Here is a 71,590-nt window from a genome sequence, read left to right on the forward strand (position 1 = left end):
TCCACACACGCATGTACATTCTTAGCTCTTGTTTAAATGTTTTCCCCCCTCCAATATTTGAACCCGGGGGCTCGTGCCAAACCGTGCCCGTTGAGTGTGAGTCTGTAAATTTTGTGCTGGTGTCACTGCCAGTGCCACGGGGATGTCTCTACTCGCACCTGCTGCTGCTGCTGCTGCTGCTAACACAGATGTTGTTGGTGGAGCTGATCTGTGCTGACTTGTGCAGCGGTGCTGAGATTTGCTTTGCCTGTGCCATGACAGAAGGGTCCAAAGCCTCGTTCTATACTGCTGTTGAGTGCACACATTTGGCCATGAAAAACCATTTTCGTCGGATTCACCCACAACCCTGAAATGCCTTCTTAACACTTCAAAGTTGACTGGCTAAGGATAAATAGTGGTGCGCAAGGATTTGCTCACAGTGTTGGCAGACAGAGCAAGCAGTGCACATTTCACAATCTGGTCTTGGAACAGCTTTGGAGAGCACTAGACTAATAAAAGTAGAAGTAAGGTGTAGCTTTACTTGACAGTCAAACATATTAATGAGTGTGTATATCATTAAACATACTGATGTTTACTGCGTGGACATCCATAAAAGCTATACTTAAAATAATTCTAATTCAATATATTACAGTGGACACAACACGTAACATTATTCAAAAATGACCTTAACAGATTTATTTTACTGAACACTGATGACATTTAATAAAATGTAAAAAAACATTACACAGTACAGTACAGTACAGTATATGCATTCCAACACCACTTTGATCAGCTGTTCTCAGTAATGCATCTTATTTCTTTTCAGACCCAGGATCTGTTACCTTCCCTGGACAGTCTCTGCTCACTCAGGTAACAGAGTCAGACTTTTGCTACTTAGCTAAGCACCTTCCCAATTTAGTGATGAGCTGTAAGGTGAGCAGTGTGTCCCATGTGCTGGGGGGGAGAGTGTGGGAGCGCTGGCGTTTCCTTCTCGCGTACTCCAGTCTGAGGGGGCACAATGGTGTCTGTCCCCTTCTCCACCTCTCCCGGACCCTGGGAGACCAGAGTTGTCTCAGCCTGGCATTGTGCTCCAACGTGGGTAAGCTGAGAGGCCACCAATAATTCATGAGGGCACTGGGGATGGCACCTGACCAGGCCGGCACTGAAGACAATTTTTCACACCCCCTGCTGAGGGGTCACGATCCCACCAAGTCCATTTGCCATAATTGACTTACCCGGATGCTATCACCCACCTGCAAACCCATCTCATCACTGCATGGTCTGATGGGGTAAAAAAAAAAAAAAGAATTGATTACATTAGGTCAATGCTATATTGTAGGCTACTGCTAAATTACTTTGAGGCACAAAAGGGTTATTTTGAGTTTTAAGTCTTTAAAAGCCCAGATGCCAATGTCAAACCCAAGATGTCTTCATGCCAAATTCCCATGTATTTTAACAAACACCTGTGGAATTGTATGCTTTATTGTTTCATTTTAGGACTACTAGGGAAAGGCACTCAGTAGCCATCACCCAGCTTAATCCAGGGCCCCCAAAGAGGTTTAAAATGCTCTGGTTTCATCTAATCTTTTTGCCTGGGCTCAGCCGAGCCTGAACCTCCCCTTTTCTATGATAGGAATGGACAAATAAAGGTTTCTCCTGCTTTATGAAAGAACACTGTGTACGTTGTGGATTAGGCTAGACCTCCCCCCCCCCCCCCCCTCTCCGTTCTCTATTAGGCTAAGGGGGAAATTAACGCTCCTCTGTTTGCAGTAGGTTTTTTATTAGCCTGTAAGGATGTTTAGAAAGTTAAGTCTATTTTTGAAGCACAAAAGGAAAAATGACACTAGACCCATAGACTAAGGTCCCTTATGAAAATAAAACTGATTTCTAGGCTTGATTCCTATAGCCTTGGCCTTTCTTCTATTATGTTCTAATACCCCTTTAACATCTTTGTCCCCCAGTGTTCCAAGAGTAGTTTTATAATAGCCTAATGTCCAAGAATACTGTAATATTCCTATAATAGCCGACCTATTTATGGTATTCATTTCATAGGTTACATTGCTACAACATTTTGTGACTAGGCTAGATAGCCTAACATTATTAAATTCCTATTATCTTATTCCTATTCCTAAAATCCTATTCTTATTTAAAATGCACAACTCTCTGTCCAATATGCATGATCTACTGTAAGTTTCCAAGAAATCTTGAGCTGATCCGTGTACGTGAGTGAACGATCCGGGAGAGACCGTGAGCGTTCTGTGCAGTGAACAAGAAAAAAATCAGGCACCGCTACGGGCAGCCCTGGCAACACTCGGGTCTTTCAAGTTCAACGGCGCATGTTTTTCTATCCACGCGTCCTCCATTCAGGTAGAGTTTCCACTCCAGCTTATGCTGTGTTATATTAGCAACTGAAAGGTCCATCTGTAGTTTGATTATGTGAAGTGTCGATTGCCCTTAACTATGTGTGCTTATTCGTCTTCCTGTCAAGGCATGTGTTTTCGTCTGACCCTCTGGCAGTAAGCTTTCCCTGTAGTTGGATACACTTAACGTTGCGGAAAGGATGTTATCAAGGAAGAGAATTGGTCATGTTGTGTGGAGTCCAGTTATGTAGTGTTACTTCTGAGCTAGTGCGATAGCGATTAAGTAGTTTCCCAGAAGACCTATTGTTTGCCAAATGTAAACACTAGTAGCATGCTTTGCCCATCTCAGTTAGCATTTGTTTAGATAGAAGATCAACGTTATTAGATGCAGAAACGTGGCATCAGCAGTGGTCTACGTCACATTCAATACAGTTGGAGTTTGGTCCATGTATTGTATTTCATTACTCATAATTTTCGTGGTACCAAGGGTACCTCGGGCTGTCAAATAGACTAGCCTCCTCCGGCTTCAGGTGTTAGGTAAAGCACCAAGGGAAGGAAACTGGCGTAGATGCTAACAGATAAGGGACAGGTAGCTTTTGGTCCTCTTTGTTAGTAATCACCGGTAAGCCCCCGCTAGATCAGGGTGAAGTGACAAAGTGCTCCATCAGTGAACTTCTCTGACAGACGCTCTGCATTCAGCCCTTATCTTTGGCGGCCCAACTCCGCATTCACGCCATTGACAGGAACAATACAGCCTCTTCCCCCCTCTGACAGTGTGAGTGACAGTGGGTGTTGGTGCACTTGGGTCTGACTTCACCCTCTATATCTTCCACAGGAGTGTTTTTCCAGCCTAGATTGCCAGCCACCTCACCCCCACCCGTGTTTGACTGCACAATAAAGGGTGGGAGTTCTGTGCACTTCCTACGTTGTTTATTTAACTGGCTTTTTTTCATAATGGAGCACCTTTTCCATTCAGCACTTCTCTTTCCTCCGTAAGCGAATCTAAAGCTCGCTGGGTGGCTGGGGATTGGGGGTGCCCTGGCTCACCAGAATAGTTTGAGGACGGAAAACAAAAAAGGCTGACTAATGATGTGTACGCCGTGTTGCCCCCAGTGAGGTGGAAAGGCTCCCTTTGAATGGAGAGAAGCAAAGGCCAAAACAAGATAAGAATGTTTCGATAAAGTCAGAAGAATGACTTAATCGCTTAAATATGGTTGCATGGCACAGGGGAGTAACTGAAGGGGCCGGCCCTACAGCAAGCTTGTCCAAAAGAAATGCTGTTGTGAGTCTATTGAGTAGACTATACGCTATTATTATTATTCCGCTATGAACAGATGCATTGTGTCGATTTTCTCTCTTTCCCATGCACAAATCGGGGGAAAGGTATTTCTCTGATGCCGTTGTGCTATATTACGCAGCGGCTCCACAAAGGATGAGGCACACAGTCTGCGGTTCCTATGGCCACCTCCCTGTGATCTCCGTGTCTTTGGCTTATTTATGAATGGCAAAAAATGAGAGAGGGGGGAGGGAGGGAGGGAAGGAGGGGGCCCGGGACGGCGCGGCCTCACGGCTCAGGTGGGTAGCTGCCCTTTACACGATACCAGCTCCGCCAAGCCAGCGAAGGAATGCCGACTGCCTATTCCCAATCTTTGAAGCCCACATTAAAATGACCGGTCTCCCCGATCCCCGTCTCATATAAGCAGCAAACCATGGGGCACAGATAGTGGCTTCGTTTGATCTGAAGGTCGCCAGCCCCTTGCCGCTGTTGAAAGATACCTGGCCAGTGAGGCTGGCCCTTATTTAATAACATGAAGGGGAAGCGAACTCTCCCTCTCATAATTAGGCCTAATTACCAAGGAGGTGTTGACAGACGGGCCGAGACGAGACAAACTGGCTTTATCCAAAGACTTAGAGTCAGATTACCAGAGCTGTCTTATCTGTTACAGAGGGAGTAGAAACCTCAATCTTCTCTCTCTTCTCTCTCTCCCCCCTCTTTCTCTCTCTCTCTCTCTCTGTACCCTTTTCTCTCATTCCCTCTTCTGCCTTGTCTTGCGGCCCATGTGATGGCTTGTCATGCGGTGGCTGAAATGAGGAGAATCACCGAGTCATGCTTAGCCAATCACATACTCACAGATATGAGGGAGCTCTGACATTTAACATTCCCTGAACCAGCATATAACAGTTCTAATTAATTCAGACGTTACTTGTTTTGAACAGATGGTCAATTTCACTGTTCTTGCGTCGGACGTGCGCGCCTTTTTGTCTCGCATTTTAGGAGGGGCTATACATTTTTAGCATTGCTAAGGCATCCCGCCGAATGACAATTGCGGCATACACTCCAGGCTTAAGTGAATCACTTGTGTGTTGTCAAGCAGATGATCACTGTTACTTGACAAGCCTCTAGTATTTACTCAGGCTGTTGGTTTTGCCGCATCTTTGGCACGGCGCAGCACAATGGCAGGGTCTGCTCAGGAGCGTGTGATTGACAGCGTGTCTCCGGCTTGTTTTGTTTATCTCTTCAGGTGCATTGTTTTGGCTCTGTGTTTGTGTTTGTGTGAAGAGGAAGACGCCAGCTAGAGACTTGCGGGATGCTGGTGGAGGTCTGCATGCATCATTACAGTGTTATGTGCAGACGCCTCCACCCTTGTGACTTGTCCCCTGGTGCCCTTGGTGTTCATTATAATCCCCCATTTCTCTTTGTGTCGGACTGACAGGAGGTGAGTGAGGAGTGTTGTGTTGTGATAACGATTTGCCAGTTTAAGGGTGTAACCACATGAGCTACCTGTGTGAAGTTATGACCTACATTGATTAGGGAATTTTCAAAATCCCAAAACTGTCATTAGTGAAGAAAAAAAGCCTCCCGTGATGTCCAAAACTGGAACAATATAGTAATAACAATGGAATCATGAAGCAATGTTTTCACGGCAGCTTGCTTTTTTTTAGCCGTTAGTGATCCAGTTGGGATCATTGCTGCAGAGGGAGAACTTTAATTTTGAAATTTCCCTCAGTAGAACTATTTGTACTGATTTAGTGCCCAATATGGGGTCTGGAAAGTGGTTGTTCATGAACAGTGAGGGATCTTCATCATCAATACCAACCTCTTGTCATTCATTTGAAACCACCTTTAGGAGCCTGACTCTTTATTGATCATTTTGAAGGTGCTTGACAGGTCCACCTGTTTATTGATCATGTAAAGCAGTTGTGATTGCTTTTTAGTCTCTCTTTAAGGCCCTCCATTGATCAGGGACAGTAACTCGAGCCGTTTCTTAACTGCCCGTTTACTCTGGTCGCCTGTCTCTGGGCCGCCTGATTGGGATCTGATGGTCACGGCTGCTGGAGGCTGGACAGCCATTCATTTGGCCCTGGGGGCTTTTGTGACGGCGACTGCCGCTATGATGGGGTGGACGGAGAGCGGGAGAGAGGACACCGCGTGACTGCGCTCTTTGTGAGGGGTCAGACTGAGAGGGCAGCGCGGTTCCAGTCTCTTAATTAGGCAGGTAGGGCAGCGGAGAACCGTCTCCGCTTGACGGATTAACATGGACAATTTAACCACTAACCCTCCAAACTGGGTCCTCTCCAAAATACCACAGGCTTGGGTTTCACCTGAAGGGCCTGGAGTCACCGTCAGGAAGACGGCACGAGGAGATTGATAGTGCTCATTGGTTGTCTCTGTCAGCAGATTTACAGTGCTTGTTAAGTTTGGAAAGACACAGCCATTGACACAAAATATCAGGCACAACATAACCCACTTTCCTTTTTGGTGATTGTTTAGCCTTTATTGTTGTGTGTGTGTGTCTGTCTGTCTGTCTCTGTCTGAGTATGTGTGAGTATATGTGTGTGGGAAGGTGTGTGTGTGTGTGAGGGTGTTCTGTTGTATGCGATATCAGGACTGAAAGTCAACAACTGTGTAATTTGACATTGACACATAATTTCCTCCTGCATATTTGTGGTTGGCTGTATTTCCAGTACAGCCCTGTCTACAGCCAACACATAAAAAAGTTATGCGCTTCTGCCCTTTGAAAAAACCTGCCGTTGATGAAAAGGTTTTTTTATATGTATAAATGGATGAAACCTGTTGTGTTTACTGTAATTAAGCTGTCTGCCATTGTGATTTGTGTCTTATTGAGTAAGAGCTGTTATCGCACAGAGGGAAGAGCGAGAAGGAAAGAAAAAAAAAGTCATTCTCTCCATTGCCCAAAGGCCTTATTTATATTCATGCCGTACAGCGAATCCCCAGATGTTAAAGGTAGTCATGTTTAAATGTGGTGAAATGATTCGTGGGGAGCAAGCGTTTCGAGGATTTCAGAGGGTGGAGAAAAATGACTGTCTGTTCAGGTTGTTTTTATTACGACAGATGAAGACGAATGTGGAAGGCTGGTAACTGCGCTTGATTAGCCAGCTCGTTAGCCTGCCTTCAGTCCTCGCTATGGGCTGAGATGCTAATGAAGGCTATGTGCAGGAATCCACACCGTAAACATAAACGCCATGTCTCAGGTCAAATGCTGAGGGGATTAGTTTTGTTCTTTTTTTATACTTTTTAAAATTGGAAACATTAGGCCAAATTGCTCTTAATGGCCAAAGCCAAAGCAACTCCAAAAAGATTATAATCTATAAGATTGAGACTGATGAAGAAAATGTACCCAGACTCAACTTGACCTCATACTATCATTTTCTGTTCTGTCATTAATCTGCTAATGCATGCTAACAGTTCAGTGCCAGAGGGAGCTCTGTAACCCACCTGTGACAAATTCTTTGTTTTTTTGTTTTGCTCTCAGGCTGAGCAAATGACGTTTGGGTGGGGTCGTCAGTGGGTGCGTTCATGATGGCCAGACCTCCGCCGGACCCCCAGTACATCCTGAGGGGGGTGGGGGCCGCCGTGAACACACTCCACTTCAGCTGCGACAGGCCGGACCCCCCTCTTCTGTTCTCTGGGTGAGTTGTGGGTTGGTTTTGCTTGCTGGCTGGCTGGCTGGTGAGATGCATTTCAAATGAGCAAATGAGCTATTACAGCAATTCACGGAATAGAGGTAGCCTCTGACTTTTTTAGACAAATGATGCAAAGGGATCCAAAGCATATACTTGCACACATGGGTTTTAAACAAAAACACTGCCAAAGGGCTCTGCCGCCTCAATTATCTAAATGTGGCGTCCTTTCTCGCCCTCTCAATGAAAGCCATGATATCATTGTAACATTTCAAATGAATTATCTCTGTCATCACCTCAGTCGTTCCCCATTGTTGGATGATTGGCAGCGAAAAATCAAAACAACAAGTGACGTGCTCTCCTCAAATGCTCATTTCCAGACTCTAACCCTATCACAACCTGTGCTCGTGTAGACATATGCTGAACATAGCAGTCCTAATAACAGTTTACCGCGCTCACTTGTTGTTTACTTTGTCCGCAGCTCAACAAAAGGGGCTGTCCACATATGGAACCTGAACACAAGAAGGCCTGAGAAAGTTCTAGAAGGCCACAGGGGCTCCTCCGTCATCTGGGTGAGCACTCTGAGCAGAGAAACTGTCCTCAGGTAAGGAAAACTCTTCATCAGGGAAACTCAATAAGGCTTCATCAGTCTCGCTCCACTTGCTTGCCTAATGGTAGAGGACGGAGAAAACTATCTGGCGGATGAGGGGGAAAAAAAACAAACAGCAGTCAGTCACAAATCAGAGTGCATGTGTTTTGAAGTCAGGTTTGGAATGTGTACGGTTGCCTGGTTTACAGTCTTTGTAAATGATTTGCACCGCTGTCCAAAAGTTTGAAATCGCCCATAAAATGACATATTTCTTAGGAAAACTCATTATTATCCATCAAATAAGGTACAAAGTTGATCGAAACACACTGTGTTTGATTGTGGTTGTGAAAGTGTATGTGTGTATATATATACATTAAGGGTTGCAATGTATGACTTGGAAATCAGGACAGGATTATACATGTGTGCCTGGTTTACAGTCTTTGTACATTACACATGTATGTCAACGCTCTGTGTCTGTTAAGTTTATGACTGTGTGTGCACATGTACGTTGTCTGTGTGTTTGTGTGTGTCTCTCTGTGTGTGTGTGTGTGTGTGTGTGTGTGTCTCTGTCTCTGTGTGTGTGTGTGTCTCTGTGTGTGTGTGCGCGCGTGTGTGTGTGTGTGCGCGCACGTGTGTGTGCGTGCGTGCGTGTGTGTGTGTTTGTGCATGTGAAGCCAGGGCAGGGACATGCGCGTGTGCCTGTGGCCGCTGTCTGAGGGCCGCGGCGGCGAGGCCGGCGACTCCCTCCACACGGGCAGCGTGGGCTTCTGCCAGTGCTCTCTGCTGATCAGGGGGCCCGACAGCAGCCTGCTGGCATACGCCTCGGAGCAGATGGAGGAGGTAAGCAGGAGGAAACGGACGGCTAATGCCCGTCATGACTGATGGTAGTAATGATGTGGTTTTGTGTCATGGGCGTGTGTGTGTGTGTGTGTGTGTGCGTGCTTTGTGTATTTGTGTGGTGTAGTGTAGCAGTCTGTAGGCCCGTGGCCTCAAAAATACTCTTAAAAGCCATGTGCACCTGTGATTGACTGAAGCTATAATCGCTGTCTGTAAAAAATAGCAACATTCTGGCTTTCTCTGCTGTCGGTACAGGCAGAGATTGAACAGGTCTATTCTGCAGTATTTTATGTTCAAGACCATTATGAATGTTTTAAGACCATTGTGAATGTTTTGTCAAATGCCAACATTCAATACAGAAATTCCAATTCAGTAGCATGTGAACAAAAATATACTTTTACATTTATTTGCAAAATTCAGTGACATTTGTTCATTGAATTCATTCAACGAATTCCTTAAACAATCACACTTATTCAATAGGTGGCAGCTTGCAGGTGTGCAATAGTAGGTATGCACAGAAGTGTGCTGTGTGGTTAGTAGAAGAGAAGGATAATATTCATTGCAGTTAAATAAATAAAAGATTATGTGCGGGAGGGCTTGGCAGTCCCTTTGACCTACGCTTCTGGACATTATTGAGAAGATAAATGTGTGGTGGTGCCTGTCATCTCTCTCATTATGAGAAATTTAATTTAATGCCAGGCAGACATGGAGGAGTCCTCATTACCTTTTGGGATCTGACTGTCTAAGCCAGTGGTGTCAGCCAGTCTGCAGAGAGAGAATGAAGCGCCTCTTCTCAGTCGTGGCCAGGGAGGAGAGGTGAGGCGAGGGGTGGGGGGGGTGGAGGTGAGATTAAGAGGCTCCGCGGCTGATTGGTCATCGCCATCCCATGCCCAGTGAAGCGGAGAAGAGAGCCAAGCGCCAGCGCACACACACACACACACTCACTCACACACACACACACACACACCTCTACCCCGTCCTCTACCCCCCTCGGGTGCCTTCGCTGCCCTCCAGATTTGTGTTACACCGCCTCGATCTGGCTCTGCCCCACATGAAAGCGCCGGGCTGGTCACTCGACCCAGCTCAGGTTGACCCAGCACGGAGAGAGACAGAGACAGAGACACGCAGGGGGCCAGGCAGGCAGGCAGGCAGGCCAGATAGAGTACAGGGTGTCTGGGTGATGTGAGCCCTCAGTCACGCCATGGCGACTCCCTCATCTCCACCCAGCCAATTCAGCTGCCACACACCTGAGGCTATGAACCACAACCACCCTCGCAATAAGGGTGTTGCTTCATACCCTGATTAGCTCGGTGATAAAAAAACCCTTTGGAGGCTACTATTAGAAATCCTCAGATGAAGTGATTGTCACATATTAGATTCACTGAAATCAATGGGCCTTGTTCATGAAACGATAGTTGAACAAAATGCATAGTTTTTTGCAATCAGTGGAATTTTTCCCAAAGATGTTTTACTTTGAAGTGTTTTTAAATATTCTGTGAGGTGTCCGTTGTTAGTGAAATATCAATCAAATATTTATGTGACTGGGACTAAGTGGCGTAACTGGATTTTGATCAATTACCTTAAAGAAAACATTATATCAATACATGTAAAAGTATTTTTACATTGTGCAGACTGCAAAAATGTGTTTTCACTTTTCTCATAATTACCTCAGCCGAGAAGATTATGTTTATTCCCTTGTCCATTTGTCCTGGCCCAATTTTTATGACACTTGATGGAAAGGTATAGCATGGACCAAGGAAGAGTTACGTTTGTGCACACATTTCTGTATGCTTTCACAAACATCGCTGCGTTCACTGGTCACCTGTGCAAATATTGTTTGGCTTTCCTAAATGTATGGGTTCTTCTTGGCCCATGCTACACACTGCGGAAACAAAAAATGGGTCAAAAAAATGGGTCAAAAAATAGTCTTCTGTTGGAGAGATACAAATGCAGTTGCCACCTGTTCCTCAGCCTTCACCACTCTGCTGCCTGTACCTATGCAGTGGCTTACTTACTTAAGCATTATGGCACGAGAGAGAGTGGGGTTGGTAAAGGATTTACCCATTACTGTGGTTCGGGCCCGAGACCGGAGGCTTGAGTGCTGCCCATATCCACAGCTGTGGGTATATCCTTTGGACTGTGCCATTCACTATTCCAGCCATTCAGAAGCAGGAGCACAAAAAGAGGGAAGTCATTTGATTCACTGATGAGCTTAAATAATATTTCACAAGAATTGGGGACTGTACCTTTGACTAATTCCATGAAAAGACATTTAGAAAGACTGAAGCCAATTTTTAATAGCCTTCCGTATTTATCCTGGCTGTAGCCATCACTGAGGAAAAGGCCTGATCTTGTCCTGGGTTTTGAAGACCGATTTGGACGAAGAGCTTGTTCACGGAAGTCAAGTAGTTTAGTTGGCCGAGAAAGGACTTGTTATTCCTATTTCAGCCCCAGTCAATTTTTTTTGGTTATTGCAATATGTCAGGGCCAAGTCTGAGGAGGGCATCCAGCCAAAGCCATGCGCATCCGGTACGACAGGTGCTGTCGTTGTTTCACCTGAAAAATTCCAGCGGAAGATGGCACCAGTGGGCACACTTCAAAGCGCTCCATTCTGAACAACTTTCTTTCATTCGGTAGAATAGATATCCTAGTTCTCTTGCACAGGCTTGTCTAATTCATAGGCGAGGATTATGGTAATACTGTAATAAATGAACAAGGCTTTCACAAAGCCTGATGCTCATGCACATTATTGTTTAACAAACGTATTGTTTGCTAATCTGATTCCAGCAGAGGGTTTTATTCATAATATATATATATAATATATATTTTATTCATTTTACACATAATATACTTTTAATATCACATTATACCTACATGAATAAGGTCTTTTTGGATTTTATATTAAAAGAAAGGCCAACCTTTAAAGAGGAACTATGCAGGATTGGCGATTTCATCTCTGGTTTTGGTCGTTTGGTCGGTCGTTTTCGCTCGTTTTATGCTTGCATATTTCTCTGCAGAGCTTCGCCGACAGCTTTTGCGTGTATATTTATACATATATAGGCTATATATAAATATATAAATTGCAAGCGTGGTTCTTCTTGTTCCTTACGCGTCTCAGACTTCCAGATGTAAACAAGAGCGATTGTCTCCTGCAGAAACTGCAAGGTTGCAATAGCGGATAGGGACACTGGGGGCGGGAGGAAATATTACTGTTTTCGATGAAACTGATCAGTTAAGCAAAACAACGATTTCTGAGCGATTTTATGACTATGACAAAGTTGCATAGGGTCTCTTTAAGTGAACCATATAACAATAGTCCTTTTAGGAACCTCTGATGTTTTTTTTTTTTGTTGTTTGTTTGTTTTAACATTGGGGGCACTGTGGCGTCTGTACCACATGTGGGTCCAAGCGCCCACCGGGACCCGGGTCTGAGTCGGACCTGAGTCGTTTCAAATCCCACCTCATCTCTCCCTCCCACTCACTTCCTGTCACTCTCTCCACTGTCCTGTCAAAAACAGGGGAAAAAGGAGATTCGTTAGTGTATCAACTTAAAATACAGATTTTAGTACATTTTATTCTAAATATACAAAAAAAAATAGGATTTATGATGGCTGTGAATAAGCCTCTCTGACTTTTGGCAGCGAATATGCCTTTTTGAACATATTTAAAATAAAAATCTCTTTCGTCAAGAGCACACTGACAGCTCGAGACCGGCTGTCACTGACTAATATCCATCAAATACTGAACAGGAAACTGAGGATAGGAGAGACCCAGAGGCAGCGACTGTACCGCCTCATCTATTTCCACTTTCCCCAAACACCTTCATCCTCGTCATGGCCTTCCACGTTAATGTTCCCTCCCTCTGTGTTGCCTTTAAAGTGAAGTACCTCTCCGCCATGCAACCTAAAAAAAAGGAATGGCCAATGTTGCATTATTAATGGGCAGCTTATAGTGGTCATGCTTAAGAAAGGCAGACTGTTGGGGCTTCGGGGACTCAATGCCAGCTTTGTTTGCTTCGAACACCACCGATAAACATGCGGTGCAGATGTGGCACCCCGCTAAAATATGAATGGTCTCCTAGACGAGGCCCCGTATATGCACGGCTTAATGAGGATCTGTCTTGATCACCGGCGGGGCTCGCAATCAACCGGTGGGAGGCCTCAGATTGTTTGTCAGCCTCTGTGCCTTGTGGGCTTCATGGTACCTGCGTGTATTTGATTGGAGGCTTTGCCAGCGTCTTCAGGAAGTAGGCTGGTGTGTTTGTGTTACCTGGATTGATTATAGACTTTCGGGTGACGGCCGCGCCTTGTCAATCTGGGCCTCGGGCGTTATTAAGTGCTTGTCACTGGTAAAACATTTATGCTCCCAATTGTGTTTTACGAGCTGGTTGTATTGTGTAAGATCAGACTCGATATCAAATCGGGCAAATCAAGTCACAACTTGAGGAATCAAAATAAAAATGCAACGCAAGAGCTTTTGGAAATGGTGCCCAGAAGATTGGCCGAGTTTCTCTCTTATTCAGACTATCTTGATTTAGAGATAGACATGCCATGCAGATAACTGTCTGCACCTGTGTTTTTGGATTGGCTTTGGTGTTTGTGTTTGAGGGAAGCAGTCTGTGATGGGAGTTTATATTCTGAGGCTCTGTGACGTTGCTTAATTATGGATGCTCGTGAGTTACAGACTGATCTGAAACACCAGGCTGTTTTCTGTTTCTTTTTGTGTGTGTGTGTGTGTGTGTGTGTGTGTGTGTACTTGTCTTGAATCATCATTGCGTATCTTTCTATTTCTTCCTTTTGAAGCGTTATCCATCTCTACAAATGTAAATAGAACTGTGAATGAAGGATGTCATCTTAAAATGCCCATCATAGCGTTTACCATGCAAATATTGATAACCACAAGCCTGTTAAGCGGCCTTTTGCATGAGCTTCCTATAACATATCTTTGACTTCTGCTGCAGGTGAAGGTCATGGAGTTACCAAGCAAGGTGCCAGTTTGCTCCCTGAAACCAGACAAGAAGCTGGGCATGGTTATGTGCCTGAAGATATGGCAGGTAAGGGAACAGCAGCGCTGTCTTATATCATGCCAGCCCACCTCACACAGCACAATTCCGAGGCCTGCAGTGACCTTTCATCGCACTAGCTATCTCTCACCATCAGACAAACCCCAGGTTCCTCCACTGTTTGGCACAAGAAGAAACGACGCTGTGCGACTCGCGTCTTAAACATCGCAGTCGTTATTAGTCCTGTTATGAGTCGCTTGACAGGTTGCTGTACCTGCCTGTGAATCCCAATATACATGTTGGAGCAATCCAGGGTGAGGAGGTGGAGGATTTACGACCTGTCCGGGGGGTTATTAATTTTTTTTTTTCTCCGCTACTAACGCTTTCGTCAATTCGTTGTCGTTGTCGGGTCGAGCTCTGTAATTAGCACACTTGGTAGACCGTTTGTCAGCCCGAAGCCCAGGGATGGCATCCAAGAGCCCACCTCTGTGTTTTGTAAACACTGTCAAAGGCTTGATTTCCTCAGCACCCCCCTCCGAACCTCCCCACGCTGCTAGGTGAACCAGGCCTGTAATTATTTTCACCGTTAATTAATATCTTTTTTAGGTTTTTTCGTGGTTACAATTTTCCCCCTTGTTAAACTGAAATGAATCCTGGTCATTTGACAACAGGCTGGGTTTGTGTAGGAGCTTCGAGGGCAACAAGCATCAAAGGTGGCCGCGTTGGTAAGGGCTGCGGGCGGTTTGGGGTGGCACTGTCAGTAACGCTGACATGGGAAGACTGGTTTTCTTAACACTATTTGTTTGTTCGTAAGATGTGCCCCGCCTCTCTCGTCTTTTCTTCAGGGTGCTTTGTAGAGACATCGGTGTCTTCAATGATGATTGCCAGCAGAGCGATTAATAACGTTGCAATATTAATGACAAGCTCTACAGGCAGCCTCCGACATCAAAGCAGGGGGCCCAGGTGCTAGTAAATCACTTCAAACTGGATCCTTTTATGGCGCGACCAGAGCCATCTGTAACTGTCAAAATGCGGCCCAGCGAGCTGCCACACAGTAAAAATGCAGAAAGCCGCAGAATCTCACCCACCCAGTGTGCTGTGTGTGTGTGTGTGTGTGTATGTGTGTGTGTGTGTGTGTGTGTGTCAAGGTAGCCCGGCATGCCTGCGAAAGCGTTAAATGTGTTAAGCATGCCTCTGTTGGCGTCAAAATCGTCCTCACGCCTGCAGCCCGAGATCCCCCCCCCCCATCCCACTAGCTCGGCTCGCGGTGTCAATCAATCACGAGACAGTTCCCTGGTTATCGACACGATCCCCGCTGGTGAGGCCTGCTGCTTGCCCAGCCTCGCGCTCAGCAGGGGAGAGGAAGTGCAGAAAGAGGAGAAGACACTGAAATATTGGCCCCAGCCCACCCACCAGTGCCTCTCTCTCACTCTCTTATTCTCTCTTGCTCCTTCACTTTCTGTCTCTCTCTCTCTCTCTCTCTCTCTCCCCACCCTCTCCATGCCTCAGTGACTTTGAGCCAGAATCTTTTGTCATGTCGACAGAGATCTGCGAACAGATTTATTGGAAAGCTTCAAGCGTTCGGCCCTCGACTTTTTGGAAAGGATTAAATGCCATATTAAGTAACGCTTTCTTTCACTTTTGTCTCTTCTTAGTTTTTTTTTCACGCGACACTACGTTCCACTCTCTCTCATTCTTTCATTCTATTTCTATCCCTTCATTACTTCAACCCCCCCCCCCCCCTCCACCCCATTCCCCCACCAAACGAAAGTTAAGAATGTGGAGCGCTCTCTGGAAGGCAGGGAAGCTCTGCTGTGCGATTGGCTGACGGGCCAAGCGGCGAGTGGAGGAGCCGTCTCCATGTGTTGCTGGGAGTCGCGGGCTTAGGGCACGGCCGTGATGGACGATGTGCAAGGCTTTTAACATGAACAGAGGCTGGCGGCGAGAAGGAAATGTTCCTATACAGATATCCATCACTCTCAGCTCATCGCCCGCCGGCCATGACATCATCGCAGCCCTGCTCGGGATTGGTTCCTTATGTGTTGCCCAGAACTCTCTCTCTCTCTCTCTCCCTCCTTCTCCCTCTCTCTTTCTCTCTTTCTTTCGCTGCTTACAGCATTTCCCGTCCGACGCGGGTCCCTCGGACAGCGGTCCGAGTTCTGCACAGCTGGGCCATGGTGTGCCCTGAGAGCTGTCACCCGGGGACATGTGTGCGTGTGTGTGTATGTGTGTGTGTGTGTGTGTGTGCATGTGTATGCGTGTATGTGAGGACACAGCGGGAGCGGCATCCTCCTGGCAGTCACGAATCTCAGGCATCGCTCATGGCCCCCCTGGCATGTGGTGAGGCCCTCAGTTCCTGCCCCCTTCCACCCCCCCTCTCCAACCACACTGACATGCCCAGGCAGCCTCCGACCGAGACACCCAGGCCTACGCAGGCCTGAGCTGGGGGTTTGGGGCCTGGGGGATGGGGTGGGAGAACCCCTTCGAAGAGCTCCCAATCCCCCCCCCCCTCTGCTGAACCAGAGCTGTGGCCGAGGCCGAGCTCTGGGTCGGCTGGGTCGGCGGTGCCGTCCGTGATCTCGCGACAGCCGAGCGCTCTGCTCTGTGTGTGGGGCTGACCGGTCTCCGTGTTGCCCCTCGCCTAGCTGTGCGAATGATGAATCTGTTTCTGAACACACACACACACACACACACAGTTCAGCCCCCTTAGTCCAGTGAAGCGCACTCGTACAGAAGAGCTCACGGAGGATATAATGAATAACGTGTCTACCCGGGGTTCCGCGACCTTCGACCCGTGACATCATCAATCAGGGCGCTCCTACACTTAGCTGAAGTGCAGGGGGCTGAGGTCACCAGACGGTAATGCTTAACAACTGTCTACGAGGGCCGCGCGGTTTGATTCGTGCCGTGTTTTTATTTGTTTTTCCTGTACGGTCTGTGTCGCTGGCCTGGTTGTGCCGTGGATGTGTCAGAGTATGATTCTGTGTATAATTTGTTAAAGAAGCGTCACGCTGGGTGTTGGGGGTTGGAGAGGAGGTGGAGAGGGGGGTGGGGGGGGTGGTAGAGTGAGGCCGGGAGAAGCAGGTGGGGGAAAAATGGCGGTGGGAAAAAGGGGGAGGGCCCCTCTCCCTTTCGGTCGCCCCCTTACAAATCAGGAAAGAATTTTTTCCCTCCCTTCCGCTGGGCGTGCTCACTGGCTGCAGGGCAGACAAATTGTAAAGTGCGTTCGCTTGGCTCGCCGCAGTAAAAAAAAAGAAGCAAAAAAAAAGAAGCAGATCGTGCGAGATCACAAGTTCACTCTCCACTCTGCTACACCGAGGCTTGGGTAGGAGCTTCGGTAGTTCTTCTCTTTTTACGACCGTTGGATCAGGGAGCCAAGTCTGTTTCCGCAGCCTGCAAACCACATCACCCCCCCCCCCCACACACACACACACACACACACACACACACACACACACACACACCGCTCCTCCTCAACATGCCATAGTTCCTCCTCCATCTCACTTCTAGAGGTGAGAGTTTATCTAAGGCAGACAAGCTTCTGTCTGAAGCCGTAGCACAGCGCGGTGTCCTGGAGCCCACAGGCAGGCCGTGAGTGAATGTATTGCCTGCAGGACTAGAGAGGGGAGAGAGAGAGAGAGAGAGAGAGGAGGAGGGAAGGAATGGAGAGGGGGATGAGGGGTGTGAGCGGAGAGGAGAAGAGAGGAGAGGGGGTGACTACTACTCCTCCTCTTTCTCCACTGTAAATCTTCTCCCTGCCAGAGCCGAGGGCCCCTGCAGCGCCGGGCTGATATATGGTGCCTCGCGTGCACACGTTTGGGCTTTTTATCAGCTCACCTTCGTGTTGGGGCTTTATCTGCTAATGTGATTTACGAGGCCGCCGCTACCTGGGCTTCCCAGCGCAGGGCTTTCCCCCCCTGCGCTCGCCAGGCGAGTGTCTCGGAGGTAAACACACACTCGCACCATAGCATTAACCAGGGAGCATGTAAGGTCATTGAGTTGGTGTGTGTGTGTGTGCGCGTGTGTGTGTGTGCGTGTGTGTGTGTTGAGGCTACGTGTCGGCTTTATGTATATTTGTTTGTGTATGGCCCTTGGTGCCACCATGAGTGTATGTGTTGGAATGTGGTGAGTGGGTGTAAAAGTCTGGAAAGTGTGCGTTATTGTTTGTGTGTGTTATGAGAGATTGTGCGTGTGTGTGTTTCTGTGTGTGTCTGTGTGTGTGTGTGTGTGTGTGTGTGTGTGTGTGTGTGTGTGTGTGTGTGTATGGTTTGATGTATATTTGTTTGTGTATGGGCCTTCAGTGTCTGGTGACACCATGGTGCCAGCGCTGTTTTTCAGGACCACAGTGACACTGCCGATGTCTGCCATGTTTTGAGATAATATTGAGGCGAACGCTCCAAAACTCTGTTTGCACAATAGAGCTGCTTTGGGTCTGGACGTATGTGTGTGTGTGTGTGTGTGTGTGTGTGTCTGCTCGGGCTTGTGTTTGTACAGAAACAACTGTGTGCACAGTGGCCCCGTTTAATTTGTCTGCGCTGCGCGTGTCTCTTTTCATGTACACACACACACACACAAGGAGGGTGACCCCTTCATGTTTTCATTGTGTGACTAGTTCAGTTGATCTGTTTGCCTATGTGTGTGTGTGTGTGTGTGTGTGTGTGTGTGTGTCTTCCTTTGATACATTTAGGGTTTGAATGAGTGCATGGCTCCATGTGTGCGTTAGGATACAACTCTGTGTTGTGTGCACAGTTGTGTATGTGTATTTCGATAACTGTGTGTGTGTGTGTGTGTGTGTGTGTGTGTGTGTGTGTGTGTGTAAGAGTGCGGCGGGAGTGGAGGCCACGGCCGTGAGCCGTACAGATGAGGAGTAAAGTGACGAGCGCTGTAATAGGCTGCCAGCGGGAGAGGCTGATTAATGGAGCGCAGAGTGTGGCGCTGCGCTCTCTCTCAGATAACCCCTTGCTCTGCCACTTCTCCCTCTCCATCTCCCTCTCCCTCCCTCTCTCTCTCTCCCTCCCTTTCCCTCTCTCTCTCCCTCAATCTCCCTCCCTCTCTCTCTCTCCCTCATGCTCTCTCCCTCCCTTTAGCTCTCTCTCCCTTTCCCTCTCTCTCTCCCTCTCCCCTTCCCTCTCTCTCTCTCTCTCTCCCTCTCTCCTTCCATGCTCCTCTCTCTCTCTCCCTCTCTCCATCTCTCCCCTGCCTCTGTCATCCAGCCTCTCTGTGATAACCTCTGCTCTGTGGCTTCTGTGGTTCTCCTCCATGTCTTTTGTCTCTTCCTTTATCTGTCTCGCTTCCTCATTTTTCTCTCTTTTTCCGTTTTCTTCTTTCCTGCTCTCTGTTCTCACTCACTTGTTTTCTAGTCTGTCTTGTGCTCTGTATCCCCTTCCATATGTTTGTTATTTTCACATCACCCTCTATTCTTTCAGATTCAGATTCAGATTCAAAATGCTTCATTGGCATGACAAGGGGCACTCATATTGCCAAAGCAGGCAGACAGAACAGAAAGTAGTACAATAGCATTGGTACAATTCATAAAATAATTAAAATAAATATGTGTGTGTGTGGTGTGATTTGGGGGGGCGGGGGTGTATATGGGTTTCTGTGTGTGTGTATGTGTGTGTGTGCACGCGTACGCACCTATGTCTGTGTCTGTGTGTGTCTTGATAAGTCACTATTCTTTCGTTTCTCATCCGTTGTTCCTTACCTCCTGTTCCCTCTCTCTCCTGTCCTCTTGTCTCGGTAGCCAGATGCCGGTGAGGGTCCTCGGCTGGTGGCGGGGTATGAGGACGGCTCGGTCTTGCTGTGGGACGTGACCCAGGGGCGTCTCCTCGGCAGCCTGAGTGCCCACCCGGAGCCCGTCATGTGCCTGGACTTTGACCCCGGCCGCCGGCGCGGCGTCTCGGGCTCTGCCGAGAACGCCATCCGCTCCTGGACGCTGGACGGACAACAGAACCTACAGGTAAGCCTCATGCCAACCAACAACAACAACAACAACAACACTTTGCATTTGTATTCTCAAAGCACCCAGAGCACTTTACACTGAAGGGAGAAAGTTCAGTAACCACTACCAGAGAGAGAGAGAGAGAGAGAGAGAAACACCTCTTTTCAGCCATGGGCATGTAGCACATGGACTTATTTGGTGTAGAACAAGCTCTGAAAGATGGGATGATGTCGAGTAGAGCTATTAAATGAGACGTGATGTGAGTTCTCCGAAGTTCAGTGGCTGTGCTCGGTTTGGCATGTTGGACTGGGATTGGGTCATGGGCCTGTGGTGGCAACAGCTGACTGCCTGCTTGCGTCGGCACACACCACACCGCTCCACCACCACCACTGGCGGTTTCTCACTGTGAAGGCAGCACATTGTGAACACTGAGCAGTGTGGAAAAGGTCAATGTGACCATCTCCACCATAGACTGTATACAGTCGATGATCTCGACAGTCTACTGTTGACCTGTCAATCAATAAACTCACTGGCCATTTTGATAGCCCTCTACCCTTCGGGCAGAAACCCACCCTGAAGAAGTCAGCTGTGGTTTATCGACGGCTGGTGACAGTGGACAGGCCTCGCTGCTGGGTGGTCCACTCTCTCATAGGACAGATAAGTCCCAGATAACACGTCTCAAGTACTCTCAAGCTAGCAGGCTGGGAATGAGTAGTGTATATATATCCCCACCATGTACTGGCACTCCAGACCCTTACCTACTACTGTGTCCACTTTGTGGATGTGCACCCTGTGGTGAACACTGTACCCCAGTTTCCTATATATAAGGCACTACTTTACACCCCCCCGTACCCCAGCCTCACCACACGTAGGGGGGAGGGGGAGGCGGGGAGGGGGGCAATGACCCAGCCTGGCTTGGTCGTCACAACGGGCTCCGGTCCCAGGCCGCCCACACACTCCCGTTTTCCAGAACACTGGTACAGCTTCCAGCGTTCCCACCATCCTCTCTCTCTTTCTCTCTCGCTCTTTATCTCTCTATCTCTCTTTCTGTCTGTCTCTCTGTCTCACTGTCTCTCTCGGAACATCACAACACTCAAGAGTTTCGGAATAATAACACTTTGGAAAAAAAAAAGCACCAAGAAGCAAATGTACCCTGCAGTCACAGGCCGTCCGTCATGTTGCGCAAGGGCCGGGCGCATCTGAAGGGTCACGCCTCATTGGGAGCCGTATGTTGTGTCAGTTTCTGTTGTGGCCGCGTCTCACACAGAGACGGGATTCAGGGGGAGCCTGATATACGGCTCCTGCGCTCGGAGCCCCGGGTATTATTCTTTCCAGTGCCTTCTACAAATGAACGGATGAATTAGAAATATTCGCAAACCTCCTCGACCCCCCTCCTCCCCCCCCCCCCCCCCTCAGTCCCTTTTTAGCAAGGAAGTATGTCTGCCATGTTACTGGAAAAAGATTTTTCTTTTTTTTTTCTGTATTCAATATTGTGAAAAAGACGAGGCAACGCGGGTTTGTTTAGTTTATTTTTGCGCATGCAGAATTGATTTAATGTGTGTGTCGGACGAAGATGGAGGTGGGAAAGCAGCCGGAGAAGGAGCCAGCAGGGGGTTTTAAATTATCCCAGCGTGCAGCGCAGTGTGACGCCCAGACAGCCACCCCCTGCTCTTCCCACAGCCGTGTGTGTGTGTGAGAGAGAGAGAGAGAGTGTGTGAGAGTGTGTGTGTGTGTGTGTGTGTGTGTGTGAGTACAAGTACAAGTAAAAGTGTGTGTGAGGAAGCGTGTGTGTGAAAGTAAGTAAGTGTGTGTGCATGTGTGTGTGTTTGTGTGTGTGTGTGTGTGTGTGTGTGTGTGTGTGTGGTCTTGGTAGAAGCAGGGGCATCCAGTGACTCTGAGGGTGGCGGCGGCTGCTGCTGCTGCTGCTGCTGGCTGAGCGCTGCTGTTGCCGTGGCCACGCTGCCCATGAGAGCTCATAAAAGCAGCCCATCTCCGTGGCTGCTAAGCAAACAGCAGGCACATCTGCAGCCAGAGGAACAGCGCTCTCGCAGCAGGGGCCGACAATAAAGGCTGAGGAGCTGGAAGTGGCAGAGGCCCCAGTGCTCACATCAACCCCCCCCCCCTCCTCCTCGTTCCTTCCCCACTCCTCGTTCCTTCCCCACTCATTCACACACACACACACACACACACACTTGCATACACATTTATCGCTTTGTCATTGCTTGTCTCTTTCTCTGTAGATTTTTTCTTTCCTTCTATTTCTTTCTTTTTTTCATCTAGTTTTCTTACTCCAAATGTCTCTCTCAAAATCTTTCTGTTTGTATTTAGTTAACTGTAGTAAACTGCCAAACAAGTGTACCAGAGCGAGAATGATCATACGTGCAGCAAGAATGATCATACATGCTGTATTAGTGTGCTTGTGTTTGTGAACATTTTTAATTTGCGCAGGTCCTGGTAAAATGCTAATTGTGCTAATTGTCGTGTCATTTTTTGATTGACACAAAGAAGAGTTCACAGCACAGAGAGAATGAGTGTATGAGAGCAGAAAGGAAATGAGAGAGGGGTGGGGCAGAGAGAGAGAGAGGAGAGAGAGAGAGAGAGGGCCCTGGTAAAATGTTGTGCTAATTAGGGTTTACTGGGTGTAATTTTTTGACTAGCACAGAGAAGAGTTCACAGCACAGAGAGAATGAGCATATGAGAGAGAGAGAGAGAGGGGTGGAGGAGAGAGAAAGAGAGAGAGAGAGAGGTGGAGGAGAGTGAAAGAGAGAGAGGGGGGCGCAGGTCCTGGTAAACTGTTGTACTAATTAGGGTTTACTGGGTGTAATTTTTGACTAACACAGAGAAGAGTTCACAGCACAGAGAGAATGAGCATATGAGAGAGAGAGAGAGAGAGAGAGAGAGGTGGAGGAGAGGGAAAGAGAGAGAGAGGGGGGGACCTGACTGAGAGTCAGCTAGAGGAACTGCGAGGCTGGCGAGGAGAGAGGAGATCGGGAGGAGGAGTGGAGTGGGAGAGCAGGCTGGGGGGAGATTAGAGGGCTAAATCAAGCATGGCTGCTAGCGAGCGCCGTCTGAAGCTACGCTGACAGCTCCCCGCAGGTGGATCTCCCCCTCGCCCGCCCGCCCGCGGTCCCTCGGGCATTCCAGCTCGCGCTGCGAAACGTCCCCGCGTCCGTCCATCTGTCCGTCCGTCCGCCCCAGGCCCGGTCGGGGGCCGCATGTACCTGCTCCGTGTCGGCGGAGCGGCAGGAATGCTCGCTCAGTCAGCAAGGCCGAGCAGAGGTCAGCACGCCCCGATGGACGGATAATGTGGAATGAGAATGGAGTGGAGTGGAAGACGATTAGCAAAAAAAAAAATAAGTGAAATAGAAAGAATAAATGAATGAATGTTGAAAAATCACTCCCACCTTCACTCGCTCCACCACCACAACCACCACCGCACCTCATTCCGATTGTCCCGCAGAAATGTCTCAGGATGTTGGGATTTGAACGTTTTCACTGTTTCCTTATTGGCTGTTTGGAAGTTGTTTCTATTCTCTCTTGACATGTGCAGTGCACCTTCTCTTTCTCACTCACACATACATACAGACACACACACACACACACACACACACACACACACACACACACACACACGTCTGCATTTTGACAGCCCAGGTGACAAAAGCCTGTAATCTCGGTGCTGGGGTGCAAGTCAGGAGGGTGGGGTGCAGAGCAGGGTGGGGTAGAGAAGGGTGGGGTGCAGGAGGAGGGGTGTCAGAAATCCCAACAGGAGAGGAGGAGGCAGGGAGACGGGGGAGACACCTCTTGCTCCTTTCTCGCCGGCCGTACAAGCTGGAGCGGACAAGTGATGATTGGTCTTTTCAGTGGAGCGGTGTGAAGTCAGCCCTCCGTGCCAGGTCCCGGCCGGAGCGCGCCGCGTTACGCTGACGCGAGACCCTGCCAGTCGATCGCTCTCTCCCTCCCTCCCTCCCTCGCTCCCTCGCTCCCTCACTCCCTCACTCCCTCCCTCCTTCCCTTCTTCCCTCCTTCCCTGCCTTTGAACGCACCGCCACTCGGGCCGGCCTCGTCTTGCCTGCCAGGAAAAGAAAGTTTCTCTCTCTCTCGCTCTCTCTCCCTCTCCGTTTTTATTGGCTCCAGTGAGAGGCCTGAGGCCTAACCCAGGGAACTGCGTAGGCTCTGAGCTGCTAGAAGCTCCAGCAAGACGGCGAGAGAGAGAGCGAGTCGGGACCGCCGAGAGGCCGCGTTGGCCGGGGGACAGCGCGCGCGCGAGAGAGACTGGGGCCCTCGGCAGCAGCGGCGGCGGTGCATTCTTCCTGGGGCGGCGTCAGAGTACTAAAACAGAGGGCGAATGAAAGATGGAGCCGGTGAAGAGTGATCGGCACGATGACTGGAGCTTAATTGTCGACGAGGCGAGCGATCGGAGCGTGGAGTTTCCCACGAGGGAGCCCCCGCGCGCTTTTTTATTAATGACGGAGCGCCGGCTAATGATGCCGACGGGCCCGAGGAAGTGTCTCCCTGAGAATGTTCTAGAAAGCAGCCGGCCAGGTCGTCCTCCTTGAGTCTCCTGACCCTCCTTCACCCCCACCCCACCTCCCCGCCTCCACCGTCCACATCCTCCTCCAGAAGCGACAGGGAGAAAGTTTTGGCCCAGCGCTCCCAACTTGAGGAACAACATCGCAAAGTAAACAACGGCGGGCCGGTTTTTTATCGCTTAAAGAGCAGAACCCCTTAATGAAATTAATGCATTTCCCTGACACAAAACTCAGGGAAGCAAAACAAACAAAAATAGACACATTAACCTATCATTATCAGCTGGGTAATGCAAAGCAGATGGCGTTCGCTTCCAGCATACCAGCTCCTTCGCTGAGTGATTCATCTTTCTCTCCCCATCCCAGTTCTGCAACAACGCTGCTCTCTCTCAAAGAGAAGTCACACACACTCCCATCCACACACTCACACACACTTGCACTCGCACTCACACTCACACACACTCACGCACGCACTGCCACTCAAGTCGTGCTCGAGGAAAACATTAGGCTGTTTTCTGTACTCCCCCCCCCGTTTCGCTCGAAAACCTCAGCATCATGGCGCAGGAATCATTCGGGCCCTTCTCTGGCATCAGGTCCTTTCTCTTAATTAAACTTGCATTTGTGCCGGGCCTTTTCGACTGACACATTCTTCTATCCGCCTGGGCTCGGGAATACCTGGCTTATATCTTCCACATGCAGCGGCGAATGTCTCTGATTTTCCAGTCCGGAACAGGAGCACGCGGACAAATTCTTCAATGTCTTCCCCTGTGAACGGCCATTAGTCTCGCAGGACACAGCCTATGAAGTCGATTTTACGCTGTCCAGTTTGATTTCTGCATCATACCAGATGCTTCCAGTGCATACACACACAGACACAGACACAGACACACTAGCACACTTTGTGCACACACATACAGTACACACTCGTTCAAGGACTCCACTCAGACTTACATACACACACTCACGTAAGGGCACTTGTAATTCTTGAGGACCCATCTGTGGAATGTCCACAGGAGTATGGCCATAGATAATGATCTCTCAGTAATACTTTATAATATGTCACAATGTTGTCCATTAGGGAGATGGATGTGCTCTCCAGGACTCTGTAGATCACTGCAAAAGGCCAGAGAGCAGTAATCTTTAGCAGGCAAGCGTTACAACCGTGTATTTATTGGGTCCCCTATTCTGTTGACCGGACCTTTCAATGCAAATGTAATTCATCAGACGCGCTTAGAGCAACACGGGCTCTGCAAACAAAGATTTTCAGCAGAACGGTCTCTCTCACACACACATAGACACACACACACACACACACACACACATGCTTTCTCTCACGCGCACACGCAAAGTGACAAAGGTAACTCAGCCAGCCCATTACCGCGCTTTAACTCCAAACCAAATAGTCGCCCGAGAAACGTTAGCTCGTCCCACTCGTGCCTAAATGTTTTAGGCCTGATGATTGAGTCTCTGGAGCCGAGCGCGAGTTTCCTCTGCCAGGTTCAACAGCTATTTAGTCCTTCATTTGGGCCTCAATCAACAGCCTCACTCATGTGTAGGTGACGGCTAAGAAGCTTTTTTTCTCCCCAGAGAAACATTGTTTTCAAACTTCTATATCAGTAGTGTTACTTCTGATCATAATTCAGTGCTGATAATCAGGGTGTACTCTTGGATTAGTGCGTTGTGGGTTGTCAGGAATCTTGTCCTTGATTGGCTAATTGAGTCGGTTCTGTACTGTTGAAAATGATAAAGTGATTTTCCTATCCTGCACTGCGACGTTTTCTGCCTTGACAACTTATTAAAAGATATATTCACGTATTTGTGAAATGTTATCATTTGCTTCCTCTTTGGCGGATGTTGATGCTGGAGAGGATTTGCATGTCTAACCGCCATGAACACGCATGTGTGTGTTGATCTAAATCCCTCGTTGTGTCTGACTCTGACATTCCCATCTCTCTACAGCAGCAGGAGTCTGTGGAACTGCTCAACCCCGGGATCTCTCAGCTGCGGATCCGCGGGGACGGCAAGATCCTGGCCGTGGCCGGCTGGGACCACCGGATCCGCGTGTTTGGCTGGAAGAGGCTGAAACCGCTCGCTGTGCTCAAGTGCCACACGGACATGATGCTGAGCGTGGCCTTCTCTGACCATGCTGACCCTACCAAGAGACTGATGGCAGCGGGCTCCAAAGACCAGCGCATCAGCGTCTGGTCCATATACAACCAGAACTAAGCCAAGTACATCACAAGCAAAGTGCATCCGTTTGCGTCAGTGAGACTAGCAGAGAGACAAGCACAGACAAATCTCATCAGCTTGCATCAATGAGTCTACTTTTTTTTGTTGACCAGCTTTACTACTTTTCGAAGCATCGTTGTAATTTTCCTTTTTTATCAATGACGGCTCTCTTTTTTTTTTTAGCAGCTCATACTGAATAATCTCTTGTTTTTGGACGCCAGATGTAACACTCCCATTCGCTGATTATCACAGACCTCTCGGGGAACACGCTCCAGGGTGATGTCAGCCATCCAAGAACAAGCACTAAATACGTAAAAATTATACCCCTGCACTCTCCTGCAATCTACCATGTTAAAAACAGATGCTGCGCTAGTGGAAATGTTACATATTTTAATCTGTCTGCTGCAAAGCATTTCTCTTTCTTTTTTCCTCCTCCCGTGCTCAACGCTGTTTGCTTTTTCTGCTCCAAGATTTGCTTTAGCAGGCTTGAAGTTGCACCTGAGTTCCAAGGGTATTGCAGCGTTTCCCAACCCCCCACTCCAGCCCAGATCCAGCCCCTCAGTTTACCATTGCCCTCGAGTCTGACCCAGCCTGCATTCATCACACAAGGTTAATCACTGGTCTACGGACAGCAGAGACAAGGCTGTTTGTTAGCAAGATTCATTGGAGGAGTTTACCTTTAGTTTCCCCTCCTGTTAGGAAGACAGTCTTTTCTCTGTGTTGTAGTAGAAACCACGCCTGGGTTTCTAACTTGTGGTTCCTGCGGCAAAAATGGTCCAAACAAACAGCGTAGAGTTGTTTGACTTCATCTGTTGTCTTCAGTGATTATTAAAACATCATAGCTGCTCTTGTTTTCTTAACTTTTTGGACATGTAAATGTATTTACTTCCACTGTCCAAAACAGTTATGCAAGGTGTAAATTAAAACTTGACAACAAATAATTTTGTAGAATTTTTGTTGTTAAATGTACTTTTTGGAGTATTATTATTCAAGCTTCCTCTGAGCTATTTTAAAGACAACCCTTTTGCCTAACATTTAAGATGACATGGTGAATTGCAGCCAACTAATAGAATATGTAGGCCAATGTTTTTGTAACTACACTTCCATGAAGTATATGCATGTTTTACAAGGCCTAGGCTACAACTAATAATAATGGTAATTGTAATAATAGTATTGATAATAATCATAATCATAATAATTATGATAATAATAATCATTTCCATCCATGTCAAGAATCAATATTGGCTGTCATGCGTGTCAGAAGGATGGCTGGACTTCAAAAGCCTAACAGCCGTTCTGCTTCATAAAGACCCATGTCTCCCGGGTCCCTCCCGACTAGAGTATCCCGTCAGACTGTACAAGAAGTCCAGACTAAAATCAAAGGCTCCCCTCTCCCCCAGAACAAATGGGAGAGCGAGGGAGGAAAGACAAAACAGTTCATTAGCGTATCTTCCACCGCCGACTCCGTCCTTGTCAACCCGGAACCCCTCAGCACCTCAGTTTATGACCTCTGTGGCATATTTGTTTTCCTCTCTCTCTCTTTGCCCTATCTGTAATGGTTTCCGAACTCCCGGTCTTACTTTGAACGGGTAACAAAAGCGACACAGGGCAACTTCCGTTCATTTTGTGATAAATCGAGTGCGCATCTCTGTGCGCATCGTGTAAATCACGGTGAAACATCATTTAGGAAGTCCATGGAAATCTGCTCTGGCTTCCAATGACCTAATGCATGTTTACCTAGCTCTTGCGGTCAGAGGTTAACCTGGCATTTCTGTGCACGTGATCTCTTATGAACCGCCATGCCACATCCTTACAAATATATCACCCCTTGCGATGTATGAAAGTGAGTGTAGGCTAATTCCCTGTCTTTTGGGGGTTAATGGTTACCAACGCGATTGACAATTGTACTAAACATCATCACTTGAAATGAGTTAGAATTCACGTTCAGTGTCATTTTCAGCCTATGAATAATTAGAATAAATACGAATTTTCGTTAGGCTAAATATATTTTACCACTGCCATTTTAAAGAAATTCCTTAATGTTTTAGGGCTTGCCTTGGTGGTGATGTGTTTTTATATTCGGCATAAAATGTCCATCAGCAGAAGCAAACGGAACATAAACTGTGTGTACCTAGGCGCGCTGAAAAGGCTAAAGAAAATATGAAACACGTGCGTAAGACTCAGGTGAACGCCTCCAGTAAGTCCATCTCTGTTGTTTTTAATGTCTGTCCCTAGATATGGCAAGCTGACGGGCCGCGCCTGAAGAAATGTACACAAAAGGTAAAACAAACTCTGATAGACCTGTCACAACAGATGTTCCAGATGCGGCACCGCGTTAAATGATCCACACGGTGTTATCATTCATTTCTCTCTCCTTGCTAACTTAAGGAGATAGTTTTGTGAGCTGTCATTTTGGGATGTGCACAAAGAATATTTACTAGTTAAAAATGTAACTTTTGAACCAAGTTCGGTCGATTATTTGTCGTTAGGAAATTGGGTTAGTTTTTCGGGATTATGAATTAGGCCATTAAAACAGAAAAGATAATGTTCTCTGCAAAATACCAGCAACATGTCAGAGTAGAATTGAAATAATCGAAAATAATGAGTTCATATTAGATATGGCTAATTAAATTATCGCAATGGCACATCTTTAAAATAACAAAAAAATGCAAAATAATACTATTTTCATTTCCGTAATTGCGTAATGATGTTTTTCTTTATTGCCGTAGGAGAACTATCACCAGACTATTACACTCTTCATTCGAACAGAATTGGCCTACCTTTTAGGTTCCTCCAGCTGGCGTCGTTTTCAAATAGCCATCTAAGATGAACCGGTGTTTATTATTGTATGCTGATAATGTGGGCCTAGTTCAAGAGGTGTTTCTCTTACTACAGTGTAAAGTGCGTTAAAGTGTTATTGCCTGGTCAGCAGCTGGTAAACTACTGGAATGTGTGCTTTAACAGGGCCGAATCTGCGCCAGGGTGTGGAATTGGTGACTTAGATGGATTGTGGTTTGGAGAAAACAAGAGCGCATATCCTTAGCAGGCTTATTTGGGATATAGGGCTATGGAAATATGTCAAATAAGTTGAGAGTTTATTAGGTATGTTGAACCAGTAGATATATAGGCCTGTTTCGACTTTCAAGGGAGACGAGTCAGGCCTACACATTTCGTCGTAGCGCGCGCTTTCAAACGAGACTTGTGACTTTTCATCAAACTCAGAATCCATTTCTCACGCAGATTTATTTTTGAACTTTTGAAATTGCATGACTGGCTTGAACCACACAAATAACTCATTTCAGGCGCTCCTTTGTTGTGAGAAACTAGCGGTGGGTCGGCACATTGATGGCCAAGGACCTGTCTTCACCTGTTGGTCTTTCCGCTTGCCATCCTTGTCAGAGGGCGACACAGGTTGGGCGACCGCTGGCCCTACATCAATGAGAAACGCGGCGAGGATAAACACAGCTGGCTCAACCGAACGGAAGAGTCGTGGGTCTCGGTGTCCTCGCCTTCCTGAGCGGCCAGTTCTCATTAGGAACAGCCGGCGTTTCTGCTCACGCGAAGGGAGCCCCAACCCTCTCAACTGGCTCTTCCTGCTGGGATCGCACAGGAACTATATGAATATCAGAATATCAGTGAATATACTGGGATGTAGCCACATATTTGGTTAGAGCTTGCACCCATCTCATACTAGAGATATTAAGATAATAATAATAATAATAGGCTAATAATAATAATAATAATAATAATATGTTATTAACATAAACATATAAATGTTATAATCAAAAGATAAGACACAATCCGTGAATGATCCGAAAGGGAAAAAATCCTAAGTTTAGCAATGGTCATGTGGGGCACATGAATGCCACACGTGTTCCGCTGTCGGGGGGGTCAGTCGTACCAAAACAAAAATTATATGATCAATTAGTTGTCACTTAAATTGCTGGAAACATTGTTTAACCTCTGATACCTTAACCGCTAGGGGTCAACTGGGACGCAGCGTCCTGTTTCGCCACCTTGGGACTACCTTCAACATATTAGAGAGGAAAGGCCATTCAAATGGCTCCTCTATGAATTATGTATGGCATTTCCGCTTTTTTATCGACAAAGACAGATCATGTATTATTTCAAGATGAGGATAGCCTTGAAACCTCGTTTTCGAAAAAAAGAGAGAAAAACTTCAAATAGCGACATGATGTAGGCAAGGTGTTCTAACTGTGACCTTTAGGTGTCAATGGAAGATTTATCTATACACTGTCCTGTTTCCGTCTTTCTGAGGAAAGAGGAGTTCATGGGCAAACAATGTATGCCTGTCTATAAGCAATGCTATGACAAAATTACGTTTTTCTTTAGAAAAAAGTCAAGCTGTTGGTCGTAAGTTAAATTGTGTCTATCTGAGATCCTAAACGCAGCACAATCTCCCGATAGTATACAGAAAAGCGTCGGGCATTTATTGTACACAAAATATGTTCTTAACAGAAACAAAAGGTTGGCCTTAATTGAAGGGTGGCATTTATGCTACTAGATACGTCTTTCTGCTTTTGAATCTGTAGTAGAGCATTTTAAAAGTAATCACACTTTTTAAAGCAACATTTTAGTTATTTGTTATTGAGCTGAGGTAGGTTACACCATGCAAACGCGCGCGCACACACACACAAACGCACCCACGCACATACCGTACGCATTTGCATTCGGACACAGACACACACACACACACACACACACACACACACGTGTGTGGTTAGGTAGCAAACACACACGACTTTACGTTTTTCACTGCAAGACAGCTTAGTGTATGACAAAAATGTCATGAATATTTAATTATACTGGTGAAAATGGTTATCATATATAACACCTTGTTCTCTAATTAGTGCAAGCGTTCATAATTACACTCAGTTATTTGTATTGGAAAGCTGCCTTCTCAGGTTGAAACTGGCTTATACCTTGGCTGAAGGCAGGCCAGGTGACGCCATTTCTTCCCTTTTTAAAGAAGAAAATGGCTGCTGACAGAAAAGAGCTGATGGAAAATGGTGTTTACTGTAAAGAATTTAATGTTTATTTTACAGGTACAGCAAGGTCACTTTGTCTTTTCATTTAGAACTGCTGTAAGTCAGTGCCATGGTAGCCAAGCTTCTCGGGACTGCTGATGGTGTTCTAGCATTTCACAAAAATATTCCTTTTCAAACAAAAAACATTTTAGGGTATTTCAACACCTTCAGATGAGCGCAACATGCAAATATGTCCTTTATCTAGAAGCTTGATGGACTCGAGAGTATATAATTTATGGCTTTTTGAAAGCAAAAAATTAAAACACCCAACAAAAAAAACAAAAAACAACAAAAAAAAAACATCAACAAAATACAAAAGTGCATTCAACACAAAATTCAATTCCAGTCTGTGATAATGCACCCTGCTAGTGTAGCGGGGCTTATCCTTTGCCGTCACCGACAGCAGAGTCTGTCCGCCCCGGCTTGGAGCTGTCGCGGTTCAAACCTCACAGGACCGTGCACAGCCCTCACGTGTGTCCGGGGAACCGGTTCTCATCGCCTACAAAGAGAGCGGTTCCCCTTTTCAATAAATACGGCAGCGTCGGTTCCATCTGAAGTATCCTGCGCAGGAGGAGAGTTTGGGGGTGGGGGTGGGTAGGGGTGGTGGTTGGGGTGCGACATGCCACCACAGTCTCACAGCAACGTGTGCCATAGGGCTCTTTATAATTGTACTTCTTTTCCTGCGAGCATGCTAGATTGCCACTGCTCAAGTTTCCATAGCTCCTTGTGTGTGTGTGTGTGTGTGTGTGTGTGTGTGTGTGTGTGTGTGTGTGTGTGTGTGTGTGTGTGTGTGTGTGTGTATATATATGTGTGTGTGGGTGCCGCACAGCCAAAGGGCAGGGGTGAGCCATTATCGGGGCCCGTAATCGTAGTTGGCCGGGGCGTTGGTGGCTGAGTACATGTTGGCCGCCGAGGGGTTCATGTGGTGGTGGTAGCCGTGGCCGCGAATGCTGGGGATGGGGTAGGGCGACGGCCTGGCCTTGGCCCCCAGGTAGTGTTCGTAGGTGGTGGGGTACTTGTAGGGGTGGTGGTGCAGCGTGTCGGGAGGCTGGGGGTGGCCCTCGAGGCGCAGTTCGTGGGGCGGGCTGCGGGGGCCGGCGGTCAGCGGCACGGCGTGGAGCCCGCCGGGCACGGGCAAGGCTGGACTCAGGACGCGCGACATCAGCTGGTGCGCCGGGTCGCCGTGGATCGGTGTGCCCGTGGGATCGCGGTCATATTCTCGCCTGTCTTCTGGTCGAGAAGGGAGGACACATGGCATTTAGACAGAGCATTTTACGTAATCTTTTTGAATCTACTCCCAGCTAACTGGTAGATCATGTTAGTTGCATTACATTTACATGTATTCCTATGGCAGACCCTTATATCCAAGGCAACTTACAGCAATAGAATAACATTTCAGCTACAGAGCCACAGCGACAGCAAGAGAATAGCATTTAAGCTACAGTGTTTTTCTAAGGTCTACTCATGGAGCTAACAGAGAGAACCTGTTAAGTACAGTCTCATTAATGGTACCCTGATTATGACTTATTAGTTATACATTTCAGTGCCTCCATTCAGCTGAAGTATAGCTATGTCTTCACTGTTGTAAGAAGACTCCGCTAATATGTGTTAATGGTGGAGAAATGGTTCTGGATAAATTGGTTTTCTGATATCCAAATTACTAAAAATTACATTTCAATTACTAAAGTTACTTAATGACACATGCAGTGTGTTTATCAGGATACATCACCTTTTATATACAGACCTTTTTCTGTGCCATTTTGCTGGGGAGGAGATGACATTGGATTTCTTGTCCTGGCAAAGGCACTCATAATTGGCAGAGAACCAGGCCTGTGGTTTCTGGGCCTAAACCAATCAGAATACATTGGGATGCATTTTTATCCAGTCATCAGTGAGATCAAACCAATCAGAGCACATTGTGGTGCACTCTTATCCAGTCATCGGTTAGATTGATAGTCTGTACATTCCTTTTGCAACAATAACAATACATACCAGTTCTTAACAGAATTAGTCAATTATTTGTAATTATTTGTATATAAATGTCAATGTAAATATATTTCAAAATTGTAACAAACTAACATAGTAACAATAATATAATCATTTATAAGTATGCACTCACCAGTCCTCTGGATCACAGTCCCTGAAACCCTTTGCAAAAGGATTGCTGGCTATTTTTAGCTGAGTAATCTGTAACAATACAAAATAATGTTCTTTATAATTATGTTCCCAAGCCTTATCTTATGCAAACATCAAGCAATTTCAACTAAATGAAATGCCAATCATTCCTACAAACATGAAACCATGACCAACTCGACATATGCACTCCGTTACCCCGAATAAAGTCACGTGACAATGGTCCTCTACAATGAATCTACAAATAATTTTAAAAAGTGTGCCTTCCTTTTGGAAAAAGAACAGCAATTTGGACAACTTTCCAAAATGAAAGCCATCCGAAGCATTCTCAAGTAGTCTATTTCCCGGAATGTTTCTGCTTGGCCCAAGGCTTACAAACTGACATTTTACACTCGATCCTAAAAGCCATGATCATATGAATTAGGTATAAAAGACTTAAATTCAACAAACTTCGACTAGTCTTGACAGTGATCTAAAAAAACAGCTGTCTATTTCAATTTAATGTGCGGAGCATCCCCGAATTAAATTGTAGGCTACTTTATGGTGGTTATTCACAGGAGTGATTGGAAAAACAAATGCTGAACCCCTCGACGAGGAATTGAGACCGTGAGGTCAAACTGATAGAAGACAGAGCAGGAACAGACCGGGAAAGAAAAAAAGTGAAGAAGACAGCTGTGCGGAGGCATCACTGACATGACACATATTTAAATGAAAACCCAATCTCGTCAATATCACGCACACAAATCCAAAAGTCTTTGCGTGGATTTTTCTTCTTTTAAGCGAATTTTCTATGATTTTGGCTTATGTAATTAGTTGTAACATTTGTATTAACAATTGACAAAGCACTACAAATTTGCCCGAAAGCAGCCTGTATCTGGCAGGGAGCGTTCATCTCTTTTACACGGAAATTTGTTCCGGAGCAAATACTAACCAAAGCCCTCGCCAACTATTAGCATTTTTTTCTGTTTCATTCCTCTTACATTCCAGCGACTGTTATTACAGTACCGAGTCCCATGCCAATAGGCAACAACTAAACTAGACAACAAAATAAACACTTCCCCCACCAGTAGGGAGGGGTTCATTAAACGCAGATGAATTCACCACAATTCTTTTTTATATGTAAGCAAAAGTTGCCCAGACATACAATGAAAGATGTAATCGTGATTTACCCTGTGGTTTTGGTATGCTGTAACGGCGGTGAATCGTGTCTCCTCAAAAACAAAAGTCTTGTAATTCTCCTCAGCATACTTCTCACTGTCTTTTCGAGGATCGACATAAACAACGTGGAATCGAGGCTGATATCTGTGCATGGAGTTTAGAATTATCTGCAAAAATAAAAAATAAACAGACCATTTTAAAGTTAGGCTATATACTGAAAAGCAATATTGTATGCCAGAATTGCAGAAGGCTATTGACATTAACTTCAATTACACATTAATACCAATGCTTTACACCAGCTAGATCATAGCGACTAGCAAAATCTTAGATTCCTTGCTTCTCATGCTAAACTAAAAATTATACATTCATGGCAGTTTTTCAGGCTGCGGCAAATTATTTCAAACGTATACATTTCCATTTTATTTGAAATCACAAATAGGGATTTTGTGTAGACAATTAATGTTTTTTTTTTGTTTACACATATTCCACGAAAATAAGATACAAAGAAACAAATTATTATTATTATTATTATTATGATCATTATCATTATTATTAGTATTATTATTTATTCATATGCGCCTTTATAAGTAAGCAGAGTGGACACCATTTTAATTATGCGTCCGTGCAAAGCTCCCCAAACGAATTGAGACCAGTAGTGGATCAAGCCCAAATGAGTATTTGTACTTACATGTCCATTGTCATCCAGTAAATTATTGGTAAGCTTTAATTTATCAAATGAGACTATTTGTTTCATCCATTGTGCGCCTTTGGCAGGGGAATCGGGATGATAATGGACTCTGCCGGGAGTTGCGGGGTCCGCTTTGCCAGCAACCAGCCACGACGAGCTGTGGAAAGCATACCTTTGGAAGAAAAAACGACGAAACAGTAACGTGTTAACAGACGTCACCGCTTAAAATATTGCTTTCATTGCTGCCTGGGAAGGATGTAAGCATTTATAGTCAGGTTCAATTTAAGAGTCAATAAACTCTATGGATGACCTATTCACCAACAATTGTTTAGTGTTATAGGCCTGACCATTGAAGTACATTATTTAGGCCTACCTGTATCTTTTATCGTCGACCGGAAGGAAATCCATTAGAAGCATGTAGTCTGCCATGGGGTCCATTCCGAATATTTTTACTTGAAACGTTGGAAACATTCGCCTGTGGAAAAAAAAAGCATTTGTTTGAGGTGGTTCGGCAGCATGTCCATAACTACAAAAAAAAAAACTTCATACGGCTGCTGTCCCTACATTAGAACTACATATTAAGTCAGAGATTCCTTACCTTACTAAGTGATTCCTGAAAATGCTGTCTGTGCGTCTTATCTTAAATAATCAGGCCACCGTGACCAAAAACATGATACGCTATAGTTAAAAGTAGGCCTGAGTTTAAGCCTAGTCTCAGCGGCTGTAGAACCACAGATTTAGTCCAGTACACCAGGTGCTAAAATATGCATAATGGTGGTTGATTATTTAGAAATTTGCATTTTGACTGAGTCTTATTGTCACATATTTACGCACGCATTACGCACATACACACACACACACACACACACACACACACACACACACACACACACACACACACACACACACACACACACACACACACACACACAAACACACGCATACACAACCACAAACACACACGTATATGGAGCCTGTGAAGCACCTCAATAATAAGGTGTGTCTTAGCCTTTAACTTAAGCCGCTTCAGCGGTCTGACCAATTAATTACTTATAGCAGAGAAACTGTTCCACGAGTTCGACAAGTGAAAGTGATCCCAAGACTGTCGCTCAATTAATGTCAGTGTCTCTTCAGGAGCCGTGGCTAGGTGAGGCTGAAGTAGCGTCTAAAGTGTTTTCCCTATACCATGTATGGTGAGCCTCTTCCACGTGTCAAATTATCTCCCCGGCCTCTCCATGGAAAAGACCACGCAAAAGAAATGGTCTGAATGCCTCAGTGCATCTTTTATTTGGCGGTTTGGACCATTCAGGACATTTGGTCAAAAGTGTAACTGGGGATATCTTTAAATCAATGACGATAAATGTTGGATGTTTTACAATCCGTTTCCCGAAAAAATGCATTCAAAAATGCATTCAAGTATGCCTCGTCCTTGTAAGATGATCTGAGCAAAACAACTTTTTATTCATGTTTATAGCTTGGGGATTATAAAGACGAGCATGGACAGGCGTGTGTAGTGCAGCAAGACACAAAGCCAACGACAAAATCACGGTATGCTGAACAAAATTAGACCTATGCGACCACGTAAACATCACTTTTATAAGGCTTTAAAGGACCGTTTTGCTACCATAATAAGCGATTTATGTCATCACAATTTCAAAGGGCTTACAGGCCTCCCAGTAGCCTGCACCCAAAGCTTCAGTGTACAGGGTGTTCACAACTTCTCAGAGCGCAGCATAACATGACCACTGATACATAAAGGACGAAAGCCTGGAGTACGAGAGCATTAACTTCTGTGAACATCAGACAATTAAATTAAATAATGATTACTAATGTAGCCTATAGTTACCTGATGAAAATACTGTTTGCTTATCAGGTTCAAATCTGCAGGACCATTGGCGACTGCACGAATGGACACAACAACTGAGACAGACAATTTGGAAAATACCGTCGTCCTACTCCAAATGAAGTCAGTTATTATGTTTTCAAATTATGCACTTTTATGTGACTGTATTCTTTATTTTGGAGGGTCCATTGAGAATAAGAAAGTACGCACACTGTTGTTTTCCTACGGCGGGAACCAAGGCCGCATTTTGAGAAAATAGGAAAACCTGTAATTAAATGTAAAGCAAAATAGCTTCTAGAAAAACATAAAGTTCAAAAGCGGACCGTAAGAAAGACAATAAAAACGTTAGATTGGAAACTCTGACGCATAATGACGGATAGCCTACAGTGAGCAACCCACAGACATGGATCAAACATAGAACTACAGGTTATGGCGTGCAAAACAAAGCGCTGCTATTGAAAAAAAATCTAGCAATTTTGAAAACGTTGAGCAAAGCACAATCTGGGAAAATCTTCACTCACTGAATGATTTGGTCTTGCGCACACAGTCAAGATTATTATTGCATTATTGAGATCAAGAAAAAGATGCAGACTTATGTTTACTGTATGCATGAGATCAAATAGGCTTCTCGTTAAATCCAGAAAGAATAAATCGTTCTTAAAAACAAACACTATATTGGAACAATGCCATGTCCTTGATCAAAACACTGGGACGCTGAATGGAAAAATAACTATGCTGAAGAGATTATACTACACGTATAGTCTAGAGGTCAATAAATATGACAATTACCATAGGCTTCTACAGTTACCATGGCTAGACTTCAGAATGGAGTTCAAATAGGTTTTGAAGCATAGTGTGTTGTTCAAATAGGTATTGAGACGAACACATATGTACGCTTGTCGAATTCATATTTAACAATCCTATCCTCTCACCCTCAGAGGCTACTGCTGCTAAATAAATAGTGTTTTGCTTTTGGTTATTTGGGTTATTATTAGGTTAATTTACTGCTCATTGTCCCATTATAAAGACTTGACCTTATGGAGGCCAATGTTTTAGATCAAATTTCTAAATTCCACAAGTGTGGCCTTGCACACATCTTTGAGGACAGGCTATGTAATGGCCAACGATAACTTTCAATGTGAACTTGTTGCAGGCTACTTGTGTTTAAAATCGACAGAAAGTAGAGGAATACAATAGACTACGATAAGCATATGAATTATTACATAACTATATTGACTGTTTAATATTACGCAGTGTATTTGGGTGCAGAAATACAGGCTATGGGCTACTCTGAGCTTCATACTCGCATTAACACTTGTTTTCAGCGTGGCTCATTTCCATTAAACATCCATCACATAAAATAAATGCTATAAAAATGAGTTACCTGCCAGCTTTGGTTACAATCATCTCAGTCCCAAGCTGATTGAATTCATCCCAAAGAGCTTTCATCTCCAGCTGAACGTTAATGTTGGCCACTTTAGGATTCTTTTTCACCAGCGACTTGTTCGGCGTTGAGTTCGAGGACGACGAAGAACAGTTCGAAGTCCCAGTATCGCCCTGTTGGGCCTGGGCTGGGTTCGACCCCGTGTAGTTGTAGCTGTGTTGGGCCGCCGGGCAAGGCTCAAAGTGGGTGTCATGCTGGCTGTACGGGTCCCCGGGGGAAGGCGAGAGATGATAGCTCCCTGGCGTATTGAGACTGCTCAGGCTGCTGGTCGTGAAGGCTGCAACATCGCAAAAATGGGACAGCTGCGTCAGCCACGGACTGGATATTGCTGAAATCATTCCAAAAACTGGATTTACAATGTGCGCTGCAGCCTTGAATGCAAAACAACACTATACAGTTGACACGTTATCAAGATAAAAATGAAGTTTCACAGAGTCCTCTCAAAGTGAAAGGGTTCTTTGAAACGCGTTCCGTATGAGGCATCAAAAGTGTTTTTCTTTAGTCCATTCAGTTCATCCAGTGTGATAGCGCTAATATAAAATCTTCCCTCTGTGCATATGTTAACGCAGTCCCTGCGCACGAATACGCGACCAAACTGCCCCAAAATAAAAAAAAAAATCTTCAAAGTTAATCGCTCGAAGGTATCCTCCTTTCGGCGTTTAAATGGCGTATCCTATGCGCATTCGAATTTACACCACAGAATGAAGACTCGATTTTAAGGGTATGGAGTCGGTTGTTGTCGTGTGATTGCGTTCAGATGTATTCCAAGCGGCCTCCTCTCAGTACTACTACTGCTCTGTGCTAAGCTGCAATCCAGACGTTCTTCTTATCTCTGTCATAGGGCCTCCCCTTCACGATAAAACCGGTTCTTATTTCTATTTAGATAAGGAACTGCAGGTAATGTGCCTTTCCTCGCCTTAGGACGAGACTGATTGACAGAGAAGTGCGCCCCTTTTAATGGGCTTTCCGGCACCCATTTACTTTTGGATAAGGGTATCGCCCACATCGCCCTCCTCTAACAATAGAATGGGTAGCTGGCACAACGGAGTGTAAACTTTTAGCACGGTAAACAAACACCTACTCTGCATGAACTAACAAACGTTTTTGCGCTCTCAACTGTTGTTATCCAAGAATACGTTTGCGTTTCTGGTGTTGTTGCAGGGAGAAGCTACACTTAGGCTAGACAATGTTTAGTAGCGTACTTCCATGTTATAGACATTTTTGCCATTTGTCTAATACAGGCTGGTATCCCACATGTCCTCGTCCGTACAACTCATACGTGGATCGGCGCCGTCAGAGTTCGCCTATAAGGATGTGTTGTTATGGATTTTGAAGATAGATTTACGCTGAACCTCTCTGTCCTAATTCTTTCTGATGTGCAACATTCCAACTTTGTGGTTTGCGCGAGTTTAAGGACTTATTCCCTGAAATGCTAAGACTGAACCGTTTTAACCAACAAAAACACATCGAAAATTACTTTACAGTCAATACGAAGACTATATATCACGCTATTACGCAGCAATGGATTAGAATACGCAGACTAGGCAACTCCTTAACTGTTCCTCGTGTAAATGGTACCACGTCTTTAATGTACATTTTTGAGGTTTTCATACGTGACGTTTGAAATGCTCCCTACCATTGCCTGCACTATGATGCGAACGCATGGCTATCATGATATGAGTTCTGCTAGATCATTGACAAGAGTGAGTCCATACCTTCCATCTCCCTTGTGACAGTACTGTAATGCATTTTAAAGGATCTGTGGCAGGTTTCTTGGTCGTGATTGTCCAGGCCAGTGCTAGGTTTGTCAGAAGTGGCGTTTCCTGCTTGCTCTGTAGCTGAAATCAGAGAGGCAATACTGAAAGCATTTGCCTTTGGAGAAAGGGGACTGCTGTCGTCCATAGGCGAGAAATCAAGTCCAGAGAATGCCGTCTCCCCTCTCTCCCTTCCCGCTCTGTCCCAGAAAGCAAGCGTTCAAACAGCCATCAGGAATACGGTTCCCGGGAGTTGTGCACTTCAACCTAAACTGACGTTGCTGAGGGGGGCCTTTGGCGATGTGGTGAACTCAGATGTTTTGAAAACAACCTATTCCCACGGAATTTAGCAAGACATTGTCTGGTTTAGGGCTGCTTTTATGCTCCAATTAAATCGATGCGTCCGAACACGTCTTCGTGTATTAAAACATAGCTCACTCACAGAAAGCGTTTTCTTCTGTCTTTAAACGCGAACTTCCCCCATTCAGTGGCTGGGTGATGTCATTAGAGTTCGCTAGTCTGCCTTGAGGAACAGCTACTGCAGGGAGAACGTCAAAAGTGAGAGCTCCACGCCTCCCATGCAGGGCTCGAAAAAAAGTGTTCAGGCTTTCCAAGGGATGTTTTATTTGAATAGGACCATGTCAATCACTGTACCAAATTTAAATTCAAGGAGGAAAAACCATGAACGTCACTGCGGATGTCCGGCTTTAAAGCCCCGTGTTTTAAAGTAAATAATGTGTAGCTTACTGTTTGGATGTGTAAGGATTATTGTCGAGCATAGGATAAGCTACTGCTACTCGCCTATTGACATCTTCTAAAATCACTGCATGTTCTACTTGGTCACGTACAGCATTTTCTATCAACTCGGCATTGGCCTTTTTCAATTTAATTTATTTGTTTATGTGGCATATAGATATTTCCATATCATGCATCTGAGGTGGATAAGGGTGAATGTATCTTTCCAAATTCATATAGTTTTAATATGAGCCAAAGCTAAATTGGGACGAAATTATGCCGTCTTCCCTGGCTAATTTTGAAGAACCAAACATGGAACTATGTAAGTGGTTGCAACTTACCACTAAACCATGTGGTGCCAGCAAAAATGCGCGCGTCTTTTATGTCTCGGAAAATAGCCTGCTCTGCTCTTGTAATACATGGTAATAAGATGTGGTGTTTGGGACCATTGTTTTTCATTTGTAAACAAACAACATCAATTTGATCTTGTAATTCATCACAGAATTATCAACCATCAACCATCTCAATCAAAGTGATCATTCAAGGAATGCTGATATGTAATCTGGCGTTCTATCATGTCTATAGGTTAGCATGATGAATAGAAAACTGTGTGTGTGTGTGTGTGTGTGTGTGTGTGTGTGTGTGTGTGTGTGTGTGTGTGTGTGTGTGTGTGTGTGTGTGTGTGTGTGTGTGTGTGTGTGTGTGTGTGTGTGTGTGTTACCATGGGTAGATCTCACCCTACACTGGCCACAATTCTTATCTTCTCATCAAGGGTCGTTATTGATGAATTACAATACCAGATATGTTTGTGGAGCTGCTGCTAAAGCAACCGGATTTAATCGAATTTACACTTAGGCTGTTCAGTAACCCGCGCAAGCAGTGGGGTTCTAAGGAGATAACCTAGTTAGCGGCAGCTCTATTTTCTTTTCAGCTTAACCCTGTTTGTTTTGGATGTTTGTTTTGGTGCTATCAGGCGTAAATAAACTACCTACTGTATGAACGCACCGCATGCTCAAGTGAAGAATTAAGTCTACTCTAAATGTATAAGTTATATATGGCAAAAGTGACGTCATAGGCTATTTGAAATTATTCAAAATAATAATGATAATAAAAGACATGCAGTAGCCTAAGGGTTGAGTAGAATTTATAGCTAAGTGGCCCGCCAATAATCAGTTGTGGGTGAAGGATAAAGAATGCAGAACATGTTTGAGCACAATGCAAGAGATATCGCAAAAGATCAAGTATTCTAAATCAAGACCTGCCCATGTATTTCCTACTTTAATCAGATGTCGCTGTAGATACCAACCCACTTCATCACTGCCAAGTCGGAAGCGTCCTTTGTAAATACTTTGGTGATAACAGACAGAATTCAGAGGGCCTGATAGAGAAGCAATGGAATGGATTGTTAAAGAATGCGCTCTGAAACTTCTGCTGCGCAACATAGAGGTATTTGTATAGTAGCCTAGCCTATACGCAGGGTTTTTTTTTAAGCGGTCGGTGATGTCCGTATTTTACAGCAGTAGTTTCATCATGTAGCCCAATGAATAATCTGTAATATTTATAAACATGCTGTGATTGTATTGTAGTCTTATCCAGAATAAGAATGACAAAACACAGACTTACCGGTAGACACAAAGGATGACACTGTCTTGGTTATTTTTTAGAGTTTCTTATAGGCTAGGCTGCTATAAATAAATACAATATAGGGAATACATTTTTTTTACAAATAATGAGCTTTGGGATATGACCTTGGCATGTCATTGTATTATTATCTTTTTTTTAAATAGCCTATATATATATATATATATATATATATATATATATATATTGTATTATTATTATTAACTATCTTGGTCGTGCCACTCTGCTGGCTGTTTTTTTCCTCTCTGGAATTTGAAATAGACTGGCAATAGCCTCCACTATGAAATAGCCTATACTTGGCAACATTAAACAAAATGGAGTCAAACAGTTGGCTAACTTAAATGTAACGGTGGTGTATTTCATGGGCTTCATTTCAATTATTTGACTTTCTCAAGACGCAGTTTCGGCAGCACCCGCGCAACACCAGTCACGTTTCCTGTTTTGACTCCTGCTGGCGCCTGGTTCCATGCGCCAGGTGTGCTGCCTTCCAGCATACCGTATTACATCTAAAAGGGGGACCACTCACGGATTCAGCAGGGTTAGGAAATATTTCCGTTACCATCATGTGAAGGAATGTGCAATCATTTTGCTTACTTTCTAGCCGGCTGTTTGCAGTCATTAATAAAAGCAGACATAGACTGGTGTCTGTCTATTAAACGTGGTCTTGAAAGTGGGGCCGTTTAAATTAGCCTACTATACAAATACAATGAACAATTTTTTATAATTGGCCATTTAGCTACTATTATTGATGCGTGTAGCAATCCAGACATTGACGGGTTTGTGTTCCATTAAAGATCAGCCTAAACGCTATTCCATCCCGTAACTGAGTACTATTTTGCCGTTATGCAATTATAATCGTATAGCCTACTTCTGTGCATTTACACGTGGTTATCATAGGCCTACATTATAAATCAAAAACAAGTTACGTTAATGATCAAGTATGCCAAACGATGAAAGACAATGTTCTCCGTATGACGTTACTGCAGTTCTTTTCCCTTTGGATTTTCCTTAGATGGATTAGGCTACAATGCTATGCTGGCATCTGAATCAGAAATATTGATTTGCTGTAGCCTTTTCTTTATTACAGTTTTTTTTGTTTGCATTTTGCCAGTTGGCTTGCTTTATTCTTAAGAGCCCAGCCGATTTCGCAGGCATGGCTTACATATATTGCAGCCTCATTGATCTCTCAGCCTGCCTTCCCAACGCCTACGCCTACACCTGCTGTTTTGCTAACTTTTTCTGCAACCTCTTTGTGTACATTTAACAGTAATCAGACAGAGCAGGGGGCTGGCATTGTGTGTTTGCATAGAATATGTCAGGCAGCCTCTCTGGGATACTCGGAATCACTGATGACACTGTGAGAAAAACTGCTTTTGAGCGGTGGAACATAAAGACTTAAAGAGAAAAGTCTACTGCACTCGGTAACTTGGCGGTGTCCTTCTTGAAGATTTTCTGCTGGGCAAGGAATTCATTTTCTGCTGCCTACTCTGTTCCTGCCTCTATGTTGCATCGTAGCCTAATAGCCCGTATCCAGATAAGGCGAGCTGAGTACCTTTATATGGCTTTATCATTTACAAATAGGTGTGAGGACTAATGACACGTCAACAAATGTGGGACCCTTTATTCAGGACATGATACTATCGTTTCTTGCATAGGCTGACAGAAGCACTGGTTATAGCCTAGTGATGTAAGGTCTCAAACGTTTTTCTTGAGGTCTAATGCTCTTTGTGCAATAATTATGTCCATATTTGTTTATACCTAGTCTCCCATTAAGGTTTGTCTCGTCTAAATTATATCTCATACGAAACATTATCAATAGCCTAGCAAAATGTCTCAATCGTTTCCAGCACCCGCCGTTCCCTCATCATCAAATCATCTATAGCCCCTAGGCCCATTCGCACTTTCCCGTCAGCCTTTCGTGATTACATAAATGTAAGAAATCTTATTCAGGTTGACTTACTTGAATGAATAGTTTATTCTGGATGAAATGGTATTTTGATTCCCTGTCCCGTCAGTATGCGTTTCACATGGCTGCCTACACAAAAAATCATATCACCACACCAGCATTTTTCTTTTGCTCTGTTCCCAGTTGGCATCCTTCCGCACCAGCAGAAAAAAAACACATGCTGTTCACAGGCACATTGAAAATAGGCCTATACAAATACGAATAAATATAAAAGCCATTTAAACTACAGATAACTACTGTATTTACAGTATGTACACAATATAGGCTATGGCTGATCAAAAACTAGTTTATAAACTGAAATAAACTACTAACCTAGGCTGCTATGTAGCCTGAACATGAACCGTTTAATTAGTGCTGCCACTAATTGTGATCATGGTTTTCATGATGACAGTGATTGCGCGTAGGAGGAGACATTGGGCGTCGATTAAAATGAGACCTGTCTCTTCGAATAATATTTTTTCAATATGGTACATAGAAAAAGATGATGTTGTCTTTTGTTGTCTTTTGGGCTATGGTCCTGTAGCAAGTCTGTTCTAAGCAGGAGAGCTTGCACACATCGTGTATTAGACCTGTAAGCAAAGCTTATTTTCCACCCAATGAAAATCTTTATGAAGCACCAAGGTAACACATCACCAAACAGAAATCAGTCATTTCCATTGCCCTTTATTTCTTCATCCTTAACATGGCCATAACGACGCAGCAACACATGTGAGAATGCAGGACTTACAGAGAGAATAGAGAAAAAACGTGCTTTTCAATAGATGCAGTAAACCTTAAGCATTTTCCAGGTGCCTCTCCATTTTTTCTCAACTAAACTCAAGGGAAAATAAATGGTTAGATGTTAATTAGAACCCGCGATCAATTAACAGATAATAAATCAAACTGTGTCAAAGGAGCATACAACAATAATTTGAACATTCATATGGCGTGACTGAAACTGTTGGGACCCGAATGGCACGCTGCACGTATAAAACTCTATCCTATCTAAATATTTGTTCAAATCCCCGAATAAGACGGAGAGGAAGTTAGCAGTTGACCGCTGACAGTTGGGTTGCCACATAGCAGCTTGAAGTGTCCCTCTACACCGGAGAGAGTCGAACCAATAGACCTTTAGTGGATTACAGAAAATAAAATGAAATGTCTCGGCTATGCCTGGTCGAACGCAAAATACTTGGAAATCGCCAAATTAATCCTTCAAATATTTTGAAGACATACAACGTAGCCTATTCAGATCTTATTTGAATAATGCTTTTGGTGTCGCAAGTGCTGCTGATGCACAATAGCCCATGACTGTTACAGATATAGTTTTGAACGATTTAATTTAATCTTCTAAACCCTTTCTATTCACGTTTTGTTTTTAGTTCCTTTAGATCATTTAAAACGTTCTTATTTGTCAATCGAATGTAGGCCACCGGCGTAGGCTAAATAGTTTTTTCCCCCCTGCATGGCATGTTTGTTATTGCATATTTCATATAAAACAATCAGATATTATGGTAAAACACAATGAGATCTCATTGACGTGTAGGCAAAGTCTAAGATGACAGCTTCATGACAGCCTTAATGTGCCATGGAAAAGTTTAATATTTGCCTACCGCAGAAAGTAGCCTAAAGCAGTCCTTCAATCGACTGTGTAATTGTTAAAACACAAAAGACATAGTCTGTGTAGTCAGACTATTGACCAGTTGGCATGGGAATTAACATTTGGAAGATAAGTATTGTTACATTATTGTATTCCACTCACATGAAACAAAATTAGCTACTATTTATAAATGTAATTGTTGCCATTTAATTTCGTCATACAGCCTCATTGTTTAATAGCCTAACGACGTGTAATTTATCAAATCGACTAGTTTTAGTTTAATGTTAGTTTTCCGACATTAAGGCTTGTTTTTGTGGTAAATTGTTGCACAGATTGCATGTTCTGAGACTCTATTTGATTTAATAGAAACCATGGGTCCGGTCTGACCCTCTTTTCCCATCTTTGGAGGCTTATTCTGAACTCCCTGGCATTTCCTAGGTTTGGGAAAAATAAATCTGTTTGTAAATGTCACAATAAGTGAAGACATAAGAGGAACACAGTGCGAGACCTTTACAGTATCCACACTTCCTTTTTGGCCTGAAAACGCACCTTTCCTGTTTAACCGCACAATTTTTATTTTTGGTCATCTTTTGACTGGGGACATGGACATAAAAACACAATGACCAAGCGCACAATGGGTCTCTTGATGTGAGAAACTCTTATCCAGGGTTAGGTCTTTCCTATAAGGCTTGTCACGCCATGTTGCTCAAAAGTTTGAAACCCAATGTGTTGAATTATTGATGACCGTTGCGTAAATGGACATTTTGGTATGCATTATTACAACGGATCAATGATTCCTTAAATATGCAGTTGTTGTCTTCTTTCATGAGAGTCAGACGAAGTATTGAACCCATTTTCGACTGCACACAAATAAAATACTACGAGTAAAATAGAACAGCCTTGAATAAAATCTAACGAAATGGGAAAATAAATCAATAAATAAATAACAATAAAAAAAACCCGTCGACGTCAAAATATGATTTCATGCTGTGTCACCAACATAACCTTGTCTAGGACGTTTTACTGACGTTAGACTTAAGGAAGCGACTATGTAGCCTATCATTAACAAATCACGTGGTTTTCTTTAGTTTAACAAATTAACTCTTGTTTAAAATCTAATGTAACAGTTGGGATAGATGTAATTACATCAAGAGAAAAGTTGTGAAAAACAATAATAGAAAGTATTTGTCCTAAAATGAATGATACAGACAGGTTTTCCACCGAGGACAGTGACACACTCAAAATGAGTCCATGAGACCGTCAAGCTGCATCAATTAAAAACATATTAACCTACATTAAGCGCCATGTTTACATGCACCCTTCTGATTTTTTTTTTTTTTTTTTTAAGTTTTTCTTCTTCAAAAAAGATAAATATCTATTTGGTTTATAATATGCTGTTATAGTTTAGAGTAGACTACTAGACATAAAACTGCTGCACATAGGGCTGTTTGTGGTTGGATGGTAAAATATAAATTAAAATATCTCTATCTATTTGAAGTTTTTGCTTAGGCTCTGTCTGGACATTTAGACATTGACTCCAAAGTTGTGGAGTGTTCACTGCAGCAAACAGTGCTGTTTCTCTTTATATCTCTGATTTCCTGTAATAAGCTGTTTTAGTTTCAAATTCCTGCTTCAGTTTTACACCTGTGTGTGGAAAGGTCACAAAAATCAGACTTTCACGTTTCCCTGAAACAGGCTTCATCGCCTAGTTGAACGGCAGTGAAAACAGGCCCCCCAAAGAATGAAGCATTCACCCTGCATGGCCCGCACAGATGCCTGCCCCTGTTTGTTTATTTGGGAAAGGAAGGTCTTCTCTCGGCATGTCTTTGCAGAGTTAACAAATATAGGCATGACAGCTGCCATCCGTGCCCTTCAGCGGGTCTCTATGCCGCCCTGACCCTCTCTCAATCTCGAGGGCAGGCGCGGGCACGGTGTTTGCCCTGGAACAGCCAGCTTTGCCAGCCTGGTGCAGAGAGACGGCCATTAGTGTGCATTAAACATTCAGCCCTGATCGCACGGCCACTGTGACCACCACACCTCTTTCTCGCACCCACAAGGGGCCCGTGCTGGTCTCTCCGTCTCTCTCTCTCTCTCTCTCTGGCTGTGAGAGCCCAGTCGGGGGTCTGAGAGGCTTTTTGTATTCTTGGCACGGCTCTTCAATAATAAATTGCGGGACTGCACACTGACTGATTTGAGCTTGAATTTGTGTGTTTTAGAATCCGTTATGAGTTATTGATTTATTTTAATTTATGGCTTTATTTCGGTGAGTGACAGAGCGAAGGTGTTCGTTACACCTCTCTTTTTTGAAGAACCAAGTCCTGACTGTGTAAAAAAAAAAAAAAAAAAAAACGCCTGGAATGTCTCAAGCAAAGAGCATGGATTTCTTTTCATGAAATCACCCTCTCTCTTCCCCCTCCTTTCCTCGACTCCCACCTTTGTTTTAAAACTGGGAGGCTTTTAGCTTTTGAAAAGTATCCCTTTCCTATCTGTGCAGAAGCACCCAGGATATCATCACCTCCACGCTTCTCGCCCTCCCATTGGTCGGTGTATAAATAGCTGGCATTCCTGCCACAAAAGGCCTGATGATATGGAATTGGGGCCTCTGTGATCTCCCAAATTAATTAAGGCCTTTCTTCCGAACTCTGGCGGGGGAATCCGAAGTCTTTGTGCGCCTGATATGTCCTGAGCCCCGGCAGTAAACGCAGAGGGGCGACTTCGCCGCTCGCCATAAATCTGTCACTGGCTGCTTTCTTCCCCTCGACCGGGTTCATAGACCCTAAATAGGCTGTAATGCAGTGAGACCATTCCACCCTTACCCCCGCAAACCACTATAACCCCCCCTCTCTCCTCAGGTCTCTTCCCAACTTTCTCATCCAACTAAAGAAAAAAAACCTCCAACGTCTCCTTCGTGAATGCGTGCAGTATTTATTTGAATGTGAGAAGGTTCCTCTTGTTGTTTCTGGCAGAGGGGCTCGGAGACACCAGGAGCTCATCTCTCCCCACCCGTCTTTCTCTCTCTCTCTCCGCCCCACCACTGCTGCTACCGCTGACCGGAGCCCTCGGTGAGCGGAGCGCCCTGGCCTAGCCTTCCACGGACTTGAACCGGAGCCTACAAGCTGTCCCCACAAGCTCCTGATAAGGGCTGAAGGGATACAGTGCTTGTGTGTGTGTGTGTGTGTGTGTGTGTGTGTGTGTGTTTGTGTGTAAGAGTATGTGTGAGTGCGTGCCCATGTGTGTGTTCTTGATGTCCTTGTATGCACTTTGTGTATGCATAAATATCCACAAATGTGTGTGTGTGTGTGAGTGTGTGTGTGTGTGTGTTTAGAATCCAATCCTTTCCCGGCTGCGGTGTACTATGGCATTCATGATGTCACGTCAGTCGTCAGAGCGAGCAAATCATTTCACACTCGGCCGTCTCCCCAAAGCCGTTCTGTGTGACCCCTTGTGCTTCATGTTTATCTGCAGTCCCTTAACAAGCCTCTCCGTGCTCTCCTCGTGCCTTCTTCCCCTGCTCTCTCCGCTTCGCTTCCAGAACGTTCCATCAGGTATCTCTGGGAAGCCGGCGTGTGCTCATTTCAGGAGCGGTAACTTGACAACGCTCTCCCCTTTTCGAATTACGGGCCGTCAGAGTTTTCACCACGTTTTGTTAAACGTAGCAGTTCTGAGAAGGATAGCCGGGGGGGGGGGGGGGGTCAGAGCTGAGGGGGAATCCCTACACGACCAAACCCAAGCGCAGGAAGAGGATAACTTGTCCATTTGGAGAGCCCCCATGCGGAGCCCAGACAGTGAAATCGGGGATCAGAGGAGCAGATATCCAAACCTCAAGAATGCTAATGCTCATCCACACACACACACACACACACACACACACACACACACACACACACACACACACACACACACACACACACACACACACAGACACACAGACACACACACACACACACACACACACACACCAAACCCCATCCCCAACCCCACACGCTTCAATCCACACCACTGGCCAATGCGGCGTGAGGGAGACAGGATAGTGTTTGCTACAATATGGCTCAGTGTGTCTGGAGCCATGGGGCAGGCTGGGAAGAAGAAGGGGGGGGGGGGTAAATGTGACATTTTCCGGTGCTCTTCTTCGCTGACGCCCAGATGAAGATCAGGAAGTCACATGGGTGTCGAACAATGTAGAGAATGGGCCCCGTACGAAGCCCTGTGGAATTCCCTTCCCCACGTCAGGGGCAGTGCAGCGCTGGGCCAAGCGATAATGGACATGGCTCACACCAAAAACACCCCCGTGTGTGTGTGTGTGTGTGTCTGTGAGAGATAGAGTGAGTGTGTGTGCATGTGTATGTTTTTGTTCGTATGTATATGTATGCGTGGGTGTGTTTTGGTACATATGTGAGTGTGTGTGTGTGTGTTTTGGTACATGTGTGTACATGGGTGAGTGTGTGTGTGTGTGTGTTTTGGTACACTTTTCTTTTGAAAAGATCTGCTCATCGCGCCACGCGGCGTGTCAAAACCCCACCTGTAGTCCCGTCTCAGTGCCGGGGGACAGATGTGTTATCACCGCACGGCCGCCACGTCCTGTGGTGCCTGACCGCGCTTTCGGGGGTCGCATCATCAGTGACCCGAAGATCAGCGTCCGTCTCTCGGGCCGCCAGCCGGCCGGCCTGGCCGTGCTTTGGCCGTGCTTTGGCCGCGGACATCTCCGCGGTGCGGACCCTGGCCAGTCGGGGGGGAGCGGGCCAGCCAGGTCGACTGATACTGATTACACCAATTCATCATCTTTCGCCGACCCTGCCTCCGCGTGTTTGTTTTGATCTCTCCCCCCGTCGGCCGCGGTGACAGTGAAGGATGGGGAAACCGCAAACGCGGACTGAGACCGAGGCAGGTCCGGCACTGAGCCATGGAAACACGCCGCCGTCACCGACTGGCCGGCCAGCCCAGCACTTGGACAGCTCGGCAGAGTGTGTGTGTGTGTGTGTGTGTGTGTGTGTGTGTGTGTGTGTGTGTGTGTGTGTGTGTGTGTGTGTGTGTGTGTGTGTGTGTGTGTGTGTGTGTGTGTGTGGTGCCCAGGCGGGCGGCTAATTGCGGGCCCTTAAGTGTAACATAAGGTGATGGGAGGATTATGGCATGTTGACTCTTTCACCCCTGACCAGACAGTTCTAGAAGCCCCTCTCACTGGGAGAGAGGCTTTTGTGGCAGATTAAGGCAACAGTGAGCAGACCTTTCTATCTCTTTGTTTCTCTCTCTCTCTCTGCCTCTTTCTCTGTTCACAAACATATGTAGCATTGTGTCCATAATGGTCAGCACTTCCTTTTTGTGTCCATTAGCTGACATTTTTGGACAGAAAAGGAAAGAAAAATAACTATCAGGGAGGGTAGCGTGTGTCCTGTTTGTAATGAAAAAGTTCCCTTTGCTGTAATCCATAGACAATGTAAAAAAAAAAAAAAAAAACAAGAACGGTAACATGGAATTTTCATTTTCTCAACATTTCCCAAGTGTAATGTAACCCGCTTTTAACATATAATTTTCAAAAATTCAAAACTATGCTATTTAGCGGTTGAATGGTTATTTTAATGATATATATTTATTGTGGCGATATCTTGGGGCAGCATATCTCTTCCTGGATCAGACGGTGTGCTAGCACGTTCTCTCAACGCTCTTCGGCTCAGTCACACATGCAACCCTTAAATCTCACACAGCTGGCTCAAGCTCGGAAAATAAAAATGAAACATGTATTTTGTTTTCCCTTATTTCATTGTATTAACTAAACTTGTATAACACTGCATGTGTCTCAAATGTGAGGCTTTTTCCCACACTGTTTTAATCACAAATCATAGACTTCTATATTAAACAACTTTGTATGCCCTGTTGTTAAAAAAACATTAAAAGCTTTAATTTATTAATGTGACAGTGTGAAAGACATTACTTCTCACAAAGATATATTTCCCCCTAATTCAATATATTCCAAATGTATATGTATACAGTAGTTATAGTAAAGTATTGAATCACTGCATAAACATGCAATTTACAGTTATGAGCCTAGAATATGTACAGTTATTGTTGCAATAGTACAGAAGTGAGAAAAATAGTTGGTAACTTAAATGGTTAGCACTTTATAATAATCATCGCTTATCTGATAAATTATTGTATATGTTTTGGAATGTTTTGTTAGGGCTCTGTTTAATCTATATTGAACCCTAATGAGAATTAAAATGAGCATTCAAAGAGATTTGAATTAATTGCACATAATGCATATGGGATTTTGCCACTTACCCATAAACTTACAAACAGAAATGTTAAAGTATTAACAAAAAAGCAGTCTTACAATTAAAACCTACTTTTATATGTTAAATGCTTTTAAATAACAAACAGTATAGCACTATTTCATAAAGATGAGTGAGTTTTACACAGTTGTTTCCTGAGTGTGTTTGTATTTGAATATCTCTGTTGGTCCTCATGGGTGTGTATGTTTTCACATTTTAACTGCAGACACTGACATTTGTGCAGTTGCCTCTTCAGCAACAGCTCATTCTAAAGTTTCATAAAATGAAGATAATTTCGAACATTTCACGCTAACTTTCAACCAGTTTTAACTCTCGGCAGAGCTCTGAGAGAGGTGTGTAGGGACGACTCATGGCCACTAACATCCTGTGAGAGGTATCCTACACGTTTTCACTGTTTAATTTCAACGGCCATTCTCTCACATCCAGTGCGATCCACTAAATACGACTTGTTTTGACGTAAACAATGGACAAAATTCTTGAGAATCTATGAGACTAGTAGAGGAACAGACAACAGAGAAATCCGTCCGAAAGGAGAGTGTTGCAGTAACCTCCCATGTGGCTAAAACAGGGTAAGGAAAACATTGTAATGTGTGTGCGTGTGTGCGACTGTGTGTGTGTTTGTGTGTGTGTGTGTGTGTGTGTGGTTGAAGGATGAATTCTCTGGGTCAAATTTCTTTGCTCGTTCATCTTCACAGGGTTCATATTGTGTCTTCAAAGATGGCAGATTTGGCAGAGATTGAATGTAATGATATTTTATTGGGACATGCCGATTCCTGCAGTCAGCCTCCCTCTCACATCACTCCTGCGACTATGCAGCTTTATTTACATACGCCACACTGAGTTTCCAACACAAAAATTGTTTGCGCCTCTCTACTCCATATTTTTTTTTTCATTGTAAATGTCATTACACACTACGAACTGGAAAGAAACACAAAACTGAGTTCACTTGTTTTTAATGGTAGTTATTTTAATAAATAATGTTGCTATTAAAAGCTGCACGCATAGGACCTAAATAATGTATTTATGTATTTATAGAATTTAGGTGGGTGTCCACAAGCTGGGAGAACGAATGGTTTATGCTGGAAATGTTCGGCGTGTAGTGCAACATTAAAAATGTGAAATGAAAACCTGTCCCTGTCCACAAACTGTAACTACGGCCCATTAACAGTGTGTCAGTATCCTTCTCCCCTCTGTCCACAATGAGGATTTCAGGTGGTTGGATTTGCATGGACGATTGCTTACCATAGGTGTGTGTGCATGCATGTGTACGTGTGTGTGTGTACGAGCGAGAAAGAGAGCGCTTGTGCAGGTGTGTGTGAGCACACGATTTCATGTGTGTATCTTTTTGAGTTTGTGTGTGTGTGTATGTATGAATGTTAGCGCGTACCTAATGTGCTCTCCCGGTTTTTTAGATCACAGGGAAACGGCTGGACAGACAGTGTCTGTGTGTCTGCAGTTGCTTTTGTAAAAAGCTGCAGCTCCCCTATGTGGCTTGGTAGGGTAACGCCAGCGGACCTCAACACAGAGACCGAAGGGAGAGGGGATCTGAGATTAGGATAAAATAAACAGATTTCCAGTATTGCAAAGGACATCACAAATGAGTATGGCTTAGATCTCTTAGCAACAAGTTACTCCTGATTATGTCTAACAACTGCTGTCTATGCGTACACGCAGAAAAGCAAATAGGTCTGTACGTGTCCCAAGAGTAGTTTACCTGGATGGTGTATAGCTACATCTTAACACAATTTGTCCCAGCCACTGAAAGCTGGAGTTTCTTATCGTGCTGAAAATCTGTGGGTGAAACACAAGTAAATATCGGGATGCTTTCTTCTTTCTGCACCAAAGAGAAAAGACAACCAGAGATAAAATATTACGTGTCAGTCTCCTTCAACACACACACACACACACACACACACACACAGAGAAAGAGAGAACCATACACAGACAAACACTTTCAGTTGTTTACTTGGGGCACCTTGGTTCAAGTTTGTATTCATGGTCCGGTGCAGTGACTGAAGCATCAGAGAGGAGCCGTGTGTCTAAAGCTGGATCAGGTGTCCCAGTGGCTATCGGATCCCAGCGGGCGGCCAGCGGCCTGAGTGCTGCAGTGCTGGGAGATGAGAGCTTTCTCTCTCTCTCTCTTCACCCCGGCCACTTCACCTGGACTCTCAGGGCCGCACCTGACACCGACCGACCGACCGGCCGGCCTGGCTGAGCGCTCCCTGGGTGGCGGGCTGTCAATAGGGGAGTCACGTGCAGACGCAAACACTCTTTCACACGTATGTGCACGTAAACACACACACACACACACACACAGACACACACATTCACAGCGGCGCGTCACACGCATTCATAGGTACTGACACGCTCTCGCGCTCACACTAACACACACACAAACACACACACACTCTCTCTCTCTCTCTCTCTCTCTCTCACACACACACACACACACACACATATTTATAAACACAGACAGATGCATTCATATATGTACATGTAGACTTGTGTATATGTACATACACATGCACAGGCATACAGGTAAATACACACACTTAACTGATGCTCTCTCACTTATACAAATGACAAATACGCAATCATGATCATATACACACACGCATGCACACACATACACACACACACTCACTCACCTTCACAGGAACATACAAGCATGGACAAATGCACACACAGAGAGACTCCTGAAAAGAAGCATTCCTGGGTCATGCCTCATTGGTGGAGGGTCTTTGAGGCTGCCATGTGCTTGTTTACTGATGCAAATTAGCCACTGGCTAGCCTGCAGAGGATCAGCGAGCGTGGAATGCAAGGTGGGTGGTGCCCTCTGCTCCACTGCTCTCCACCCCACCCCACCCCATCCCATCCCACTCCACCCATCCCACTCCACCCCATCCCACCCCCACCGCTCTCCACCACCCCCAGCAGAGGAATGCTCTCAGAGAGTGTCCATCCCTGAGAGGATCTCTGGCCGCTCTGATGGGGCTCTGACACGCTCCCGCTAGCAAGGAGTGGGCACCCGGGAGTGAGGTGCGCTCCTGCTGCTCCTGCTGCTATAGTTAGTGACCCCCCCCCCCCCCACACACACACACACTCAAAGTTAGTGACCCCCCCCCCCCCCCCCCAATCTCACGTGACCAAATCTCACCAAATTTCACCTCACACAAATTTGATTACACCAAATCCCATCAAATCCCACCTCACACAAATCTCACCTCACCAAATCCCATCAAATCTCACCTCACACAAATCTCATGTCACCAAATCTCACCTCAACCCAGAGCTGTGCACGCAGAAAAGGAAGCGCAAAGCCACTTGGGTCTTTATATCACAGTAAGATCCACCCATGCAAATATAGCCATTCATACAAATATGTACTGAATGTGAGGACACACACAAACATATCCATATAAATGCCTACACCTTTGCATACACTGAATTACACATACTGTCACATATCTTTCTTTTGGATGAACGCCATACCTCTGCTTCCATATCTACTCTTCATTAACCAGTGCTAATGGACCAGACCTGTTTACGAGAAGATGTGGGGAGATGGGAGAGAGCTAGGCAGACATGCGGTGCCAGTGTGTGGGATCTTGTGTGTGTTACGTGTTCAGGAACACAAAGCCAGCTGTGCTGTGGAAACCAGCCTTCTAATCATTCACCAACCAGCGTTGCATGGGCAAACGATAATGACCTCTACGATTCCGCCCGCCGCGCCACGCCACGCCGCCACGGCCAGATCCTGATTTAGAAAGGAATCATCAGGAATCAAGGCCCAGACCTCAGAGGACCTCACGAGCCTAATGAGACAGTCTTGTGGGCAATGGTCCTGAGGCCGGCTGGCGTCTGTGCCAGCTGTTAGCGTTAAACAGATGCAGCAGCAGGGGTATCGGGCATGGGAGGGGAGGGGGGGGGGGGTGGAGATGTGGGTGGGGGGGGGGCCACAGGCAGCCGTAGTGCTGTGTTGGTGTGCTAACTGTCCCTGGAGAGTCGGCTGTATGGGGGGGAGGGGGGGGGGGGGGTTAGTTGGGTTTTAGGGGGTCTTTGAAGGCAGGGTCATTATTGTCGATAGGGATTAGGCCGCCCGGGCCGAAGTGACAGGAGTCAGTGTCAGTCACTCGGCGGAGGAAGAGGAAGCACATCTGCTGGAGCCACTAGCCCGCTGGGGTCAACCTGCTCGCAGCTCCGGGGAGCCTCCCCCTGGGGACGCAGCGGAGAGAGAGAGTCCTGGGGTGTTTGTCTTAGGTCATATGACTTGTGACCTCATCCAGATCTAGCTTGTTGGGGTTGACTGGGGATGTTGCCAACGATCGGAGACGGACATTCCTGGTTCCAGAGAGTAAAAGTCCTGCCGTATTTTCTTTCTACCTGTGCACTTAACACAGGTGATATCACTAATTATCTGATCTACCTGGCTGCTAAGGATGAGCTGGTTTACTAAATGGTTGGATCAAACACTTGGCAGGACTTTCACTTTCTGAACCTGGGATGTCCGCCTTTGCCAACGATCAAACGGAAACGTATGACATTTATGATCTTATGATACTTGACAAAACTGGAACACCCCATAGCCCTGAACCCTAAAAACCTAACATCCACTAATAACAATAATATGGCTGACATGTATGCCAACAATCCCATTCCACAGAAGTAGTAAAGTATCCTCTTCATTTTCCTTTACTCTCAACAGCAACCTCTGCAAGTCAGTCATGGAGCTTTGAACTCCACCGTGTGCCTCTGAGTTGTTGGAGCTGGAGTGTTTAGGAACCCCTAATTGGTTTCCCACTTCCTCTTAGGTGCCCTGCTGTTCCCCTGCCTTCCCTCAGGGCTTCAGAGCCCAGGTGGGAGAGGTAAACATGGTGGGAGAGGTGGAGGAACATTCCTGCAGCCTGAGCTCCATCTTCCAGCCCCTCGGACCCAGCCCCAGAGCCCCTCCCTGCCTGCCTGCCTGCCTGCCTGCCTGCCTCCCTGGCTGGCTGGCCCCCATGCCTGGCCCTTGGCCTCTGAGTTCTCTGGAAGTCTAGTCCGTAGCACCTGTGCTAGGTGCGCTAATTATAGCCTGTGGTTCCAGGCTGGAGTGCCAGTGCCAGAGTGCCTGTGGGCATGGTGCCAGCCTTGCGGAGGGTGCATCTGCATCTGCATCTGCATCTGCCCTGCCCTTGTTTTGGTTGTAGTGGTGCTGAAATGCTCTGTCTGCGGGCCCGGGACCAAACGGAATAAAGCTGTCAGCTGGGTCACGCTTGTTGTTGTTGCCGGCAGGTTTTGTGCTTAAAGTGGGAGCTTCCTACAGACCCCCCCCCCTCTCTCTCTCTATCTCTCTCTGTCTCTTTCTCTCTCTCTCCTCCCCTCTCTGTTGCTCTCTTCCTCTCTCTGTCTCTATGTATCATATCCCCATAGTGGCATGTTGTTTGGCAAAGCGCACTGCAAATGAACAAATCCGCCCCTGTGCTTGTGCGCGGCCAGACAGCTGTTTGGCACGGAGCGCTCCATAGCTCCCCCTGCTGCTGGCTGCCTCCTCTGCAGCCCTGCTGGGATCCCCTCCATGGGGGAGCTCAGACCATGGAGGGCTGGAGGGAGCTGCTGCTCCTCTCCTCTCTCCCCCCCCCCCCCCCCCTCGAGAGTGACTGGGTGGTCCTGCCCGGACTATCATCTCTGCCTCCCTCCCTTTCTCTCTCTCTCTCTCTCTCTCTCTCTTGCTCTCTCTCTCCCTCCCTGAGACATGTAGCCCTCTGGCCCCGGCTGCCAGGGATAGATCTCTGCACTGTAGAAGACAACACACACACACACACACACACACATGCATACTCTCACTCACACAGTCAGTTATTCAGTCTTGCATACACACACACACACACACACACACACACACACACACACACACACACACACACACACACACACACACACACACACCTTGGAGTTCTGCCGATCTCTTCTACTCTATGATTAGTCCCCCCTGACACCTGCAGGAGTGTGTGTGTGTGTGTGTGTGTAGGGGAGCAAGGCCTGGAGGGTGGATTCCACAGATTTGTACGGTGAGCACTGCTCAGCCCTGCAGCTGTGCTGGGCCTGCCTCGTACACACAGAGGTGTAATTCCTGCAAATTGGCTTCCGACTTGCAACTAGTCTCTCACTCTCAGTCGCTCTCTCTCTCTCTCTCTCTCTCTCTCTGTCTTTCACTCACTCACTCCCTATGTGTGTGTGTGTGTGTGTGAGAGTGTGTGTAGGTGTGTATGAAAGAGAGAGCCTACAGCGATTGGCCAAGGTGCTGCTGTGTAATGTGCTTCCTTCCTCTAACATCACACAACATCACATTCCACCATGGTGTGTGCGTGCGTGTGTGCGCCTATGTGTGTGGGTGTGTGTGTGTGTGTGTGTGTGCGTGCGTGTGTGTATGTGTGTGTATGTGCATACGTGTGTGCGCGTACATGTGTGAGTGTGTGTGTGTGTGTGTGTGTGTGTGTGGTTGTGTGTGTGTGTGTGTGTGTGCATGCATGTGCCTCAGAACACTACAGCACAGAAAGAGAGAGAGAGCTGTGGCCCCACCCCCCTATTATCCCCAACACACGCCGTCATATTTTCAACTCTAAAGAAAACCCAGCGAGCGCCCATTCACCATCTGTGCACCCCACAACACTTTATTTTCTCATTTATTTGACTCTGATCTCCTTTCTACTCTCCCTCCATCCCTCCCTCCATCCATCCATATTCTCCTTTTTCTCCACTCTACTTGTCCTTCCTCCTCCTCCTCCTCCTCCTCCTCCACCTCCTCCTCTTCCTCCTCCTCCTCCTCTCCATGTCTTTGTCCCTGTCCGTCTGCCCCGTCCTCGGCCGATGTGGCCCTGCGCTGGCCGTCTGATTTATGTACTGGCCTGTTTTCTCTGGCCCACATGGCGCTGGCGTTTGCACTAGGGCCACTCAACCAGAACCCATGTCATTCAGATCCAGTGAAAGAAATGGCCCTATAAATTCCCTCCAATAATAAGCGGGAGGAATGTGTGTGTGAGAGTGTGTGTGTGTGTGTGTGAGAGTGTGTGAGTGTGAGCGTGTGCGTGTGTGTGTGTGTGTGTGCGTGTGTGTGTGCGTGTGTGTGTGCGTGTGTGTGTGCGTGTGTGTGTGTGTGTGTGTGTGTGTGTGTGTGTGTGTGTGTGTGTGTGTGTGTGTGTATGCACTGGGGAGCTCAGAGACAGAGGTAGCCTTGCTGGGAGAATAGTGGGCTGCTGTGTGCTTGTTAAAAAGAAGGGGTGCCCGCTTCTCCATCTCTCTCTTTCTCTCTCTCTCTCTCTCCCTCTCTCTCTCTCTCTCTCCCTCTCTCTCTCTGCAGGCCTGTCTGCTTCCCTGTCGGGAACGAGGCCTCAGGGAGACCTTAACTCAGCCCACCCAGAGGCAGCGCCTGCCACCAGCGCTCCCAGCCACTAATCTCTTTCTGTGGACCTCTCTCTCTCCCTCTCTCTATGTCTCTCTCTCTCCCTCTCTCTCTCTCTCTCTCTCTCTCACACACACACACACACAACACTATTTCTGACACATGTACATACTCACTCTTCCCATTTCCCATGTCTTTCTTTTAGTTTCTTTTTCTCTTTATCTTTCTCTTTCTCTTTCTTTCTCTCTCTCTCTCTCTCTCTCTCTCTCTCTCTCTCTCTCTCTCTCACACACACACACACACACACACACACACACACACACACACAGAGAGACACACATCATTGCCTCCATTGGAGCAGCTGTATTTTAAAAACTGTCAATATTTACAATATGGCAATCACACATATATAATATGCAGCGCTTTCTCTCTTTTTCCCCCCTCTGCCTGCCAAATTGCATTTACATGAGATATTTCCCCGTGGGCTCGCCCCTTCCTCTGAAGTGGAGGGTTGAGTGTAACTCAGTCTCTCCATCCTTCCCCTGTCCATGCCCCAACCCACCGGGCGGAATCGTTTCTCCTGCCCGGCTGGCTCTGGGACTGAGAGTAACCTCTCATATCCTTGAATAAGCATCGGATGACTGATAATGTTCACAGACAACATTGAAAACATGCCTCTACATTAAAACACACACAGACAGACTCGAGTACACACACACGCAGTCGCAGATACTCACTTGCGCACACTCACTCACACATATTTTTACACACATACTGTATATATATACACACACACACACACACACACACATACACAGACAAAAACACAAACTTGTATATATACAAGAATGTATATAAATAAACATGCTTATTAGATGCTCATTTTCTGTCACACACATATACACACACAGCCACCACATCTCTCTCACTCACACACAAACACAGACACACACTCGTGAAAAGAGATCTGATGCGTGTTTAGACATGGTCATGGACAAGGGGGGGAGCGCTAATAAAAAAAAAATGGACCTCTTCTGCCACATTCTGCTGCGGCGTATTGCCGCCGCTGTTTACCCTATGGCTAATTTATTGGCGCTTCCATAGTGCCCGGCTGGCAGCGCCTGAGAGAAAGCCCTGGGGCCCCCGCGGCGTCGGAGGCATTCTTGCACTGTGGGAAACAGGAAATCTCAATATTATTCCTGTTGCTGCTCAGGGATGCGCCAACGCCGAACGCCAACCGGCAGCTAACCGAGCGAGGCGGCGCGGCGTTTGATCCCTGTGATGTCTGATTCGGTGTGTGATTTTATTTTACAGAAGATGGAGTGATGGTGTGTGTGTGTGTGTGTGTGTGTGTAACGAGGTTGGCGTGGAACAGCAGGGGTAACGCATCGTAGATGTCATGGGAGAACGTCCACCGTAAAATCCCACACAAGCCGAAGGACTCGGAGGAGTCCGGGGAGGCACGTTACCTGCGTAAACAAAACAAACACACGCTTGCCACTGAACGCTTTTGTCGTTGTCGTGGGGGTTCTGTTGAAGAGCCACTGCCCCCCCTGTCCCAAACGCCACCCCCCTTGCTCCCCCCCCCCTCACACACACACACACACACACACACAGAGTCCCTGAAGGGCCGAGAGCGGCGGCGTGTGTTTGAAAGGGGCCGCCACGGTGGCGTTCCCCGAGAGCTGGCTCACTGAGCAGCCACTGTGCGATGCCAGTGACCCGCAGCCCGTTTACTCGTTTACGCGCTCCCACCTCTCCTCCTCAGCAGGAAAAAAAGCCCCAACAGAAAAAAAATGAGAAAGAAAAATGGCCACCCCTTAAAGACTCTGGGACCTGGCGTGTGTGTGTGTGTGTGTGTGTCCCTGCTGCCTGTCCAAGTTAGTTAGCAAATGAGTTTCTCACACCGTAATGAGAGAGCACCAGCATTCTGCAGCCAGACACACCCCTGGCCCGGAGTCCTTATGTAAGCTGAACCGGAGCGTTAATGTTTTGGGGTGACACTGCACAGAGAGGCTGGACCTATTAGATGGAGATGAATATCGGCTACCTCAACTGATCAGGCAGGGATAGACAGAACACATAACGGCTGGCTGCCTCTGATGTATTGGTACAGTGTGTGTGTGTGTGTGTGTGTGTGTGTGTGTGTGTGTGTGTGTGTGTGTGTGTGTGTGTGTGTGTGTGTGTCTCTCTCTGTCTGTCTGTCTGTATCTGTGTGTGTGTGTGTGTGTGTATGTATGTTGTATAGTACATATACTGTATGTATGTGTGTGTTTTGTGTATGTGTATGTATTTTTTATGTGTGAGAGAGAGGTTGAGAAAGAGAGAGTGAGAGTGTGTGAGAGAGAGAGAGAGAGAGAGAGAGAGAGAGAGAGTATTTGCTTGGCTTGTTGATGTAGTCTGCACTGTGCATATATCATTTCTCCAAGCCAACCTGTCGCTTGAGTTGCTTTATGTCCAGTGTAAACAACGTTTATCATTACATACAAATTACAGCCTTTTCTGGTAGCCCCTGAACAAAGCTGCCCTTTGAGGGGAACGCAGGCATTTACGGCCACACTGAAACCGATACCTGAGATTATAAGATTTTCTTCAGACATTGTTTTGTGCTGTTTTCATGTCAGGTGCACTCAGGTTACTTACGAGACAGCAGTCAATAACCACCCTCGACACCGGCACTAACGTGATGACCAATATCCAGTCATATAAATGTCAGAGTTTGAATTTACACCCGTACTTTTATGCTGAGGAAGCTCAAATGTATCTCTGTCCCTTACTCTCTCTGGGAGGTGATGTCTGCTGCGATAGTGGTAATTTTGTGGTAAAACACCTCTGGGTACATCCGCTTAACACGTGCGGTTGTGGTTGTGAAATATGACACAGACAGACTGTTAAAAGCATGGAGATTTATAGGCGTCTAATAAGCATGTTTATTTATATAGATTCACATAAGTCTGCGTTTTTGTCTGTGTGTGCGTGCGTGTGTGCGTGTGTGTGTGTGTGTGTGTGTGTTATTGTTGTTTTCACCAAAACATTAAAGCTATCTGTCAGGACGCTATAGTGCTGCTGCTATCCTGTCTAACATCTATGCAAACCAGCTAATGAAAGTGAAGGGAAATGCTCAGAGGCCCAGTAGAGCCAGCTACCCTGAGCGGGTGCTGGGTTAAGACATGCTCCGCACACTCCCGTCTCTTGTGCGCCGACTGAGGCGATGACTCCATACCTGGCCTCTCCTAAAAAGACGCGTCCGTGACAACTCCACAATGCTAATAAAGGGCCGGGGCTCGGCACAAAAGGAGCCGAGAGCCTGGCTGAGAGGCTGACCTTTTGAGCCCCGGGTGCCGGCGCGGTTTCACGCCATTGTGACGGCTCACCTGCGACCTGACAGCTAATTAAAGAAGGACTGGCTTCGTACACACACACACACACACACACACACACACACACACACACACACACACACACACAGGCACTCATCAGGTGTGGGGGCTGATGGATGGGTGTATTTAATAAAGTACCTACTGTGGCATATTGCAGAGCCTGAGATAATCCGGGCCCTTCTGCTGTGAATAGGTGGTGCACCAAGAGCCGTATAATATGTTTTTGATAGTAGAGAATAATCCGGAAGGTGAATGACTAGGCTTGGGCTTGGCAGGACACGTGGGGAACACCATGTATGAGAGATTCAACTTCAAGAGTGACTGAAAAAGAGGTACAGCAGGGGTGCTATCCAAAGAGCAGGTGTACATCTGGAGACAGTAAACACACACACACAAACACACACACACACACACTCACACACACACACACACACACACACACACACACACACACACACACACACACTCGTAAACTCACATGGATGGACATGGATGTTCTAGACGTGTGCTGCTTGACAGACAGCAGCTGCAGCCGGCTCTAGGAGCCCATTCCAGAAGGCTTTGGACTCCTTTATGAGAGAAGCTAATCAGGGAAAGTCCCTCTATCTGCAGAAAGAGACAGAGACAAGAAGGGAGAGACAGGAGATGAGGGAAAGAGAGAGAGAGAGAGAGAGAGAGAGAGAGAGAGAGAGAGACACACCCCATCAATAAACTCAAGTTACTCTCACCATGTAGATGGAGCTTAAGGACAGTGGGCCAGACCAGATGTCTGATCTCAGACACAATTGATCAGCGGTGTGTTTCACACGCTCAGCAACTGCAGCACGCTCCAAACCTCTCTCTCCGAGACATGTGTATACTCTCACAGACAGCGCGACAGATGAAAGTGCTTGTTTTTTTTTGTCATGCTTTGTCATATTAATGAAATCTACAAATCCAACTTGAGTCCTGAAAACCTACATGAAAGAACAAAATGAGAGGTGTTATTTCAGCACAAGCAATTTCCCCACATTTCTGGTTCCCAGTTCCCCCGCTACATGGACAATCCAGATATAGATTTATTGGGTTTTGTCAGCGGGGAATTCCACAGGAAACCATAGTGATTAAGAAATATAGATGTTGGAAACATCTATTTACTTTTCCAAAATGATCATTAGCACAGCTCTGGTTAGCTAATTTGTCAACGACGGAGTGACTTGGCGTTCGATGCGCACTCGAGCCTCAGGGCCTATCCCACAAGCCCTTGGTGTGATGACTTCATCAGAAACGGTTCCTTTTCTATAAACACTTTGGTCTCCTAGAGATATGAACTCATAATGATGAAAAGGGGGGTGGCAGCCATTTGCCTCGCTTTGTGAACGAATGGGAGAGGGATAACGTGAAACCAATGCACATTCAACATAATATAAACACAGACTGTTCATAAATGAGCGTTCTTTGTCACTAATTTGATTCGTCACGAATTTGAGTTTTGATAAATGGCTGCGGCAACTATGCCACATTCTTTTATACCTCAGTGACAAAATGATAAATAACATTAATGACTCTCTATGTTCCATTGTTCACTGATTTTTCCCTCTCTGACAGTGTGCAGAGCTGGCCTTCACTCGATCCGTTTGGGATTTTCGGCGCTGTCTGTTTGGCTCGTAATATGTCTCCCGCACAGCAGGTTCAAAGGGGCTGACCAGTGAAAGTATCTCGCTCCAAACATGTAGCAGTGAAGGTGCTCAGTGAGAGGTTGATATACGTTCAGGCGCTGGCTTCAGTGATTTATGGGCCTGTTTTTTTTACTGGCTGCAGTGTTTAGTATAGAGTGGGGTCCTGTCATCTCTCACTACAGACGGCCATAAATTAGTGATCATTTGGTGGAACAATTGTGTGGCTGTGTGTGTGAGTGTGTGTGTGTGTGTGTGTGTGTGTGTGTGTGTGTGTGTGTGTGTGTGTGTGTGTGAGAGAGAGAGAGAGAGAGAGGAAAAAAAGAGAGAGAGTGTAAGAGTGAGAGAGAGATCATATGTGCAATTATGTGTGTAAGTATGTGTGTGCGTGTGTGTAACAGAGATGGACAGAAAGAATGTGTGTGTGTGTGCGTGTGTGTATGTGTGTGTGTGTGTGTGCGTGCGTGCATTTGCGTGCGTGTGTATGCAGTGGCATAAAGGTCTGATTTACGACACGGGTGAAGCACATAATTTCAACATCATTTAGGAGATGGCTAGCTAATACCCAATGAATCTTCCAAGTTTTTACAATGAAATGAGGGCCCATAAATCACACCCTCAGAGCAATAGTCCAGATATCTACCTTCGAGAACTAGGATCTTGGAGCTGAGGGTGGTAAGGGTTAATCAAAGTGCTAACTTGCCACTCACTGGCCTCCCATTGCGGGAGCAGAACTGGAACAAAGTGTTAAAGTGGCTGCCAAAAAAACACACACCAGAAGAGAGAGAGAGAGAGAGAGAGAGAGAGAGAAAGAGAGGTGTTGTGCAAGAACCCTTTTGGAGCACTGAGAAAACAGCTGGGTTGAGAATTGGGGGCTGTAGCATTACAGGCTAAGCTGTTGTATAACAATGAAAACAACATATTTTCATGCGGGAGGGGGGAAAAAACACTCCATCTTCTCTCTTTATGAATGGGAGAGGAAGCAATGCTTGTCCCCACATGTCTGGCCCTGCGGTTTTCAATAAAAAAGCAGTACCAATTAAAAAGGCTGTTTCCTGGAGACATCCCACAGAAATGCATATGTGTACCACCTAAGGTGTCTTCTTGTGTGTTGGAAGTCAGTTTACTTCCAAAGAAAAAAAAGAAAAAAAGAAAAGCTCTGCAGAATCTGTCTGGGTGTGTACAATATGCAAAGTCTCAGTCGGAATAGTGGTAAGGAAATACTGTAAATGCTTCTCTCACTCTCTCACTCTGTCTCTCTCTCTCTCTTTCGCTCTCTCTGTCTCTCTCTATCCCTCTCTCAGACTCTGAAGGGTGGTCTGGCGTGCCCCTACTGTGCAATGCCGGGCATGGCGGCCGGGCGGGCAGGGTTGTTTGACAGTTTTCAGCTGTCAAGGGAGGGCCTGTGTGGGCACTAGAGGATGCTGGGTTTAATTTGGCCTGGGCATGCCCCCATCCCCCCCACCCCCTGTACCGACCGGTCTGTTTTGAAACACTTCCCAGAGGGACCGGCCAGCGCTGGCAGCCCCTCAAAGGCGCACGGCCACCCCCCTGTTGACCTCACAGAGGCACCCGCGCTCAAATATATGCAAAGACAATAATCCCTAATTGCAGTATCGTGTTACGGGTAAATTCCTCCGAAAGCCCATTAACAACTGCCCCCTAATTACAAGGTAAAGAAATCTCAAACATTATCCCTCGCAGAGAGCGAGGAAGAAGGAGTGGGCTAGTAGAGACAGAGAGAGAGAGAGAACGAATGAGAGAGGGAGAGATAGAAAGCGAGAGAGAGAGAGAGAGAGAGAGAGAGAGGAATCATATCTGCTAAATCATATCGGCTATTTCATCTGCCTCTTTTTCACAGCTCCTCAGCTTGATGTGAAGGCTAATTTGATTAAACAGGGGATCTGATAAGCCCCTCAGACGTTGGCGAGTGTTATTAGTGCCGGCTGAGCTTTGATCCAACCCATGCCAGTCTGGTGCGGCCCGGGACGTCAACATCACGTCCGTGCACTCATGTGACGTTTTCAGACCACGACATAGAGCAGATGCCGTGAAATACTCATACACTGTATTTTACACCCATGTCCTAGCTCGTCTGTCAACATGCACTGCTTTTACACATATAAATGAGGCTCCTGGTGGCAGTGTGTGTATGTGGGACAGGGGTCTTATCTCCATGTAAGAGGGTTGGCTTTTTTCTCTGTAGCTCTTAAAGTGGGGCAGGTGTTCGCGTCAGACTAACGCCCGGCTCTCGCAACATGGCCGCCACTCGGAGGTATTTATAATCCCACGGTGTTGGATTTTTTCAGCGGCTCGAGATGCAGTTGCTCTTCAAGGTCTGTCTCCTCTCTGCCACTCATCTGTGTCCGCCCCGCCAGCAGGAACCTGTGCAGGTGGCGGCTCCTACAGCCCACAGATAAGCGCTCCTTTCACTCGCGGCTTTATCCTGAGCCCCATTCTGGTCTCCCGGCAGCCGCCAGGGATTCTGGCAGGGGTGTGGATGTTTTTGGGTGTGTGTGTGTTTGTGGGTGTGTGTGTTTGTGTGAGAGCGTGTGTGTCTTTGTGTGTGTGTGTGTGTTTGTGTGTATGTGTGTGTGTGTGTGTGTGTGTGTTTGTGTGTTTGTGTGTGTGTGTGTGTGTGGGCTGGGTGCTCTGAGGGCTCTGGTGCTGGCTTTCATGTACCGTGTGCTCCCCAAGCTGTCCAAACACAGAGCACCTGAGAGCGCTGGGTGGATTATGGGAAGTTGTGCTGCGACTTGGGGAGGAGTGCAAGCATCATGCCTATAAGCCTGGGGAGCTGGCAGCCCGGTGCGTCCTCTTTGATATCAAAAGCAACTTGACCTGTTGCCTAAGCCTGTTTTATTGATTCCAACCCTATCCCAACCACCCAGTAGCCACCAACACCTCCCGACCCCCCCTGTCCTCCCGCCAAGCTTGTTCAGTCCCAAAGGCTAAGTCCCCTTATGAGGGGGGCACTAACAGGTGTCCCCCCTCAGTTAAAGTAAAGGGGCGAGGATGGCCACTTTGGAGTCAAGGCCAGCGGCAGCTGTTTGCTCATAATGAGCAGGATGTGGGCCGAGGCAGGAGGAGGTATTGCAGACAGGTCGAGGGTTAGGCCGGCGAAGGGGTCGGCGTCTGAGTCACCCCATTTCCGTGACCCACACCTAACCCCACCGTGAGTTCCTGTCGTCTGGGAGCTCCAAGGCCATAGATGCACATACATGTTTTCTTTGGCAAAATACAGAGATGCTCATATTCCCGTTAAAGGCCCTTGTACTTAGAGAGGCTGTTCGTTATGTTTTCTCCTCAGAGGTTCAGACAAGCATGAACTCATCTCTAGTCTACTCATCTAGACTCCTGCCAGAAAATTTATAATCTGTCTTGTTTTTTTGTCTTTTGCAGAAACCACAAGATATCCTGTTAACTGTACACAGTCATTTACATGTACATTTTTACATTTTGCTATGTTAACCTCCAAATCTCCTGACACGGAAGATAAATGAATGTCAGTTTTTTCACTCATGAATAGAGAGTGTTACAATGTTTCTCTGCTCATCTGCATACTTGACTAGCACCCAGATGCTAACCATACACCTCAACCTTTGAAATACTGTTGTGTTATGAATAGACATTTTAAAAATACAATTAATGTGATTTTAACATTTTTATCTATCCGAACACCACAAGCTGTTGGTAGAACTCATCGCTTAAAGGGATAGTTCGCGTTTTAAGACACAAAGTTATATGGGTTCCCCGTCAGCAACGTTGTGCATCAGCACTGACTTACCCCGCAACAGCGTCCTGTGAGCCGAGATCCAGCCGGTTTTTGATGCTGAAGAAAGTAGTCCGGCAAGTTTCTGGGGTCACGAAAGTAAAGTGTTTTTCTTCTCAAAACCATGTGCGTTCAAAAGAGTGATATATTTGCACCACAAAAACGTTGTCCAGGAAAAATTCAAACCTCGTTATCACTTATTTTTCGCGATTCCTATCACTGCGCGCTACTGACAGCTGGACAACGTTTTTGTGGTGCAAATATATCACTCTGTTGAACGCATATGGTTTTGAGAAGAAAAACACTTTACTTTCGTGACCCCAGAAACCTGCTGAAGAAAATAGTCCGGCATCAAAAACGATCAAAAACCGGCTGGATCTCGGCTCACAGGACGCTGTCGGGGGGTAAGTCAGTGCTGATGCACAACGTTGCTGACAGGGAACCCATATAACTTCGTGTCTTAAAACCCGAACTATCCCTTTAAGGCTGTATATGCAGTGTTGGGAAGGTTACTTTAGAAATGTAATGTGTTACAGTTACAAGTTACCCTGTTTAAAATGTAATAGTAGTGTAACTATTTGAATTACTTTTTCTGAGTAACGTAACTAATTACTTTTGATTACTTTTTGATTACTTTTCTGATTTTTTAATGATATATATAGTCCCCAAATCCATGCGAAGATTTCGCCCTTGGTCTACAGGCTGCCGAGCAGTTCTGTACAAGCGCACAAGGCAGCAAGGGCATTCAATACATGAATTAGCATCCCATTTTTTGTGAGGATAATATAATGATAATCATAACATGTTTACAGGCAGGCATGTAGGCCTACGCTAATGGCGCTGTAGACGTGATAGAGCCTATCAGAAGGTCCTGTATCAAACTATGGCTGTGGAGGGAAACAGTTATTTTTACATACAATATTCTTTGCAAGGTTTTGCTGACAATATTGAGATGTAATTCAAATTGTAATTTTGAAAAATGTCAAAAGTACCTGTAATTGAATTAAAAACTTTTCTACAGTAACTGTAATATATTACTGTTACATTTATTTTGTAATTAAATTACGTAACTCAATTACATGTAATGCGTTACTCCCCAACACTCATCTAGTAATGAATAGCTGACTTAATAGCATGCTATTCCTGATCCTACCTTGACTGAACAACTTAATCTTGTAACACCACCTCATTAGTGAACATACCAGTGACTATAGGTCCACGTGGTCTACCATCCTAATATCTGTGATGTTCTAGTGACAAGTGGGCTAATGGAGACAGACTTGAACAATTTCTTATGGAGCATGTAATGTAGTAATTGTAAGGTATCATGTCTTAAACTAACTGCATTTATGGGATAAGAAAATACAGTTTTCCTGCAGTACAATGAATGAATGAAGTACAATGCAGTACAATCTCGTTGCAATGCTGCTTTTATGTAAAAAATACAGCATCTCTACAGAGAAGTGTAGGACAATGTAGTTGCAAATACTGCATTCCTGTATATAAAATTGCAACAAATTTCTCCAAAATTGCAGTTTTGAGATTTTTTTTTCAGTGGGTATGGCAGAAAATATATAATCTGTAATCTCCTCAATTCTAAAATAAATCTAGAGAAAGTTAGCAAGAAATGCTAACATAGGTTTGAAGAGATTTAAAGAGCATGACATAGAAACTTGGGGGCAATTGCTCTGTCGCTAGTTTGGAGTTTAACACGGTTTTAAACTGGATTTTGAGAACTAGCAACAGAGCGATTGTCCCTTAGTCTTTACCACTGGCTGCAGGTTTAAACTAAAGAAAGTAATTTGCAGTCATACACCTAAATATTTCAACATTGTTCTTTCCACAGTGTATACCCATACAATATATCTGAAAAAGATATCTACAACATTCTGTGCCAGTCAGCCCATGCTCCAGTTTAATCTTGGGTAGATTTGTGTCACTTTGAAGTATCCCCCATGCGGAGTGGAGAAGCACATGAACTAAGCTCCACACTTTTCATGGTTGGAAACAACAGGACGGCCCATGACATCTGTGTGAAATGCCCTTTAATGTGGCTGGATCTTCTTGTGCCATCTGTAAAGCGAGGCTGGCAAAGCCCAGCCCGCCCCCGCAAAAGGGGCCCTCGCCAGTTACAGCTCCATTAACGATGACGTTATTTTTTGCCACGCTTGTTCTTCCACCTGTTGAATTTTTATTCTCATTTGTCTTTACAGCACATTACATCCATAATCACATGTCTCTGTAACACTCGCAACTTGAGACGTTGTAATGAAGAGGTAATACATCATTTCGTTGTCTCTTAATCCGATTTTGCGCCGAGGCTTGTAAATCAGAATACTTGTTCGTTATAATTAGTTTGTCCATATATTGTAAAAACTAGTTTTTTGAGTGTTGTCTTTTATCATGCCAGGCAACTAATCCCGTGGTGCCATAATATTTGCTGTATAAATCTCTTCGTCTGGTTCAAGTATTACTCATGTCTATAGATTGTGTTGAGTCAGTGGGAGAACGTGACGCATTTATATTTGCTAAACCAACAGAGCACGCACAGCTACTACTACAAAGGGGCCTTTTCTTCATACTTCCTGGAGAAAGCATCTGTCACCTTGACTTCTGTTATGTGTGGAATAAAACACAGTTTTAATCTGCCGATTAGCTAAGTAAACTTGTGGTATTGTCATCCCAGCCAGTCAGAGCATTCAAAGGCATGAGTCTGTGGCAATGGTTTCAGTTGCCTCAT

At 45.8% G+C, this 71,590-nt stretch overlaps 2 protein-coding genes across 8 annotated transcripts; one reads left to right on the forward strand and one right to left on the reverse strand.

Moving 5' to 3' along the window:
- The first annotated feature begins 2,271 nt into the window (after positions 1–2,271).
- Positions 2,272–27,330, forward strand: gnb1l (guanine nucleotide binding protein (G protein), beta polypeptide 1-like). Of its 2 annotated transcripts, none has more exons than XM_062543087.1 (7): positions 2,272–2,346; positions 7,115–7,271; positions 7,744–7,866; positions 8,526–8,691; positions 13,649–13,741; positions 19,434–19,649; positions 26,120–27,330. In XM_062543087.1, exons 2-7 carry the CDS (start codon positions 7,159–7,161, stop codon positions 26,384–26,386), a joined length of 978 nt encoding a protein of 325 aa, XP_062399071.1. In that variant the 5' UTR covers positions 2,272–2,346; positions 7,115–7,158; the 3' UTR covers positions 26,387–27,330. The 2 variants fall into 2 exon arrangements, with proteins under 2 accessions (XP_062399071.1, XP_062399070.1); XM_062543086.1 differs by lacking the exon at positions 2,272–2,346 and adding an exon at positions 2,429–3,114.
- A 4,098-nt stretch (positions 27,331–31,428) lies between these two features.
- tbx1 (T-box transcription factor 1) lies at positions 31,429–40,945 on the reverse strand. Of its 6 annotated transcripts, none has more exons than XM_062543093.1 (8): positions 40,419–40,945; positions 38,644–38,980; positions 35,790–35,891; positions 35,417–35,588; positions 34,740–34,895; positions 33,557–33,624; positions 33,182–33,282; positions 31,429–32,667 (listed from the first exon to the last, which is right to left on the reverse strand). In XM_062543093.1, the coding sequence occupies exons 1-8, from the start codon at positions 40,603–40,605 to the stop codon at positions 32,288–32,290; spliced, it is 1,503 nt and encodes a 500-aa protein (XP_062399077.1). In that variant the 5' UTR covers positions 40,606–40,945; the 3' UTR covers positions 31,429–32,287. The 6 variants fall into 6 exon arrangements, with proteins under 6 accessions (XP_062399077.1, XP_062399076.1, XP_062399075.1 ...); XM_062543092.1 differs by having other exon boundaries at positions 31,429–32,664; positions 33,167–33,282; XM_062543091.1 differs by having other exon boundaries at positions 31,429–32,664; positions 38,644–39,031.
- Between the last annotated feature and the right edge of the window lie 30,645 nt (positions 40,946–71,590).

The sequence above is a fragment of the Sardina pilchardus genome, chromosome 8 (genome assembly GCF_963854185.1).
Source record: "Sardina pilchardus chromosome 8, fSarPil1.1, whole genome shotgun sequence".
NCBI classification, from domain to species: domain Eukaryota; kingdom Metazoa; phylum Chordata; class Actinopteri; order Clupeiformes; family Clupeidae; genus Sardina; species Sardina pilchardus.

What these genes read in the sequence shown, in the direction of transcription:
- gnb1l (XM_062543087.1), top strand. Translation starts at nt 7,159, where the DNA reads ATGATGGCCAGACCTCCGCCGGACCCCCAGTACATCCTGAGGGGGGTG. An exon ending in CCCCCTCTTCTGTTCTCTGG is followed by an intron (nt 7,272 to 7,743) that starts GTGAGTTGTGGG and finishes CTTTGTCCGCAG; the next exon opens with CTCAACAAAAGGGGCTGTCC. An exon ending in CCTCGGAGCAGATGGAGGAG is followed by an intron (nt 8,692 to 13,648) that starts GTAAGCAGGAGG and finishes CTTCTGCTGCAG; the next exon opens with GTGAAGGTCATGGAGTTACC.
- tbx1 (XM_062543089.1), bottom strand. Translation starts at nt 40,605, where the DNA reads ATGGACGACAGCAGTCCCCTTTCTCCAAAGGCAAATGCTTTCAGTATT. An exon ending in TACTGGATGACAATGGACAT is followed by an intron (nt 34,896 to 35,416) that starts GTAAGTACAAAT and finishes TTATTTTTGCAG; the next exon opens with ATAATTCTAAACTCCATGCA. An exon ending in AAAAGGTCTGTATATAAAAG is followed by an intron (nt 32,665 to 33,166) that starts GTGATGTATCCT and finishes CTCGACCAGAAG; the next exon opens with ACAGGCGAGAATATGACCGC.